General features: G+C 37.5%; 1 protein-coding gene across 3 annotated transcripts; it reads right to left on the bottom strand.

The window, feature by feature from the left end:
- Nucleotides 1-16,768: 16,768 nt before the first annotated feature.
- Nucleotides 16,769-55,608, bottom strand: SLC6A15 (solute carrier family 6 member 15). 3 transcript variants are annotated; one of them, XM_037389914.1, is made up of 12 exons: nucleotides 55,380-55,608; nucleotides 44,238-44,715; nucleotides 35,368-35,525; nucleotides 34,754-34,880; nucleotides 32,740-32,921; nucleotides 31,476-31,586; nucleotides 27,682-27,923; nucleotides 27,388-27,580; nucleotides 25,988-26,180; nucleotides 22,565-22,724; nucleotides 19,800-19,962; nucleotides 16,769-18,150 (listed from the first exon to the last, which is right to left on the bottom strand). In XM_037389914.1, the coding sequence occupies exons 2-12, from the start codon at nucleotides 44,524-44,526 to the stop codon at nucleotides 17,779-17,781; spliced, it is 2,190 nt and encodes a 729-aa protein (XP_037245811.1). In that variant the 5' UTR covers nucleotides 44,527-44,715; nucleotides 55,380-55,608; the 3' UTR covers nucleotides 16,769-17,778. The 3 variants fall into 3 exon arrangements, with proteins under 3 accessions (XP_037245811.1, XP_037245812.1, XP_037245813.1); XM_037389915.1 differs by having other exon boundaries at nucleotides 17,774-18,150; nucleotides 55,370-55,608; XM_037389916.1 differs by lacking the exon at nucleotides 55,380-55,608 and adding an exon at nucleotides 55,098-55,219 and having other exon boundaries at nucleotides 17,774-18,150.
- Nucleotides 55,609-72,089: the final 16,481 nt, after the last annotated feature.

Raw genomic sequence — 72,089 nt, 5'->3', positions numbered from 1 at the left:
GGAAGGTGCAAGTGTAGATACTGTGATTTCCTACTACATTTCCCTTCATGGCATTTGTGAAATCATTACTTGATGATGGTGTCTGTATATGGTGTTAATTCAAGAGAAAATAAAGATGGTTTTATTTCATTCTGTAGGTAAGTGTGGAATAAATTTCTTTAAGTATGAGCATCTTTAACATGCAGAAACTTCACAATATTCAATGGCCAGAGGCTAATATACAACAAATTCAGACAAATATTGAGGAATACATTTTGTAACACAGAGTAGCTAACAACTGAAATAGCTTTCCTGGTGAGGCAATGAATTCTGTATCATCTGCAGTCTTTAAATAAAGGTGAGAACGTTTTCTAAAAAATTCTCTGGCTCGCCAGTTTCAAGTCTACAGCTTCTGCAAGTAGGTCAAGCTATGATGATTCCTTGTAGGCTTGAAATCTATGCTAATTCTTAAGAGGGATATTAAATGTGAGTGATAGGTTGTAAAAGCGGTTGCCAGGAAGACCAAGGAAAGTTAGGTACAATTTTACAGTAACGTGCTTGCAGAGGTGAAAAAGGCAAACAGATTTGTTTCATAAACAGAGCTCTGCACCCAAACAAAATGTGTGGATTCTGTGCATGACTAGTGATTTCCTTTTAATGCATCTTATTCTGGGTGTTATCTCGTAAGACAAACTGGAAAGATTTTGGAGAAAACCAACAATTCCATAGGATAGTTTCTTTATTATTGAGGTATTTGAATTTAATAATGTGCATTGCATGTCTGAATGGTAACATTTTAGTAAATGGTTACAAATGGCAAGCAAAGATAAGACAGTTCAGGATACTTCTTAGCCCATTCTTTCTGTATAATTACCCACACCGAAACCTGCTTTATAGGTAGGATCACTAGCATTTCACCATATCCAGATTTTTGGTATCTTCAGTTTTCATAATTCAAGTGAGATTTACTGGGGAAACCGCTCTAAAAAAGGGTGAAGCCACATGCTTATGACGAACCATATTGTACATATAGTCCCAGATTGTTATGACCATAGGTAGCCACTTACCTCCTTTCAGGCTGAAACTTTCACTGATTTTTGGATACATTTACAGAACGTTTTCAGTAGCTACATAAGAAATTGCTCATAAATGTGTCCAGCTCTGAATAATTAGCACAGTATTTCTCCCTGACCTTTTAGACAACAAGAAGCTGACTTTTATGCAGTTGCTGACAGCAGCAGCAAAAACCAGCAAAAACAAGGTGTCTACCATTCAACCTGAAGCAAATTTACAATTAAGTAATAACCCTAATAGGCTGTTGTGGCTGGCACGTTCAAATAGTTTTTTGCTTTCCAGTCTGTCTTCCATCAGAGTAACCATACATTCTTATTACATTAACAATAATGCTCTGCTCCAGAAAATAAGAGTGATTAATGATTGATTAGCCATTGTTCCATATGCTATCATGTGGTTCTTACTATGTTTCATTTTAAATGCAGGCTGTATTGCCAACAGTTTTGACCTGCTTTCCTCAAAGCTTGCCTTTGCACAGCAGGAATAGCAAGAAAAGCTGCCAGAGGAAGGCTAAATTTTTCACAAAGCACCTGTGCACACAAGAGCTGCACACCACTAGTCTGTCACAGGGCCAACCAAGTTGATCAGTACAGTTCCCCTTTTTTTTTAAGGACACTGTATTTTGTGGAAAAGCAGTGTCTGAGGTTTTACTGAATCTTTCTTTCAACCTTCTGCTATGCAGTCCCTAGTCTGGCAAATAGAAATGAGAGTTTTTCTCAGCTCATATGAGGGCTGTTCAGATTTGGGAGTCATGTATATTGTGAGTTAAGTTGACATCAAGTCCATTTTCAAGCTCTTCTGGTTCGATTCTTGCCTTCTCAGTCATACCACAGGTGTTAGCAGCCTACCTGGTCTAGCCAACTGTCATCTCTCCTTTTCTGGATGGCATTTACAGGTGGCTCATTTTTCACCTCCATGCTGGAATAGAGGTTTCCTGGAACTGTTCTCTTTTCTCAGAGTAGAGGATGACAGCTCAAATGTTCCTAGAGCCTTTGTTAAATGGTTTTTGGATGGTCTCTTAAGAATAGGCAGAGCTGGATACTGATCAGGATGTCTTGCTCTACTAAGCTAAGATGCATGGGTGCAGCAGCCTTAACCCTTTTTTCATTTTCTTCTTAGCTGCAGGGAAAAGGCATTGTGTTAAACCACAGCAATGTAGACTCAAATACAGGAGGAGTCTGGTGTAATTTTATGCTAACTACCTTGATTCCCCCTCTTCTTGCCCCGGCCACACGTTCGCTCTTAACTAACCTGGCACCAAACCCCCATCCCCACATCCCTTAGAATACAGGGATTACTTTGAACAAGCAGAGCTGATGTTTTTCTTATGCAATAAGTGGAGCAGCAGCTGGAGCAGCAGCAGGAGCCCACTCCTAGACAATGTTAACCCTGTAAAGCACATTCACCAAAAAGAGTCCTACATCATCATCAAATTATTTATCATTTATATTATATATCAGCTGATTTCCAATATCTTTTCCCCACCCAAAAAAAATCAGAAATCTCTTACGTATGCGTTTACCCTGATTGTTGGGTCTTGGCTATGTGGGAGTCACTGGCAGAACGTACCACTACTTACGAAATTTTAAAAGGTACACTAGGGCTCTCATTGGATGGTTTTATGAAAATATGAAGCAGTGAATTGGTTTGCTTCCGATTATTCATTAGTTGGCTCCTGTTGTGCATGACGATAAAAGATACTTTCCAAGTATGAAAACAGAACAGACCATTTTTGTATCAAATCGTTCATCTCCCTCCACAAAACCAAAAGGCTGTTTCCCTAGAAAAGTTGCAAAACAGACCGTCCAGTCGATTTAGGAAAATTGAGTTTTGCTTATAGCAAAATGTGACTAAATAATAAGTACGCATTTCTTTGCAGCAGCAGATAGAATGAAATCTCTTTCTGCTTTATGTTTGTGAATTGAAATAAATAGCTGTAAAGTTCTTAAGGCGAGGGGGGTGTTCACCTTTAGAAATATGTCTCCCTTCAAATCTTCATTAGATTCATTTTCTGTATATGGAGAAAAGAAATTGAAGTTTTGCTGATAACTAGCTTTTTCTGCATTTTGAGGGGTTTCTCTAGTCCCTTGTTACTAAACAGAATGACACATCACAGCACTACATGTAATTTTTTTTCTGCTTAGCCAGTTTGGCTAGCAGTACTGTACATTTTCAGCAGCTACATGACTATACTGTACTGTGTCTTCTTGTGTCCATGAGTTGTATCTTTCTAAAGCTCAGGAGTCTGATTCAAAACAAATGTTAAAATGCCCAGGCAACAACAATGGCAACCTGCAATATCTTCTGTGGTTCTCAATGAATTTGAGCCATGACTTCTGACTCCTACTACTTTGTGTGGGTGGTCATTTGACAAGTTATCTGCAGGGATATTACTAATACACTGATACTTTTATTTGAAGTCCAAGCCTATCAGTTAGAATGAAATCATTCTGAAGAACAAACACATTTTACAAGGACAGGGAAAACTTACTTTCAAATGAAATTGAGCCTCATGAAATCCACAGCTCTGGCAAATGTCTCCGATTGGCTGACCTACCCATCACCGGCAGTTTCTGTAGTGGGTTGAGGAAAACTATCAACAAAACACCTCATCCCCCTGAGCATCAAAATATCCCAGCTGCCAAAAATAGCCTCATTTTAATGACTGTATAACCTGCCAGAGTTTAAATGCGACTGTTAGCTACAACACCGTGGAGAAAACAATTGCTTTGATTTTTTGAGGAGCTGAGTACTCACAGTCCCCATGATATAATAGTCCTAATAACAAAATCAGGCTGCTATGGCCTTCAGTTGTCTACAAAGATCTACTCCAACTGAGGTCTCAACATCTGCATGTACGTTAACTGTAGCAGTACTATTTCACCGAAGATAAAAGCCAACAGTCTACACATGGTAAAGTTTTTCTAAAAAGAGGAATATCTCCTCCCATTACAAGTAAAATCAGGTCTTAGTACAAGGTTGCAAAATGTTGTGTTCTCACTCTGCTTCTTTGAATGTTTTTTTATCAGATAGCTGGAAAAATTTGGATATTTTCAAGAAAGTTTTGGTACAAAATGAGCATCTTTCTTCCACAAAGAATTTCCAAGCAACCAACTTCAATTTGTCATCTTTGCAAAATGATTACAAAATCCCAAACCCTCCTTGAAACTTGCACACAAACCTTTCTTTTTGTTCTGTAGTCCTTTGTATGAAAGCAGCCTTGCCTGCATTCCCCTCACTCTACATGATGCTGACTGAATCAAACCTGGAGTAAGAGCACCAAATTATGGTGCTAAACTGCTTGAGAAGAGCTCCAGCTAATGTCCCTGATGGTTGTTTTTTCAAGTTCCCATTCTGTATGGGGCAGCATTATGCATCGTTCTGCCTAACCCACTTTATACTTGATTACCTTAAGCCTGTTTCCATAAAACTGAAATATTATGCACCACACTGTATTGAATGGGCTGGATGCACACTTATGGCTACACTTGAGAGAATGAAATAGGTAGACACTCTGCCCAGAATATAGTGCTCTATACTACCATAATGGAGAAAACAGATCAGTGTCATAGAAACTCTGAGGCATTTCTGTCATGGAGAGGAATGGTTTTCATGGGGGTTGACTGATCTATCTGTCTCTGTACCTATCCGTATTTCTGTCTCCATTAATCTATTTCCCAAGAGCTATGCGTGTTCCGCCAGATGTGTTGCACAGATTGGAATCAGTGCTCTTATTGGCAAAATCTTTGGACCAGAAGCAGTTTAACAGTATACAATGAAGGACTCTCTCATAAGAAATGGAAATGTACTTTTTTTTATCTGTTTATCTCAGCTGGTATTTTACTATTTTGTTTTGAATTTATGAGCAAAATTTTGATTGAAATCTTAAAATTTACCTGAATTTCCTTCTGCCTGTGAAGGGACATAATTTCATTATTCTGCACATTAAGTCATCATTATTCTTATTACAGCAATCAAATTCATGGTTGTACTATTCCAGTCCCAGTGTACTAATATTGGTAGAAAATTGGAACAGTACATCAATGACTCCTGCCCTTACAAAGAGGATTTCTGTCCTGACCAGCCACAGCCTAATAAAAAGGAAAGTTAAATGAATTATACACCTAATTACGAAAGTACAAAGCCAATTTCCTTCAGGGTAAGAAAGAGCATATATTTATGTCTCCAAGTGGACCCCAGTATATCTGGTTTAAGATACAAGCAATCTGAGCATTACCTGAGATCCCAGGCTACTCAAACTCTATGCTTTGGCTAAATTAGTAAGTGATTAATGTTTTCTGTGAAGAGGAAAATTCAGGGGAATCTCTGCTGCCTGCAGAGCTGCTCAAGTCTAATACTGACTGTAAGAGACCTAGCACTTTATCACTGCTGATCAAATATAATTTTCCTTCACTTGAGTGCAGCTAGACTCCCTTATGACTTCTGGAGAAGAAACAATACTTAAAATAGAAAACTTTTGTGAACAAGAAGAAGAACAGTCACTATCCTGTTTTGACTGTCTTTAATATATCAGTGAAAAATTTATTGTTATGGGAATGTTAAGATACAGGTTATGACATATTCATACTTTATGGAGAAAATAACAGATATGAAGAGAGATGAGTTAAATGAGGTCACATAAGTCTGTGTCAAATTTAGGTTTAGAGTTGGTATTCCCTGATGCATAATTCTGTACTTGAACTTTAAGAAATTCTCTCCTGTTCATGTTTGTAGATACTTGTTGCATATGCAAAACAGGTTTCAAACTTGTATTGTACACTTGTGCTCAGCTGTTTGGACATTCATTCACCTTACGTCACAGCTCCACATGTACATTGTCCATACAGCATCTGCTGCCACACGATCTCATTCTCCCAAAGGACAGTCAAGTACTACATGTAACTACACACCATTGGAAAGTATCAACATGACATTTGAATTTTCTACTTTTCAAGCAAAAATCCCCAATAAATATTTTTCCAATTTGATGTCCTGGTTTTAGCTGCGATAGAGTTAATTTTCTTCTTAGTAGCTGGTGCAGTGCTATGTTTGGGATTTGGTGTGAGAACAGTGCTGATGGCACACGGATGGGTTTGGTTGCTGCTGGGTGACGCTTATACCAATTCAAGGACTTTTCAGTTTCTCGGACCCTGCCAGAGAGAGGGCTGGAAGGGCACAGGGAATTGCGAGGGGGCACAGCCAGGACAGCTGACCCAAACTAGCCAAAGGGATATTCCATACCACATGACGCCATGCTCAGTATATAAACTAGGGAAGAAGGAAGGAGGGGACATTTGGCATTATGGTGTTTGTTTTCCCGAGTAACCATTATGTATGCTGGAGCCCTGCTTTCCTGGAGATGGCTGAACACCTGCCTGCCGATGGACAGTAGTGAATGAATTCCTCGTTTTGCTTTGCTTGTGTGTGTGGCTTTTGCTTTACCTATTAAACTCTCTTTTTCTCAACGCACGAGTTTTGTCACATTTACTCTCCCGCTCCTCTCCCCATCCCACTGTGAGGGGAGTGAGTGAACGGCTGCGTGGGGCTCGGTTGCCAGCCAGGATTACACCACGACACTTAAAAGCAAAAGCAATGGGAAAAAAGGATATTTAAAAAAACCAAAAGCAATGGGAAAAAAGGATATTTAAAATCCTCAGTTAAAGTAGGTAACCTGAATGGGAGCTAGATGCCTGCTCTTGCTATTAGTTAAAAAAAAGCTATAAAACTAGCACAGAAGAAAAACCAAAGGTAGACACATTGGCCAAAGGCTATGGTGCTAGCCAGCTCTGCACTAGCCATGTGTAATTGCACCAGTATCCGGCATCTCCTAATCCCAGAAAAATACATTTTAAAGTAAGGACACATTTCTTTCTTTGACTTCATAAGGCAGGTGTTGGTTTCTTCCTCTCCTTTACAATGAGTGTGATCTGATCTTTGTATCTAGATCTGTCACAAGCTTCATTTGTGATCTTTCCTGTCTTTGTCTTCCCTGTAAAATGGAGATCACACATCTTATTTCATGGGAACTTTGTGCAAGTACAGATTTAATGTAAAAAATAAGAAAAAAGAAACCAACAAAATGGTTCTGGAAGGGAAATAATTTAATCTATTCTTACATTCTTCTAGGCTTAAACTTCTGGAGAGTCAATGTTGTCACAACTCCGGCAAAGAGGGAAGTCCTGTGTAGGTTGTGCAACCCCCTTTGCACTGCAGTGTTGTTTCCAGTAACTCTCACAACCCTTCATCCTTCATTCCCAATTGCTGACAGTGTCCTGGCTCCTATAGCCTGGTACCTGACCCTTTCCAGGGCTAGCATACTTGCTGGGAAGGAGGTGTAGCTTGTGGATACATGCAGCTCTATCCATACCAGCAGAATCCTCACCCATGCTGGTTTGGAGGTTTTTACAACATTACCAAGCATTCCTCATAACAAATATGGCAATGATCTCACAGCTTTGGTAACAAATCTGGCCACATTGGAATAAATTCCCAAACCTGTGTTTATTCCTTTCTTTTTTTTTTCCTTTTTTTTTTTAAAAAAAAAAAAAAAGATAGAGATAAAAAGTTAAAGGTGGGGAAATACCACATATACAGCCACCTAGAAGTTATTCTCTTCTTTCCTCCTGTATAACACATAATCTTGGCAAAAGTATTCTTTTTTTTTTTTTTTTTTTTTTTTTTTTACAAATAGAATAATTTAGTCTTAATAGCGCCTATAAATGAGTAGAACTGACTCCTCCATGTGGAAAGGAAGCACTTGCCAGCACGGATGAATTCTTTCTAATGCTCTCAGTGATGCAGCTATATTAGTTCAAGACCAGACTGTCAACCTAAATTAGGGGCCAGAGCACTGAAAATGAAAAAGATACTGGCACATACCGCACAGTTTGGCTCAAATATGTGACATGTGAGCCAGGATGCATAGTACATGAAAGATTCAGAAATGAAAATCTTCATCCTTAATGATTGCATAGGGACACACTTTCACAGGGTTAAGCTGCACGACACCCATTAAAGTAAACAGAAGTTTAAAGCTTAAATCTTCTGTCCCAGTTTCAAGACTTTCCTCATTGTAGCATATACAGAGCATGAAATACCACATTTTCCCCTTATGACCTGCAGTTAACAGAATGAGGGGTTAATTCATATGGTTTGTTTTGCACCACCTGACTCACCTTCTTAACGTCATACAAGCAATAAAAAACTGAATAGAGGACTTAATTTCTCAATTTTGAAGTTTACTCCTGTACTTTTCTGTTAAAAAAGGAAAATAGAGAGGAATATGACTGAGCATCCCATTTAGTATCTCATATTGTTGCTGTTGTATTTCTCTCCCTTTTTCAACAATTGTCATAAACCTTCTGGGTTTAGGGAGATTCAGGCTGGGGAGCAGAATGATGCTACCCCACAAGTTGCTTCTGCCATAAAAGGCAATAGTAAGAATGTTCAAAAGCTTTGAGACTGGATGAGGTTTCCTTGGCTTTTGTTCTATTTGCATTAAAGAATTACAACCAAGTCTCACTAAAGCTAAGCACTCGTTTCTCCTTGCTTGGTAAAACATTATCTTGAGGAAACAGCAGGTATCTCCCACTGTATCGGTTTACCTATACCAGTGTCTGCTAGGCCACATTGTGAACTGTAAGCTACAATCCTTCATTAGTAGAGTAGACTGTTTGGGAGAAGAGACTGACCTTTTTGTGCATGTGTGTGGTGGTGGGGTATTCCACAGTGGAATTTATACCCCAGTCAGGCTTCTGGGATGTGCTACTAGAATGAATAAACAGCTGTCTCAAAGTGTTTGTCCCCTGTGAGGCTGCATTTTGATGAAGGAGGGTCCAGAAGCATGCACTATGCATCATGCATATAGTACATGTAAGGGTGTACAAAGGCCGAGCACAAAGACAATTTTTGCCCTCTCTGTTGCTGTTTCCTTGTTCCAAGCAACCAATACTTATAAAATACCCTTCATTCAGGATGCTCACAAAAGTTAGAAACATTGGAATTTTCTTTATTAATCAAATTAAAGTAAATTATCTTCAGGTCTATATCACTGAGATATTAACATTTGAATGTCATGTTTTCCTCTGCATTTTCTTTTCCACAGATTTATTCCATAGATCCCGTTTTAGTTGACATTGTCCAGTCACCTGAGTGTTTACCTAAGTACTTTGTTAATTTCACTAGTATGGGATGTCTTCTTGTCTGAAGTGATCACCATATCGTGATCTCAGTGAATTTCTAACTATTTGCATACTTTCCACAGATAACATAGTCCTGAGGAGCTGATCCACTCTACAACGATAAAAGGGTTATGCCCAAACCTGTTCCTGAAGCTGCTGAGATAGAGTATGCTTATGCCTCTAAGAGCAATGTGATACTTATTGTCATTTTTCTTCAAATCTTCCATCTGAAGAAACTCAACTGTCTAACATAGCTGTAAACGCTTCTGTTTTTATTCCTGATGTTGCATCTTCAAGTGAGATCTTCTATATGTTGTATGGTATATAAATAATTATGCATAAAGCCAACAAGGACACTGAAGTGTTACATTTTCATTATGCATTTTTCTTCATTTCTAGACACAGCCTTAAAATCTGTTACACCACATGCTGAGTTTCTGAAGTATTTTGCCTGGGCAGCACTCAAAACTTCATAAATGTCTGTAAATGTGCTAGAAATTGAATCTCAGATCTGATTGATCTAGACACATTTGCATTGTCTTTGAAGAAATGGGTTCCCGTAGATAAGTAATGATATTCTGAAAAATAAAATTAGCCATTCAGTTTTACAGCTGTGATGATGAGAGTTCAACAGTACACTCAAGCACACAAGATTACAGGGAAACCTACCGAGTCTATTCAGCAGCAGCAAGCAAGCAGAGTTAAAAAGTAAAGGAGTGGCAAATTATTATATTCATATTAAAACCACGATAAGGCACTAACGTTTCCCTCACAATTTGTTCTAGAAGATTATTAACCTGCTTTAATAAGAATGCACTTTACGAATTCAATTAGTAATACTGTGGGAGTTCATGTACACATAATAGAGGCTTTTTAATGATATAGTGGATGTGAGAATTGTTCCCGCTAGGCCAAAATTCAGATTATCCAGTCGTAGGTCTCCATCTTGGGCTAGCGTTACATGATTGAGTGGATATAATTTCATTACTACCAAAAGAGAGAGGTTCATTCCCCTTTCCACTCCAACTGTCTATTCCTTTCCTAACTGTACAGTGACCTCCTGCCTCCCATGTATGTGCTTGCGTATGCATTTCGTCCTGTGATGCACCAGTTTAATTCACAATCTAACAAAAAATGAACTAGAATAAAGATCAAAGTGTTTTGCTGGGCGAATGAGTTTGATCTGTCTGTGAAGGTCTGATGAATACCAAAGTGGTCAGGAGCGAGAGGAGGAAGATAACAACACCCTCTTCTTCCTCCTCCTCACCAAATAGATTTGTTCAGTTGCTTTTTGATAGCACAACATCCCACAACAGGTGCTTCGTCTAAGAATGGTCTGAAGTGTTTCAGAGAATGCTAATTAGATGTCTGGGTTCTTTACACAGCCAATACAGAGAGATGCAGCATGTGTACACAGTCGGGGGGTGGTCTGGACCAGACTTCTGACCTGTGCAGTATTGGCACAAGTGTTTTCTGCCCAGCATAGCAATACAGATTCAGCTTCTCTATGTTCTAACTGCAAAGGCAATTAAAAAAAAAATCCAATGCAGATAGAATGTAATTCGTCTGTGTGTGATAAATGCTGTTAGGCTGCTTCTGCAAATTCCAAGTACTTCGCCAGACTGTTGAGTCCTGAAGGTTGGTGATTGTGTAACAAGGAAAAGACAGATATGCACGACTAGAAAAAGTTATCCCTGAAAACAGAAGGAAAAGGCTGTAGAAAGAAGTTTAAGAATTGCAATTCAGTCCTTTCTGTTGTTTTTTAATGATCATGGTAAACTCATGATTTAGTGTTACCAGCACTTTTTATATGACTATATGGCCATATATCTGTGTGCCATGTGTTGCCTAATTTTCAGCTACCTGCCAACAGTAAATTTTGTAAAACCCTTAAGAGACTGTGGATATTTTTGCAATTATTTAGTTGTTCATAACAGTTTTCATAGAGAGAACTGAACATTTCTAAGGCTGAAAGCAAAATTCCATGTTTGTTTTTTCAGTGGCAGTGCAGGTTTAAGCAATTTCTGCTCTCAGCCCTTCCTGCCTGTCTCCACACCACCACATCCATGGTGCCAACACAGCTGTTTGTGCAGTCTGTGGTGAAAATGGGAACCATCTGACAAATTCTGGGGTGGCAGAGAGGAATCAAAATCAAAAGGAAACTTATAACAATGTGTGAATTAAGATGTATAAGAGACTGATCTTGCACTGGGATATCTACAAGGTCTACGGCAGCTTTCTTAAGCTGACCTCAGCGGGCCTGAGGTCCAGGGAAGATTTTACAGTTTCTTATGAAATTTCAAAATGTGTCTCAAGAACTCTCTTATTTCTCTAAATCAAAAGCTCTTTCTTTATCTAGTGAACTTACTTTTAGCCATTTGCTGCTTGTAAGACTTTTTATGGAATAATCTTAAACTCATCTGAAAATCAATGTTCTTGAGGAGTATAGACAGATCCTTAAGTGCCAACTCTCCATCCCTCTTTTGCTTTTCCCTCAGGAAGCCAGTTGAATTGTAGCTAGATCATGTTTATATATATGTATATATATATGTACAGATTTAGGCAAGGTGTACATATGTTGCTTACAACATTTTTGGAAGACATTATTTGTTATTCAGGTAAGGTTATGTCTTTTATGTTTTATGCTTCCCAGGGAGAGCAGAACATTAATAACAACATCCATGTTATTAAACACTTTTTTTATTCGAAGTATTTTATACTTGGACTGAGCTGAACACCCAATTTCCATAAAGACCCAAAGACACTGATGTCTCATCTGTCTGATTTGGCAGTTTGTCCAGTGCCTCAGTTTCTCCTTTTTTGAGAACAAGGGGTTCTGTCACAGTTAAGTCCCACACCAAATGCTGCCCATTTATAGATCTATAATTTTGGAACCCGTCACTGTCCAGATGCACTGCCTATGGGAGGCTGGGTATCTCGTTTCCATTCATGGGACCAGGCAGTAAAATGCATACCATTTAGGTGCTTTGAGTTTATGGCTAATTTCAAGTCTGCAAGTAATCACTGGGACTATTCATATCCTTGACGCTAGGCAAATGCTCAGGAGATATACTACAATGTTATATCACAGGAACACAGCAGCCTCCAACTCGGAGCTTTTAGTCCAAAACTCCTTCTTCTTCACCTCGTATCCTCATACACTGAGTTTTCTGTGCTTTTAAGTAATTATTTTTCTCCTTAAAGCTTAAATTCATGGCACAATTTACCTGCTATTTTGCCCTGATAGTTTTGTCTTCAAATCAGACAGCTAAAATAAAACAATTTTGGAAGGCTGTATTACATTAACATCTTTCCCTAGAACATCTCAAAATGCTTTATGAAAATAACCAAGCTTTTCAGTATGTCAAAGGCACTTGAGTACTTAAAGGGAAATTGATTTTGACACAGCCCGTCTTTCTTCCCAGCCCAGCATTCTCTTGTCCTGATTCATTCCTCCTCTCTCCCTCTCCTCATATGCTAACAAAACTTCAACCATCCTTGGCTTCATACCTCTTTTTAACAGCTCTATCTAATTGTAGACTATTTCTTCTACAGGTTTGATTACACCATACTTCACACAGCCATCAAAACCAGTTTTCTTTCTTAAGTCCTTTTCTTTTGCATACCTCTTTTTCTTTCCAGTCACCTACTACCTATTCAATTTACACTTTGTCATTAAGTGAGACTTATTTCCTCAGTATCTTTTTCCTTCTTTTAATGAGCTCCAATTCAGTTCCACCTCCTTTCAACACTCTTTTAAATTTTTTCTTAATTTCTTATTCTTTGAATTGCAAACCTGACTCCTCCTTTGCATGTATTTCCTTTTTTCTTGAATCAAATACCTGAAAATCAACTAGACTTGCTTTGAAGAAAATCTTTTTTAGGAGAGTATCTCTTATCCTGAACTTCTAGGGATGGAAAACATACTCTTCTTTTTCCACCAGTTGACTTTGGATTGGACATGAGACATCCAGAGGACATCTCAAAACCAGAAAAGAAACGGGACTGAACAAAAAGGGAGAATGTCTACATCTGTTTTTTTACAGCATGGGAGCTCTCATTGCCATTCTGTGTACTTTGTTGGGAAGATATCAACAACAGACACATATTGATGCTGATTTGAGACAAGAGTGACTTAGGTAATATTTTCCACTCATTTAGTACTAAGTAATGACGAATATAGTACAGATGAAAGACATGGTGGTTCTGCCAGAGCTAGTGAGAAATGCTGTACACCCTTTTAACCAAAAGGGTTAAACAGCTACCCGAGGCATGTTTTAGTAGCCGTACTACCTTTAAAACACTGCTAGATATCAAAGTACTTGCTTTCCTCAGAAGAAAAGTGGCAGGCTTGTCACTCCTTCAGCTGCTGTCCCTTCTCTGTGATCCTTGCTGCTCCTTCAGCTCTCATCTACCTCATTGGCAACTTTCAGCATTTAGTGACTATAGTAGTGAGAAGCACTGAAGTCCTTAATAGTGTTATTAATTTTAGTAGTAATACTGTAGTCTGAGATTCTCTTATTCTACTAATTAATTTGCCAACTAATTAATTCACTGATTTAAGGAATGAGACTAGCAAATAAGAGGATATTTGAAAAAAGGCATGTTAGGAAATCAATGGTTTCAAAATATTCAATCAAGAAGCTGCTGCTTGCTCTCAAGACCCAAAAGTGTACTACTTGGCACTGGGATACTGACAGTGTGTTGTTGCTTTTAGTAGCATTAAGGATTTGTTGCATCTCTCTTGGATATAAAACGCCCAAATTCTATTAAAGCAGCTGAAGATACAGAAAACTGGTAATGTTCTGAGTCTTGGTGAGACCATGATCATTCTGAAGAGCTCTTTGTCTTGGTAGAGAGTAAAAATGCTGCATTCTCCCTGTTTAAAAGCTCCTGAACATGACGTTTTACCAACACACATGAAATATGAGCACCATCCAGTGGCAAAGGAAGTAAATCACATTTTGCATTTCCAATTTTTTCCTTTTTTTTCTCAGACTACAGAATCTCACTAGGCACTTAAATGTTTATATTAAATTTCCTGCATTTCTTAAAACTGGCATAACTCATTTCTGCTAATTTCTCAAAGATGTTGTAGCAGTAGGAAGATTTTTTTGCATACACTGACTGCATCTCAGCTGAACAGCGTGTTTTACTCTTTCATGGTGGTCAACACAGTTCAGCATTTTCAGGGTATCTAAAAATCACTTGCAAATACATCCTTCTTTTCTCTGCTGCTATCACAGATACAACAGATTCCTCCCTAGTGTGATAAGATCACTGTTCACCTTACACCAGCATGAGGATTCATCAACTAACATGTATCTGCTGCGCTTTTTTTTTTTATTCTCTTTCATTCTTGTATCTTTTCTTCCTCTGTTCTCCTTTTTTCTTCTCTTTATGACAATGTACGGTATTGATCAAATTTTGAGACATCAGAAAAGACTAAAAACAGGCATCAAGACTGTATAATCTCTGCCCTGCACTTCACTGAACCTCCATTGAATACGGAGGTAATGACGTGGCCTTTGTGCCATACCGATGCTGACTGATCCTGTTATCTTTCTTTGGGAAAATCAGATCTCACAAAGCATATTGGTTTCAGAAACCTTAGGCCTTCTGCAATAAATTATATTGGAAATCTATTTTCACTTTCCACACAGATGATTTTGTTCTTAGGCTATTTCTGATTGTGTAAGACACAAATGGGATTTTCTTTAATTTTAAGCATGACTGCCTTTTGCAATGATCTTTTCCTTAAAAAAATATATGCAAATTAATTGTGGTTATGACTGACATGACGCACATTCTGGCTTTTAAGTAGATAAATAATATGAAACCTCTCTCTCCTGCCCTCTTCTCTTCTTTTACTTCTTTTTATCTGTAAGGACAGCAAGTAGCAACTTGCTCCCAATGTTCAAGTATGAAAGCAGCGTGAATTCCCATGGGTTTAACAACTGTACATAAAATGTCATACTTTGTTTCAGCAGTTCCTTCATTAATATCCAACGACTTGGATTTCACTCTTTATAGTAATTAGTGTTTTTAAAACTCACATCTAGCTATTTTTTCTGGACCAGTCTGACTCCTTTAGGCAGGACAAGCAGTGCCTTCATTTTTAGTCCATCTGACTAAACCAGGTTAAAGAAACTTCTGCACTTCAGGGTGTTCGATCATGGTTAAGATCAAATTATGAAATAAACATCTAGCAGTAGACAGGACATACATTCTGGGCTTTCTCCAGCCTGAAAAATTTCATGAAGCTGAGGTGAGACATACTAATTGGCGTTATTAGGATGCAACTGATTGAGCAGCAGTGGTTTAAATGAGTGGAAAATCTAAGTAATAGAAGTATTCAAGGAGAGGCAAAAGGGCAGAAACAAGATGTGTTCCCCAGCAGAACAATCTTCAGCAGTCTGTTTAAATAACATTAGACAGAAGTAGCTATTTCATTTCAACAGTAAGATCTTGCTCGCATTCTTTTTTGCATGTCTTGTATAGACACTTGGCCATCACTTCACATCTAAAACTAGGGTCTATATAACTAAAAGCACGTGTCACTACAGAGAAGTAGCCTGTAACAACAGGTTTCTGAACTCTGGACTGGGCACAGAAAGGATACACTTTAGAAGCCCAATGCGATACAGTGGTGGAATTCTGCTACTGTTCTGCCCCAGCAAGAATATTTTGTACATGCTTGCTGTGCCTCCAATGGCAATCCACTGTACACATACTAATATTGCCAATTGAGCAGTTATGAGTGAGCTACCTGCTTAAATTATGCCAGCTCTCTCCCATACATTGTAATACATACATTTTAGAAAGCTACTATTTTAAGTGCACACTTTAACAAATGTAAGATAAGCCTCATAATTAAATACAGCTTCTTCTCAGCTAATGCTACTAGTTCAACTTTCTCATAATGGGAAGTTACTTCAAAAGCTCCCAGGTTAGAAATGGAAGATTATCTTGGGTTCTTGTCTAAAGACAAAAGAGTTATTCCTAAGGAATGTTACCAAATTTAATTTATCAAATTAAACTTTATAAAGCAAAGTTTACCTTTGCTAAGGTATTTTGATTTAAGATTCTATTATTTTTCATTTGTTTGCCATAGTACAGTTCTCAGTATGTCAGTGTGGAAAAGCTCTTTAAGCACAGCTTCCAAGACTTTCATTTACCTCAAATGAATTAATCTGGTTCTTTGTCTGATGCTGGGACAATGTAACTAGGTTCTACCCTTCATTTATTAGAGGTAGTGAAGTCAGAATTTACACCTAACTTTAAAGCTCTTCAAGGTAAGGAATACATCATGTACTAGCTTCCAGAGCATCATGCCACGTTACTGTGCTACATCAACTAATTTATTCACAAAAAAAGTCCTTGTCCAACAGTTTATTAAGATGACTGATTTAGTATTTTTTGGGTTTAGGTACTTTTAGCATCTCCATTCAACCGGTAAATGTTAGTGTTTCAGATAGTCCAGCTGAGGGAAAAGCAGGCTGTGTTATAATAAGTGTATTCAGAAATCACATACATAACTTATCAATCTCTTTATTCATAGGTTAAAATGTAATGCCATACAGTTCTTAACAATTACTGACTGAAAAAAATCTGCATAAAACAGAAGCAAAACTGAAGGAGACTAATGAAAAAAGCCATCTTGCTTCAACTTTTGAAATGATTACATACAGAATAATATACATATTTACATTACAAGTATATTATATAAATATAATATATATGTAATCTGGTAACCACAATAAATATCAACAAGGTCTTTTTTAGGCACACAGCATAGAAAAAAATGCAGAATCTGCACAATCCTTAAGATTCTTGGAGTGACTCACTCTAACATTGTTTTCACACTGAAAAAGCAAATATTTTACATAAAATATACAGCCACAGTTTATGCAGTCCCCAGTGAACAGGGAATCTTTCCTCACCTTCCTGTAAGTCTACACCTTGATTTTCTAATACTATTGCTCTATACAGCTATTACATAAGAAAATAGTTTGCAGGTTTGTTTTTCACTTGGCTAATAGCCTAAGTAATTATCGGTGCTAACAAAATAGGTACAGCATATCTACATAAGGTATATACAAGTGTTTACACAAACACGGGTTTGGTGAACTACCTCTGAGCTCACTTTTAATACTAGGGAGTTAACCTGAAAGCAGAAAAAAAAAAAAAAAAAAAAAGATTTTCAGTGATATTACATCAGAAATATTTTATCGCTTGAACGAGATCTGGGCTTCAGAGATAGAAAGCTTTAAATTTAGAAATCAATTAAAAAAATTCAGATTCTTGGCTATACTGGCAGATGTAGGCTGCCACTGATTTTCAGTGTGTTCCCTTCAGTGCAAATGAAAATCCAGAGAATTAATCCAAAGGGAGTTTTCTCAACCTGTACGTACAATCACAACATTTTAAAGACTGCTGCTATGGAGCACCTGAGATCACACCCTCATAAGTGAAGCTGACCACTTCTCGTAGGAGAGCCATGATCAGTGAGAGAGGAGAAACAAACAGCATTTTTTTTCTGCAGTTACAAATCAGATTCTGGCATATCAGGCATATCTGCCATGAGATACCCAATACCATAACGTCCATTTGGAGCAGTGTCCAGAGTTGGTGATCCAGACTGTTTTCGATATATGTTTTTGCCAAAATTTGGAGACGGCACTTCACTTGGACTCTTCCCATGAATCAGACTTGTATTATCTCCCTCCATATTAACAGGTTCCTTTATTATCCGGCCTCTTTTGTACGATACAGATGCCAAACTACCAGAGCTGTCATCGATAAGATTACAACGGCGCACCATGAAGACTATTGGGACTGGCAGTACAGCCAACACCATCAGAGATATACAGACAATCATTCCCCACGTTGGATAGCTGTGGAACTCTTCCATAGCCTGAGCAACCCAAGAGAAAAAAGAAACAATACATGTTTACTTAGAAAAGAGCGAAGCTGCAGTCCACGCCAAGGCCAGCAGTTTTCAAACGCATACTCATCTTTTGGCACCTTGCACCTACAATGCAGGCACCGCTACAGATCTCAAATTTGAAGTGTCATGAAGATGTAGGACTGCTATCTTACCACCACTGAGTAGGACCAAAACACTGTCCCACTGTTTCCAAGATGCTCAGAGCACTCTAGCAGAACACAAATCAAGATTTTCACATTAGGCTTTCTGCTACATTTGTCTATAGTTGTTTCCTGATCCTTTAAAGCAGGGGTCCTCAAACTCCTTAAACAGGGAGCCAGCGCGCGGATGCAGTGTCAGGCAGTCATCTGCGGCTGCTTGGTTTCCCCCTAACCCCCGGCGGGGGGTGGGGGGGTTCTGTAAATACCGGGGGCCGGATTGAGGACCCTGGGGGGCCGTATCCGGCCTGCGGGCCGTAGTTTGAGGACCCCTGCTTTAAAGGATGTTCAGAACAGGCAAATATGCAGTGGTATCTGTAACTGTGCCTGGAAGTAAGTCCTTGTTCTGTTGGCTAATAGCTGGTCTAGACAGGGATTGCTTCAGATCACCCTGTGGAATTGTTCCACTTTGTATAAACTTCATGTAAGCTACACATTTACTAACACATTTACTGGGGCAGCGATTGCACCCCGCACCCCACACTTCTACTGCATCCATGAATCACTGGCCAACAGACTCAGTTTGCCCGATTTTATACATGGAAAGGAATGGTATGTTTGGCATTCCAAGGTATTTCTCTTTCTAATTTTTGAGGGCAAGAATCAAACATAATGAGCATTTTTCTGAGAATCTGGAGAAAGTAGTAGTGGTTGTCTGGTCAGAGGCAGGAATCTACCTATAGTAAAGACAGCCTCTTGTATTTACACTTCACCTGTCTTTGCTGCAATTTCTCCCCACTGCTTAATTCAGACAACTGTCCATTCAGAAGGATCGCCGAGATCCATTTCTCTGACATTTTACTCTCCCTATATTTTGTATGACAAGCCTGTAGAAACAGCTGAGGGCTGATGAGCCTACAAGCTAGCAGAACTCTTATAAGCTACCTTGACTGAATCTCTTTATGGAGCTAACACGCAGCACTCACTCTGCTGTTCACGCAGACAAGTTTTTTTACAAATCAAAACATTATTACCAGAGACAGGTTTTAATGCAGCTGTTACCTACAATGTGATATGTGTTCCTAAAGGGAAAATTTATGACATGGCTAAATATCAATATTTAATTCCACATAACATTGATGTGATATCTGAAATTATTTATTCAGTGTTATCACCCAACCATGTTCTGCAGTAAATTAAATGAAAGGTAACATCTCCCAACCTTAAGAACTTCTTCAACATACATCAACAAAGTTACAAAAAGCCTGAAGGTTTGTGTTAAGCAGTTACATTTTAAAGCTGAAATACTCTAAAATTAAAAAATGGTTGGGTTTACATTAGTGTTACTTGAGATAAAACCACCGTGTCATTCTTTATGCTGATTTTGAATTTCTAATTGCAATTTTTTTCTTTTCACGTATTTCTGAAATACTTCAGATATGATCATTATGATAGTGATGGCATCTGTTATATACATACCATATCTTCAATCCAAGCATTGTAGCCAGGAGGACTTAATCCCATTTGGACAATGCTAGCTACAAGCAAACATAACAATACTAAAGGTGAAACATACTTCCACATGTAGTAATAATACTGGCTTGGAGAAAAACCAAGCATATCCTTCAGATCCTCCATAAATCTGTGAAGGGAGTAAAAAATTATTGTTAGTGCATACATTGATATTTCAAGTACTGTAATTGATACATAGCACCTAATTTGAGGGAGCAGACACTGAAAAAATGCATGTATAGAAATGGAGTTTAGATTCTTTGATGGGATGATAAACAGATTGTATTACTAGTTAGAACAGATGAACAGAAGGAATCGCTACACAGCATGGTGACTTTGTAAACTGCTTGCTGGACTGTGCTGGAAAGATATTTAATCTCGCCTTTCTTTTGTAAGATTCTTTTTTGTATTGTCTTATATTTTCTATTGGGTTGTTTACTAAGGCATGTGTCATTGCTTTTGAGGACACATACAACCAGCACATCTTACAGATTCTGCAAAATTAACTTGAACCCACATGTGTGCTGCAGTTTAAAAAAACAACTTAATGCATACGCTGTGGTGTGCATCATGTAAGTTACTGAAATAAAACTTAGTGAAGTTTTAAATGTGCCTCCTTGTGCCTCAAAATTCAAGTTACAATATGAACAAAACTCCTATTATTGTGCTCTTGACAGATGAGTATATGGTTCCAGAGCCAGTAGAAAAAGAGAGAATATTTTTAGAATTAATTCTTTTGGAGCATGCACAAGCACTGATTCTGTTTTAACTCTCTTCTGTTCCAACTCCCGTTTGAATATGCAACTCAAAAAAGCTCTTCATAGCAATAAATATGTTTTCAAAGCAGTTACACATGTGAAGCTACTGTCATATAAACACTCAAATATTTTTTTGAACTGCATAGTTTGGGGTGTTCTATCTCTTGTTTACACTGCAGTGAAAAGACATTGTTAAAAAGAGCTGAATTTACAAATGGATTGTGCCCTCTACAGATAGCTTTTTCTTCCTGGGTTCTCCATTTATTTATCCAATTAAAATGAAGATAACAGATTTATGTTCAAAGTCTTTCATCATCTCCATCCCACTTATCCTCTTTTAAAAACTACCAAGCTCTTTAGCACCGCCCGCAGCATAGCAAATTTTACTCCTTGGCTACAGGGCTACAGATATCTTTTTTTCTATCCTTTGGCTGTAATCTCTTTGGATGCAATGTTTTTTTGTTTCTGATCAAAGACAATGTGGCTAGGAAGACATATATATGTATCTTCATCTACGAGGAGGACCCCTTGGTGCTATTGCAGCCAATGACAATCTGAAGTTGTTGATTCTGGTAGTTTCTGTGAATAAGAACGCTAGGCTCCTGAAGAAGGGTATTCTGGACAAATATACATTAGAGGAAATACTAGGAATACTCCAGAGGGAGGTTCAGGTGGCCATTATGAATGAGAAATCTGGCTGCTAACTTTTCACTATACCCTGTCAGAAGCCCTTCTGAAAACATGGATCAACTTCACTCTGATTCAGAAGTGAATTATTACTACATTTTAGCTACATCTAAACACCAACTTCTTCACACACATGCCAAAAGTCAGCAACTTACCTATCTCACTTCACACTGGGAACTCTAGCTGACAGAACATTACCAACCTGATAACCAGATCATCTCCTTTATCTTTTGTTTACATGTGTAAAAACATCTACAGCATGTTTTCATGTCTGTGATCAATTATAGGATTACACATGTGGCCGGCCCAAGTGGGAATTCCCCCTTAATGAACAAGTAGACCAGAACTACTTGCATAGACCAGAAACAATGTCTGGAAACAGTAAAATTAAGTTTTCTTATTACAGTTTTATTTCGTTATGGTGAGGGACTGGCTGATCAATCAGATCGAACAACTGAAAAGTCAAATGAAAACCCACCCACTCTATGTCACCCTTTGTACATGAAAAGGGATCACAGATGTTTAAATTACTTCAATATGATAGTATAGCATACTCTGTTTTATCTGTGGATAGCTTGAGTTATTTTTTATACAAACTCTTCTATTCCTTAAGTGTGGCACACATTGATGATCTTGCTTAGTGAACATATTCTGGTTATTTCAGTCAGAAGCAAACAAAAAAAAAAATTTAGTGGGACTTGATGGCCTTTTCTCTTCAGCCATCACAGACAGAAGGTCACTTAACATCACTGTCAGCTGTGCTGGCCCTGGTCTTTGCTATAATTTCCTCTATTTCCTCTCTCACAACTAATGCAAATGACAATTCATTGTTAAAACACCCTCAACTAAATCGAATGCATAAACTGAGATTTTCTTACTGTTACTGCCATTAGAGTTTGCTTTGTTCCTTTCTCAGGCTGCCTGGAATACTGCAGAACTGTTCAGAATACTCATTCTCATCTGCTGCTTAGACCATGGTTATTATTTCTTGAAATCTTTCTACTGCTGTCTTATTTCTAACTCTCTTAATTTTGTCTCTTTTACTGCGTTCTCTCTTTGGATCTGTTGCAATCGCTCCTTGGGTTTCACTGCACTCTCCTGCTACAGTGTATCTTGCTCCAAACCTGTTCTTATAAACAGACTGGATTCACATCCAGATTGACCCACTTCCTACTTATTTGCATTTATGTGTATTTCACAAATACTTCACACAATATAATTAAAATAGTAGTAATTATTGTAATGAATACTGTTGTTATGGACAGAGAGATCATTTCTTTCACTTACTTGTCTATTCCATAAATTCGGGTGACTGCAATATTCTCCAAAATGACCACAATAAGCAGGGGCAGAGTAGCTGAGTAATCATCAAACATTGTCACAAAATAGTTTCCAGACCGCTGCACAAAGATCAAGCCAATAAAAAATGCTACCAAACAGCAGATGACTGGAATAAAGGACAAAAGTAACAGCTATAGTTACAACCATATCCTACAGACAAATAGGAAATAGAGAGTTCAAACCAGCACAGATATACTTTTAACACATTATTTCATATAATCGAAGTTGGTAACATTTTACTTTTTAGGGGGTCCCAATTTTAAGAGTATTAGGAAACCTAACTATTCTCTGCATAACAGAAAAGTTATGTAATTAAAATTACTGGAATTGCTGTATTACAGCAGTCCTTATTAAGCAGCAGAGATTAATCAAGTGACTATTTCTTATTAAACATTTAACTTAATGTGAATATAAGGCTAAATTAAATACAGCTTCTAAACTGAACATCATACAACATATTACTTGGTCATTAGATCACTTTTTGGACTTTAAGCGTTAAAAGAACCCAAGTTTCAGACTATGATTGTAAAAAATACAAAGGCTGAACAGACTTCCCCTAAAAGAACATTCATGGCATAAAGTTCCACTAGAAGCTATCTAAATGTATTTGTCCACTAAGCAACAACATTTCTTCCCCTTCTTTTGTTTAGGGACAACTTGAAACAGGTTTCTTGAATACCTGATCCCACATAATGAATCTCAATGTAATTTTTTCCCTACTAAATTCATCAAGAATAGGACTGAAAGCCTAAGTAGACAAAAAATAAGTCAAAATTTCAATAAATTGTGAAATTTGCTGGAGGTTGGACACCAGTAAGACTGATTCTCCCAGCTAAAGTGCCCTTTCCCCCCACCCTGCCCCACTGGGAACTTAGGCCAAAATATAAAATATCCATACAGAATATACCCATTGCATAAATCCCAGAAAATCAATTAGTATTGATTATAGTAGTGGAAAGTAAACAATGACACTTTTTTAAATACTGTGGTAGAAAACCAATCACTTTCTTCAACCTTGTAGGAACTATGACTTTCAGAGAATAGAAACTCATATAATTAGAGATCTAATCACTACAAAATAATGCAAACTCCTAACACAAGACAGAAAGACATAGATAAAACCTCCTTGAACCAAGTCTCATTTTTCACACTGAATTTTATTACTGACCCTGAGAAAAGAATCAGACCACCAGAATCATGTGTAAGCAAATTTAGAAATCCTTGCTATTCTTATATTTTCCCATTGTGTCTCACATTACACCCCAAAAATATGCATCTTTAGTTGTAAATTAAGGCTCTGGTAGGTATACACATCATAACTCAGAACACACACATGTTGGAAAAGACAGATTGGAAACACTTGAATACAAAATTTAAGCATATGAGTTTGTTTCCCTGAACTTGAGATGGACTGAACTGGAACAATAGTGCAAAAAGTTGCAAATGCGCTCACATTTCTGTAAAAAAAATGAAGATTTGTGGGGTTTAAGCACAAATTCTAGTGCAGACATAACTGTTGTTAAGTCCCACTGATACTGCATGAAGTATAACCCAGGGATTTCAGTTTTATAATTTATAAAAACACCACATCAAGTTGTAACCCTTTAAATGCAACTGAGCTTAGCAAAAAGCATGCACGTATACCACTCAAAAAAATTACAAGAGAAAGGTAGTTCTTGAATATTCCTTTATCTTAAGCAGTGTTTTTTGTCAAACACAGTGTGCTGGTTTCAGCTGGGATGGAGTTAATTATCTTCTTAGGAGCTAGCACGGTGCTGTGTTGTGAGACTTTTCAGCTCCTCAGGCCCTGCCAGTGAGAGGGCTGGAGTGGCACAAGAAACTGGGAGGGGGCACAGCCAGGTCAGCTGACCCAAACTAGCCAGAGATATTCCACACCATGGGACACCATGGTTGGTATATACACCTGGGGGTTGGCCAGGGCAGGCAGGTCATTTCTCGGGGACCGGCTGGGCATCGGTCAATGGGTGGTGAGCAGCTGCATTGTGCACCACGTGTTTCCTCCTCTCCCTCTGGCTTTTATTCTTTCCCTCCCCATTTTCATTGCAACTGTTATTGTCATCATTGTTATTATTGCTCTTTCATTTTTATGCTATTTCAATTATTAAATTGTTCTTATCTCAACCCTCAAGGGTTACATTCCTTTCCAACTCTCCTCCCCATCCCTCTGGGTGAGGGGGGAGTGAGCAAGCGGCTGTGTGGTACTTCATTACCAGCCAGGGTTAAACCACAACATGCAGTAACAAGGAATTACCGTTAAATGCTCTTATTTCACAGTATCTACTATATAACATAGTATTTACATATATACTTAGAAAGAACAACTAATTTTTATGCATCACACTAAGGATTTAAAAGCTAATAGAAAAAACCAACAACACACCACCAAACAAGTTCTCAATAGGTTAGGACTTCTGAAAAATCAGTTGATTTATCTTTATGAAGAATTTTATCCTTGCATTTGCAAAGCAAAAATGTTTTCTGTTAAATACTAGTAAGAAAAGCAGTCAGGAATGCAGCAGAGAAGTGCTGTGTCAAGGGTTAACTCTTACAAAACATACTATTATTTCCTTCATAGAGTTAGGTAAGGATAAAGCAGATTATTATATTTTCTATCCCTCTTGTCACAGGTATTGATACAAAATCTGAATTTGTGCATACACTTCAAGTCCCTTGCTGCTGTCCTGAAGATTTTCAGAAACTCAACTTCCACATTTTATGCTGACATTCTATCTCAAAAAGATAAATTGCTACAATATCAGAGTTACACGAACAGGCTACACCTCATAACTTTGGACATTTAAATAATAACAAAAAAACCAACCCAACCACTAGACTTATAATAACAAAAAAAACAACCCAACAACTAGACTCATAAGATCCTTTCCACATTCAACAGGGGAAAAATATGTTCTGCTAGAGAATAACTGTACTGATTTTTAACATAATAAACACTTTCTCATAAATTAAGATTTCACTTGGCCTACTCGGGAATAATTTGTAGTAATTTGCAATGTATTTTCATTCTTTCCTTTTCCTTTGTTTCCCTGATGTTTGATACAGAAATGGCAAGTATTCTGGAAGAGCTCAGGACACACAGAAACTTGTGACAGAAATCCTCCATTAAAATACAAGTTCTAGGGCGTTCCTGCTCTTTTAACATTCAGGAAAAGGTTTTATTTGCAGGTATTAATTTGGCTGCGCATGGAAGTACAGAATAGAGTGATCTACTGCTTTGTAAAATGTCAGCACTGAGAACTTCCTTGTCAAAGAACAAGACTTCATGCTTTTGGGGAAGAAAAAAAAATTAGCTTACTGTTCTAGTGAGAAAAGAAAGTTTGTGCAACTCACCAGTAAGAATTTCTTTCCTGACTTTGAAGGTATCAACAATTGGTGTAATGATGCCTTCAATGGTTCCAAACATACTTCCAAGGCCCAAATTTACTAACATGAGGAAGAACATGACTGACCAGAAGGGAGAAGCAGGGAAGTGGGTCATTGCTTCTGTAAAGGCAATAAAAGCTAAACCAGTTCCTTGAACTGCCTGTCAGGGACAAAAAAAATCCACACTATTATTCATGGACAGTATTTTTTATTTTTTTTTTTTAGTAGTGTGACAGTCTGACTTTGTGTTCATTTAGTGACATTGATTAAATCTTGAAGGCAGAATGGGGAGCTGCTACCTTCCAAACCTGCAAACTTAATAATATTTGCTGAAACACTGGATTTGGCCAAGAACCTCTTAAGCTGATTGATATTAACAAGACACTTCTTGAATAGAATCATAGAATACCAGGTTGGAAGGGACGTCAAGGACCATCTGACCCAACCTTTCCCAGCAATAGCACAGTCTAGATAAGATGGCTCAGTATCTTGTCCAGCCAGCTCTTAAAAGTGTGCAAAGCTGGGGAATCCACCACTTCCCTGGGGAGATTATTCCAAAGGCTGATTGTTCTCATTGTAAAAAATTTTCTTCTTGTGTCGAATCAAAACTTCTTTCTCTCTTTCTCTGATAATTTTGCATGAGAGCTATTATACAGGACTGCTACAAAATACACTCTCTTTTCTCCAGTAAGGATATAAAGGACTTCATTTTCATACCTATTTGTTTCAAATTTAAATGGCAGCAATACAATAGGAATTTTTAATGTATAAGTCACTGATTTTAGCTTCAGATGCTGCTGCAACTATACAGATATCAGCATTTAAAACTGGAAGTCCCTCTGAAAAAGCTAGAAAAATATCTTTTCTTTTACAGATATGGCTTACTGTAAAAATTGCAAAACAGGATTATATTCATTAAACAATTATCTAATAAGGAAAAAATAATTTTTTTACTTTCTAGTAAAGTAGTATTTATATTTAATAATTGTATCTTAACACTGGAAGACATCATCATTTGAGACATTGAATAGGTACACCTCTGTTTAGTCTTTGGAAAAAATCCTCATGCTCAACTTTTCTAAAAAGACCAGAACTTTAAAAACTTATCACCGCCTAAGGACAGCGATATAATGATCAAATTACAGATCAGTGAAAACTATATTAAGCCATCAGACCCAAAAGTCCTCAGGTCTCACGTAAACTTGAATGCAACCCTGCTCAGAACCACGTTTTCACAAGGATCTACAGATGGGCTGCTCATAGGTACACTGTAGTGATGCTCTGCCTAAGTACACTTCACAGTTTAATTCAGGTTGAAAATTATGCATCTGTTCATAATCTCTGTATTTAGGACTTATTACACTCACCTTGTTAAGTTCATCTTCAATTTGACAAGATTTCAGACCAAGAGAATCAAACTCTTCTTCTTTAACTTTCTGAATAATGTCATAAACTAAATTGTAATCTTCTGCTGTAATGCTTGAGAAATTGATATGATGTGGGATCATATCCTGGCTCAGATTGCCTATTTTCAAAAGTTTCAAAATCTTCTCTGAATTTCTGTAAAACACAATAAAACAGAGAAATCAAACTCAATGATCTGTTAATTCATAAATGAAATATACAATAAAAATAATAAAAAAAGAAATGGATATTCATACTGGATAACACATTTTTCATTTATGATATTGGCTTTGAAGCCCAGAACTGCAAACACCACCAAAGTTGCCAGCACAGAAGTGAAAAAATTGATGAAGGACACCAGTACAGCATCAAAATGGCAGTTGTTGTCTCTCTTGTTGTAGCTTGAAAAGGCAATGACTCCACCAAATCCAAGCCCTAAGGCAAAGAACACCTGAGTAGCAGCTTCTCTCCAGACCTTGGGCTCCAGCATTATTTCAAGCTGTTTGAAATTAGACATAATATATGTCAGCTATAAAATGCATTTCTATTATATGTAAAGACAACAGAAAAAAAATAACAGGAAGACAACCTACATTATAAAACGCTACTACTCCATTACAAATTCATTTTATCTTCATGAAAATACAAGCTGAATGTGACACCTAAAGTTGAGCAAACTTATGGGCAAGGATTTCTTCTTATTTTAGATTATATAATCCTTAAAGAAAAACATGCTATACAGTCTGCTCCCAACAATGAGACACTATTGGAGCTATATGATAATTGAAATAACAGCTAGTTATACTGGGAAATAAAAAGTAACATCCATCTTTCCCTTCCGCCCCCCCCCCCCCCCCCAATATTCACTGTATTTTTTTTTTCAGTGCAGAATTAAGATGTATTTTAGGACAATCAACCCTCTTACAAATGCAATAAGTATTTTAAAGTTGGTTTGTTGTTACTTTTAAAATAGCCAACATAAATACATATGCTTATACAGAATTCCTTTACGTGCAAACATGTAAAGCAAAGTGCAACATATGAAATAAACGCTGGCCACCACAGTCTGTACAGTCCATGAGTCAAATCTCCCTTAAGCCAGATGCCTTGAAATTTACCCTAATTAAATGGGCCATGTATTTGAGGGACAACTAAGCCTTTTATCAAAAAAATCAAACTCTATTGCTCGTTCAGACGACCATACTTCAAAAAAGATCTTTTTGTAACAAAGTTATGAGTCATAATTTGTCCATCTCTGATCTAGACAATCAATCATAAAAAACAAGTACATGTGAAATTTAAACATCAGGTTTTCCCAGGTTGATTCAGGGCCTCCATTCATTTAACAGTGAAAGACCTTACATTTGTAAGTAAAACATGTAAAACATGCAGTTTTAAAACTTATTTTTTCTAAACCCTAGGCTTATCAAAAACAGTAAAACTAAAAAGCATCAGCACAGATACCAGCATCATTAGACTGATTGTCTTAGTTTGAGGAAAAAAAATCTGCTATAGTTACAATAAAGTTATGAAAAATTTTCCAGTTTCCCATAAAGGTGTAATATTTATTATAGACAGGTACCAGATACATGCTTTGTTCCTTTATATATAGCTAAAAGCCAACATTTTTTTTAAAAAGTGTTTATGAGAAAACACTTGTTCCTGACTTGTACCTATAATAAAAATTCTAATGCACGAATAAGCTACTGCACATAGCTCGAGATGTTCGCATCACAGCCATGCCACATCTTTTCCACTAGAGGGAGCTCGAGAATTAGTCTTAATTTTAGCAAAGCTGTAAGTGGTGCAAGCAGCAGAACACTTCTCACTTTCTGCAATACGTTATTTGTTATCGTCAGAGTTGGTACGTTCTCAGATACACACTGCCTAGCATTTCAAAATAAACTTATAAATTTTGGGGACTCTGTGTTTAATCTTCACACAGTCCTACAGTTTCATTGCAATAGTTGACTTCAGTGGGCTTTTCATATACCTTCAGGCTTTTCATTAAGGTTATTGATTAGAATTTCTGCTTTGTTCATCAGCCACACCAAACACAGAAATATGCCCCTTCTTCATTAGCCACGTGCTCCTGTAGCAGCACCCATGTGTGCCATTCCTCTGCTGTGCTGACACAACTCTTCGCTGGGAATGTGTGATCATCGGTGGTCAGATGTGGTCATTTTCTCAACTAATCAAGGCTGAGAAGATGTCTCCCCCTCCCCTCTCATGTCTATCTACCTGGATCATTTTCAGCCTAGATAGTTTAGCAATCCCTTTTACAGTCTGCCTGCCCAAATAAACTGTTTCCGTTCACTCCACTGTGTTAACAACAGGTGGGGGAGTCTGAATTCCTTCAGGTAGTTTCACACAAACCTACAGGCCAAACTAGTGCTCAAGTACATTAACAACCAGAGATTATAATGAAAATATTTTTGCAGGTTTATATTCACATATACTGTCTCTGACATACAGGCTTCCTAACTTCAAATTTAAAGCACAACTTAAACTTCAAAACGCAGAACTGGAAACCAGCAGAAGAAATTAAAAACCATTTTTCTTTCAAGATAGTTTATCTGAACACTTGAAACAACTGTATAATTAAGTTAATGTAACTACAAAGTAAGCATCAGCTGCAACTTATTTTAGGTCTAACTCAAGAAAAATGAAATAGTGAAGAGCGAAAAGGCATTTGTATTCAAGGGGAGTTTTGGCATTTACTTCCCCTCGGTATCTCATGGTACTTTCCTAGTTAAAGAAAGCATTAACACTGTGGTTGAGAAACCAAATTATAACTTCAAGGGGATCCCATCTCTGCCATAGGAGTTTCTCTTCATCAGTAAGCATTACATTGCTCTGTTCCTCAGATTTCCCAAATCTGCTGCATGCAAGTTCCTGCAGAACCACAGCTCTCTAAAGGGGTGGAAATGAGTGAAGTGGAGCATAACTGCGTATCACAATGCAAGAAGTAACAATGTGATAGCTAACAAAGGTCATTTTTATAGGACGACAGTTCTCCACCGAATCAAAACACCTGGAATCAAAACAATTGACAACACCCTGTCATCTGGCATTAGCCACTATGTGCACTGATTTTGATCACCTTATTTGGCTTTCATTTTTGAAACATCAGTCCTGTTCTGCTCAACTGTATTTTGAAATGGACTTGTTGGGAAGTCCATTTCATAATATAATATAAAGCCCAGCATTACACATTCCCAAGTATGGCTCGGGCTACTCAAACATGCTGCTCCTGTACAGTTACAAGCATTTCAGATGGGTGGAGGCAAAATTTAGACCTCCAGGCTAAACAATCATAGAATAGAACAATGGTTCATAATATCCCTCCTCACCTCCGTAGTTATAAAATCTAAAGTTCTGTTAAGACACTCCCTGTAACGAAGTTGACAGTAATAAAAACTGTATTTTTTTTATTAAAAAATACATTTTTATTAAAAAAAATCTAGGCACAACAACCATAAGAAACAGGGTAAGGAAAGCTGAGTGGGGAGTACTTACAGTACTTCAGTATTAAAGACAGGTCTCCTGTACTTCAGGCTGCTATGCGAACATCACCGATTTATTTCTAAGGAGGAACAAATCTGTCCTCTTCCAAAAAGGATGAGTTAATTATGTAAAGCCATGACAACGTTCCAGGTAAGGCATTTCACTGTGACATGCCAGAACGAGGCATTTCAATCCTAAAGTATGGCAAGATTTAAGATTCACTTCTCTTTTCAGTATTTGGAGCTCTCTAAACATCCCAAATCTTGTAAACAGCACCTTCAGTTACTTAGCTTTATAAAGGCATCTAAACCTGGGAACCTTTCACCTAAGGGAGGTAACTACACAGACCCCTGGAACACTTAAGAGATTTTAGACCCTGGGGCTTGATATCATGCCACCAAGGTCAATAATAATTTTACAACTTAACCAAACAGAAATATGGCCAAATGTTCTACGAAAACAATAAGCTTAAATGACAGCATTCATAAATGGTCAAATTGCCACTGAAACTTCAACACACTGCAAACAGAAATTAAGCACATACCTTAGGTGTGAACATGTGACGAATGCCATCCACTGACCCATTAAGGAGCAGTCCTCTGATCAGAAAGCATAGAAGTACCACATAAGGAAAAAGGGAACTAAAATACATGATCTGAAAAACATTAATAAGAAATTTCACATAATATTCATGGACTTATAGTTTCAATAGTTTCATTCACTACTCAGTACCTTTTGGATATATGACTGAATTGAAAATCACATGCTTTAAGGAATATGCTGAACACTTCCCATTCCCCATGTCTCTGCAGAAGAAAGCACAATCACATGACTGTAAAATAAATCGAGTACTGTATTAAAACAATACAGTTGTCCTTGTTTTGACTAACTGATAACAAACTGCTGGGCTTCCAGGGAAATTCAAATGAGTTCAATGAGATGACAACGAGGACAGCAGTAGACTGTTTCAGAAATGCTTCACTTTACAAATGCCCTTTAATTCAAGTACATAGTATAGTAAAGATACGCAGCACGAATATAAACTCATCTTACATTCTCCATCACTGAAAAACAAATCTATTCTGTACTTCAAAGTTTAGTAAAATTATTCTCACTAAACTTGCTAGTTGTTTCTTTAACTTAAATACCCTGAGGAAGTCACAGAAATTTCCACCCCAGTGCCAAACTTGTTAATAGCAAAGAATTTTGCTATTAGAACAGATTATTTTTCATCTGAAAATCCCACTGAGATCAACAGAGCTGGCAAATCATTCACTAACCAATCCAGCTGGCTGCATGGAAAGGAACAAGACAAGGTGACTGTACTCAGATGTAAAGAGTTGGTTAGTCATTAGTCAAAAGAAACAATTCCAAATCCTGAAAAGCAGCTGTGTTAATGACAGAAGCATGCATATCAATGAAAGTGGAAATTTGAGGACCTGGGTGCACCACTATCATACTGTGAGTATGCATGGAAACCTAATTCCTTAGACATTCAGAAACACACAGACGTATGCAGTACAGTAAAGATGAGGTGCAGTTACTTCAACAGTTATGTTGATGAGAACAGAAATGATTCTTCAGCTCTCAATTCCTGCTAAATTACTACAGTTCACACTAAAATTACTACAATTTTAAAGCTTAACTACTAACATTCCTCTACTTGAGATTATACAAATACTAGGGCAAGTCACAGCTGCTAACCTGCTCCTACAGATTTCATGAGAGTAAACAGAGGGTGTGATGCACAAAAATGTCATAAAATGTTTCAAAGTAAACACCGTCATTTAGGTAAACAGTATACTCACTTTGCCTGAAGACTGAATGCCTTTGATCATGGCTAGGCATACCATGACCCAGGCAGCCAGCAAGCAGATAGTCATCTTCCAATTTAAACCCCCACTCTCTGACAAAGAGCTGGAAATATTCAGCGCTTCTCTGTACCAGTAATAAGTGGTTGCAGAACTTTTTTCACACTCTGGCTCCACAACTGTCAAGAGATGTTAGCAAGTAAAGAATGGGTTCAGGACTTAAGTATTTTCCCAACATTTTGTAACAATGTTCTACCAATTCTCAGTGTTTCAATTGTGCCATCATAATTTCCTGAGAAATTAAACTGGCAGAGTCTTAAGACATTGTCTAACAGAAAAAGTAACGTATCAGTGAAAGATTCTGGGTATGTCTTTTTAAAAAAACCTTTTGCAACAACGTATCCCTCTGCATACCGCCAATCCGAGTACCAAGCAGAATCTATTTTTCACTGAAGTACTACATAGTAGGCAGGCCTAGATGAAGACATGCATTGCATTTATTACACATCAGATTAGATTACCTACATATGGTACTGTGACTTACATACTATAAAAAGTATTTCTCTGAAAATGAACACAATTTTGAAAAAATACGGAAAACAAATTCTCAGTTATGTCTGCTTTGATATTACACTCAAATCAACAGGCACATAACTACTATTATAAATATAAATGATAAAATAACAACATGATGATACCAAAGTGATGAGAAAGCTGTGTAGGAACCATTCTATGTTAAAAAAAAATTGCTGTGTATTCCAGAAGTGATTTTTTGATACCATAATTCTGCTTTACTCGTAATACCAAAGATTTTAAGAAATTGTGTCTCTAGACATATAGCACATAGAAAAAAAAATCTTCAAAGAAAATATTTACTTAACATTTGAATAAATTACTTATATCTGACAATCAATCACATCTCTAGACTAGGTCCTGAGTCAGAGTTATTAAGGAAAAATATACTGATTTTAAGAAACTTAACACAGGTGTCGGATCTTCACTGAAATAAACTGTCAAAAATGATAGGATGTTATCAGTTACAACACTTTTCCTTGTTTCAGCTTAGTTCAGATGACCTCTGCTGAAGTTAAGCTGACATATCTTAATATTTAGACAGGATAAGAGTATGTAAACAACCACTGTGGCTCAATTAATGGACAATAGCTTGTGGAATACAGTCGATTTGACTGTGCGCCAACATTCACAAATACTGGTTATTTCAAACAACTGAAGCAAGCAACTCCGGCATAGACAATATAAAAACTTCGTAAAACTTTTCAAACATCCTTGGTTATGTTGTTTATTAAAGGGGTAAAAAACCACCACAAAAGGTACTTAAAGAAAATTTAGGATCTGAAATAAAAAGAAATTAAAAGAAATATTTCATATTTCAATAGCAAGGATAACGCAAAGTGTATAACTTACGAGAGAACCAAAGCCAAGGGATAAGGAACTTTTAATGCTGTTGTATAATATGTCCAGGTAAAGACCACCTCATTATAGCAACAAACCACTGACCAATTATCTTATTTCTATCGGTTTACAAAGCAAACAATGCTTTTATCGCATGCATTTTATTGATGTTTAGTTTTGCATTTTCTGCTTTGTTAGTAATGCAACACATTTCACATTCACCAAGAAGTATCCTACTAATTGAAGTGTAGAAATATCCTTCTTCCACCTTTGTTTTTCACCAAGAAAGCATGAAGAGCAGTACCAAACGTCAGAGAAAAAAGTTAACAGATTTTTTTTTTCTGCAACACACTCTTTAAAATGCTGTTCACAGTGATGTTCGTTTCCAAGTACATTTATTTTAGATTAGGTTTCTTTGTTGCATTTATTCCAAATATTATAAATTATAATGTGATGGAAAGATAGAAATATAAAAGATGGAAAAACAGCTTTGCATACAACACTTTTTCTCACAAACATGTCTTTGAATTGTATTTTGTTACCCTTTTTTGAAAATCTTGATTTTATATGATTTTTAAGAACATTAATATAGACTTACAGGTATGAGATGTATTTTTAACTAAAGGACACTGATCCCACGGTAATGGATGCTGAAAAGACTGGGAAAAGTAGAACAGACTCCATCCAATAATGACATTGTAGTACAGGGCCACAAAGAAACATACCTATTAGGAAAAAAAAGGCAGACCAAAAAGTTACATTAACTACATTTGTAAATTAAAAAGGAAAAGAAAGCCTACTGAACTTCTGCATATTTCTGCATATCAGCCACTGAACATAATTTTAACTAAAATAAGCTGAAATTAGAACTGAATGGCTTGCCCCATTAAAGTATCTGACATTTTCTAAATTTTCACTTTTCTCTGCATTTATCATGTAACAACTACACTTTTACATGCATTTTTTCTACTGAAGACTACTCTGTTCCCTAGTTCCTAATTTCAAAAGAATCACAAAATACGAGTTGGCTAGTTTTATAGACACACCAGTATCAACATTTTTTAACGTACTAATTTAAGTTTTAAGATCTTCCAAAGCATTGTAAACTGACTTTAACGCCCACCTACGAATCAAGTGGCCTTCCCCTGCAGCAGATTCAGTCTAAATCATATAGACTGAAAGCAAACCCCACAATTAATGTTAAAAACTTACTACACAGCTTGCAAATCCAATTCCTCCAAGTTTGGGGCTGATGTAATTCCACACACCAATACTCCCCCGGCGAATCCTCTGCCCCACAGCAAGCTCCAAGAAAAAGAGTGGAATCCCTATTATCAGTAGCAAGATTAAGTATGGCACAAGATAGGCACCTATGAAAAGAACAAAACATAAATCAGAGTGAGTGGAAGAAGACTTAAGAATGCAACACAAAAAATGTGAAAACTTGTAATAGCTTCAAGTTTCAATTAGTGTCATTCACTGCAAAGCTTTTTTCATCACATGCAATGAATAATTTTACCTGAATCTTGGCCATACATAAGATGAAAAACCCAGACACACTGAATTTCTAAAGCACTGTGGCATTTTGAGGCAATCCTTACCGAAGCAAGTGATTATGTAAACTATTTGTTTGCTTGTGTGAAATTTTGGGCATTTCATTGCACTTATTGGAAATATAGTGAGGTAATCAGGAGATGAATCAACATTTCTTATAAAACTCTATACCTTGACTTATAACAGAGCAGGAAGGCTGAATTTATAAAGGAAATATAGAAAACACCGGGCATAAAACATTCTGATTTCCATCCAGTCTTAAATAGTTTAAGGAGATTGTCTGTTGATTTCTCCATGTACACCTCAGATACTCAAGAAAGGGGATTTCACAGTTTACAGAATAACGATTCTACCCATCTAAGCAAGAAAACGGTATCAGTCCATTTCTACCAGGCTACAGACACAGACTAGACACATGAGATGGAAATGAAATGGAGTATTATAGATCCAGATCTTGCAGTACTCACAAGCTTTCCTTAAAGACATATTGGAAAATGTAACTGTTGCTTCACTTTTATACATATATATATATATATGTATATATATAAAAAACAATTCCTTTTTTCAAGGTCTTATTCCCAGGAAGCGGTCATACAGAATTCTAACTTCAGGATATATCTCCATTTATTTCACTAAAACTAATCGTAAGCAAATACAACCATACACTAAGCACACTGACAAGTTCAGAGTCTTAACTTCCTCAGTATTGCGGAGTACTTAGTACTAGAACTAACAAAACATGCAGACATCAGCAATTAGCAATGTGACATGTGATTTTCAAATGTGTGGGTCTTATGCTGCAGTATAGAGTCCTGTGCTGGCCAACTAACTCAAAGGGCTTAGGACTTTTGATTTGCAACCATTTTAAGGCTAAAGAAAAGCACTTCAGAGATGCAGCCTGTGGCATGTTGAAACAAGCTACAGAACAAAGATTTAAAGACCTCAGAAGCTTACGCTCAGAGCTATTAATTTGTATAATCAAGTCTATTCAACCCCATGAAGAGGAAGAAGCCAGGCAAAGTTCAGAAACCAATCTGGGATTTATCCTCCACTCCAACTAAGTTCTACTTTAAGTTTCTTCATCCAGCATCAACTTTCTAGGGCTTTTTTAGGAGTCTATCAAAATACACTGTCATTTGCATAAGTAGACAGCTTACCTCATGGAATGCAGTTTATTTTAGTAAAGTTAAACTTTCCTAACCTGTGCAGAAGGCCTCAGATTTTCTGGTACCACCCACTCCTATTCAGGTCCACTTGCTATTTTGCTCTTCATGAAATACACACAACTTGGACACTACCTTCTATTACAAAGATCTTAGAAAGACCCTAAGCATGGAGTTAAGTACAGTCTTGAGTCTAAGAACAGTAGGAAAACGACAGAGGACGTAAAATCTGAAAAACACTACTGGTGCACCAGACAAAGAATATTGATCTTATTTACCTCACAGTCTATAGGCTATTCTTGGCAACTAAATAGCTCCTTGTGTTTTATTTTCATATGGTAATATCATACGCGATGATACTGTTTGAGTAGCATTTGGTCAAAACCAATGCCAGGCTCTGAACAATATACTGGGTTTGCGTTTACAATACTCCCTTCCCAGAGCCAAACATCATGGTCTGTCTACCCATTTCAGCACACTACAGAGTGTCAACTTAAGTATTATTTCTACTGAGGTAGCAGCTACATTCCCATTCAGTACTTTGGTGTCTCCTGTGGTTCACATTGTACATGCACATAACAGAAAAAATGCAAAGGACTTACTTTCTACCATGAAAAGAGAGACAACAGACAGAAGGGAATAAATGTGAGGAAAACTGAGGAACAGAGTAACCACCACATTTCAAAATGAGGGGTACTACCTGTCTTAAGAATATATAAGACAAAATAATACCATCAAATATCCCTGATTTATCATGAACATTCTCTCAAAATTCCTGTGAGACAGAAGTATACTGTTAATTCACATTGCAAATTAGAACCTTTGGCATCACTGTCTTTAGAAATTTGGTCATACAATTAATTGAAAGCCAACAGTACATAGTTTTTTAAATCTTATAACACTACTGTAAATGATACCTGAGGTCTTCATGAGACAGGTGTTGTGTAACTGAGCAGAGAGAAGCCTAAACAGCTCAAAAAAATTGGGGCCTAAATGACTTACCCTGTATCCCACTGGATGACTGTACTAGAGCAGGAACTGAACCCAGCTCTTCAGTGTCCCAGTCCACAACCTTAATCACAAGGCTGCAAAGTTAAGCACATGTTTAAAGACTGGGCTGACGTGCGTGTTTTATGGTGCAGTATCAATGTAAATTGCAAGATTTATCAGTTAGATTCAACTACATGAATTACATAAATGTGGTGTTAAATCCACATTACATTATACATGACACAACCCTGTAATTCAGCGTGAGTAGTCAGCAGAGTTCACCTCTATACTGCAGGGCTTGTGCAGAGCACCTGAAGTGCTGATCTTCTGATCATTCAAACCTGCTGAGCTCCCTTCTGATCTTGAGCCCCTCCCCAAAAGAAGGGCATAATGGAAAACAGTGCATGTATGAGTTTCAGTGTGATGCAGTTTGGACATAGCTGGATTATACAACTGTGTATCACAGCTGCAAAGAGCTTCGGTGCCCTGTAGTCAACACAAAACCACAGCACCTCCGGAGAAGTATTCTGTTTCAGGCTTCCCTTGAAGCTAGACATACTTCAAAGTACCATTAAGACATCTTCACTTCATCACCAAACAGAATCACTATGGAATCAGCTCAGCCTGTCTCTTACTTGCCAGTGCATGTAAACATGGTCCTTGGAGTTACAATATTGGAGAATGGTAACTTTTATTTGAATTAGAACAATAAACTACATGCTGGCCTTGAACAGCATTCTACAATTAGTTATATTGTCCGTTACATCTACAAGCTAAACAGACCTCTGAATATTACAATTCCATGCAGTTCAGGACACCCAGGTCTCCCTTCTAGATTTTCAAAACTGTTCTAGCGTCAAGTCATTTTTTTTGCATATTTCAGCCTTCAACACTGACTTGCATATTAAAAAAAAAAATCACCTCAACTTCATAAGGAAAAAATAAATCTAAAAAAATAGCTCATCCTTCTTCATTAGAACGAAAGAAAAAGATACAAAAGATTTCATAAACTGGTGAATGTTAATACTGTGCACAGCACTGTGCTGATTTCTTAATTTTATTTAACAAAGCACCATAATGGGATAACTGGTAAATTGTCTCTCTCGAGATTACAATATGCACTGCATTTGGCAATATTATTGAGGGAAGTAGAATATTAACACTGATTTTGATTTAAGTTCTTATAAATACTTGGGGCAGGGGGGGGCGCGCGGGGCACGGAATAACACAAAATTACGTGATTCACAGTGATTAAAGAGTTGGAAAATAACTTCAGAAGCAGTAATGCAAGACGATATAATCATTACCATCTTGATACTACAGAAGAACTTTTCTTCTCCTACCCATTTTCAATGTAACCTGAAAAATGTAACAGCTTTCCAAATATATCAACTGCTGTTGTGCTATTTTTTAATTGCGTTTCTGCTGTCCGATTCAATTCTTAACCAATGAAGGTGAGCTTTAACACTGTCTTGAAGAGACATCCCGATTTTTGCAGCTTACTGGAAACTTACTAACAGAAAGCTAGCAAGAAGCTGATGTTCAGATGAAGATAAGCTTATTTTCTATGTCAAATGCTAAAATTTCAACAGGTACAACAAGCAGGCAACAAAACAGTATAGGCTTACAGTCTACAAAGCTTCTGTAAGTGAAATTATTTACCATTACAGGATACAAACTGCTTTTATCAGGAAAACCCTGATAGAAGGCTTTATGTTTTATCTGTAGGTTTGTAATCTATCCTACTGACAGGATAGTTTTCCCATCACTAGCGTTTCACAGTTTAAATATGTTCAGGTGTGCCTATTTACAAAACTATGCTTAAAAGATGAAAATCCCCTTAGCCAATAAACTTTAAGGAAGAATTACACTTGCAAAATAAAAATAGGACATTTTCAGCACACTGAAGTACAACTAAATTTTGAGACTGATAATACAGTTTAAAGCGCTGATAATAAGTTACTGACAAAAAGCTAAATAATGAAGCCACTGAGTACATACTCAACGCTGGAATACGAGGGAATACTTGCTTTGTTCCCATTCCACCTGTATTAGACAATGAGACTGTAGCTTCTAATGACTACTCGGTCTTTAACGGTTCACCTATTTCCTCAGCAGTTCTTATCAATAGTTGCTGTGCTTTTTATATGACTACAGAACTTCACTGTTCAATCATCTTGTATTTAAGTAGAAAATCCAGACTACTTAACCATAAAAACTCATGATATGACTCTACCCATGCCAATCTTTTAAAAACAAAATGGCAAGATAATCTACTACAGATTTCCCTACGTTGCTCACAGCTTTTATCTGCTTGTTATTGTTTACTAGCTCTTTGGACTTTTTACGTCACAGAAATATTAAAAAGACCGACCTTAAAAAAAAAAAAAAATCAGGAAATTTGAGTTAATTCTCATGAAAATGCAACACAAAAATCTGTGTGCAGTATTTTGTAGACTCCCAGTAACACCTGCAACACTAGAAGCACCTGATGTTTATTTGTCTTCATAATAATGCTCACTCAAATATCACTTGTTTTAGCAGAACAGCCAATTTAGTTTGGTTTTGTTACTTCCAATATGTGAAAGTACCATTTTATTTCTGCTAATCCCACAGAAAAATGACAACCAAACAGAATGAACTTTAAATTTTGTTGAAAGAAGTGAAGATGTGCAAGCTATTCACCAGACGATAGCAATAGGCAGCAGGAAAATATAGGTCTATTGTCACTATTTGTTAGCCTCACAGCAAGACTGGGTAGATCTGAGCGGTTTATTTTTAAGGCTCATCAACAATCATAGGAAGCGGAGGCAGCTCTGAACAATACTACATACTAACAAGTTATGAAACTGTTATACAGGAACTATGCCTATCTGAACAGGCAAACCTATTTGCCTTCATATAGTGAAATGATAAATATAACAAAACTCTACAGCTAAGTCAGAGCTTACCCAGCACCATTGTAAATCACCTTTGTGAGGCATCAAGGAAGAAACAGCTTTTTTATCTGTTAGGCTGCAAAGAGTGGGAGAGGTGCCTTAAATGCCAGGTGGGGACTGGGCATTGCCTACCAGAGGTAAGGAGGACCTGTGGTGAGGACGGAGGTGAAGGAGGCAGATATCCAGTTAGTTCCTAAAAACTTTACTGAGCACCTTCAGCCCCTCATTCACAGAGCCTGAAACTCCTCTGGGCCCTCCCTCTCTTCCAAAGTCAAGAAAACGAGCACTCTGGAGTGCTCTGTCTCCTCCCAACATCTTTTTTTCCGCTTTTGCTACTTCCTGCATCACAGCTACCTCCCCAATGCGGATCAGAGTTTGTCCCAGCTGCACACTAGCCTCTTCTCTCACCTCTCACAACAAACTTTTTTTCTTGGAAAGAGCCAAGTGTGGAAGCCAGCAAAGAGCTATCCAGTCTAGCTGTAACTTAGTTGAACATAAAAAAAATGCCAGATATTACTCTAAATATTTATGAGTTTATATGAATTAAAGCAAGAGGAAAAACTGTTAAAGAATCACAAGAAATAAAATCTAAGGGAGTTGTTTTGGTGGTACAGACCAGACCCAGAAACAGAGACTGGAAAGATATCGACAGACATCCAAGTATCAATGCAGTGTAGCAGGAACTGAAGCCTCATATAAAAATTTGTAGATTTTTTTCCCATGCATTTGAATCTGTCCCTCCCTCCCTCTCCCTATTCTTTTACACACTTGTGAGAATTATCTGTCCCTCTGTGCATATATATACAAGCACCAATTTACTTTACACATTTCCATGTTTAGTGTCACCTTCTCTATCTTGCATTCTCATTAACTTGAAAACCAAGAAAGTTTTAGCTCTAATGATCAGTTGCTTTTCTCTGTTGTTCCAAAGGTTGCAATTCACTAAAATGGTGCCAAATTATTGTTAAAAGACAAATACATCCTTGTCTCAGCCATGCGCAGAAAATACTATGTCTCCACAGATCATGTTACACATCCAAGTTCCTGCAATCACAGCACAAGGGAAAACATTTGATTTCAACCAGAAATGACTCCATATTTATTTTTTCAAGTTTGATTAATCAAAGTGCCATAATTCCTGAAGGTTGGTTCTGTTTTTTTCTAAATTGTGAAATTACGAATTTAAAACATTTATATTTGATGTGAATTAAATTTACACTCAGTGGCAGAGTAACTTCAAAAGTCCCTGACTATGAAACCAACAGCCTAAGGAGCATACCAATGGATCTTTTTTGTTGGTTCAAAGGAGAATCCAATGGGTTTGCAAAATTAGTAACTAAATGCAAACTAATTGTTTAACTAACAGTAAACACGGACTTTCAAAAGGGACACAACTATACAAAACAAACCACTTTAATGTGGTATCCTTGACACTACACAGAATATAAACACTGTAATAGTTTAAAAAACCTTTAACAATATATCAGTTTGGTTTAAAAATTGTTAATTAAAAAATATCTTATTTTTTTCCACTAGTAATGAGAAGTGATCAATTCTATACTGTCTAGTAGACTACATAAGACTGCCATCCACTGAAAAGCTACATACAGTTCTTGAGAAATGACATGTAATGTGTTTTCTGTTAATATCAGTCGCAGATTAAGAAAATTTTAGATTCCACACAAATCACTGAATCAATCATTTAATGACTTTCTCTCCGAAATAGTGGAGACAAAAAGGAAGTTAAATGAGAGTGAAAAAAATCTTGCAACAACTAGATATGAAAGAATTTAGACTTTATCCTGAAGATGGAATATTTTGAAGTATAAACTTCATTTTTACTGCTTGAACTGACTGAGAGAAAACAAAGTCCAGAATTATACTCTGGGTATATTCTAGGCTCATTTTTATACTCCTCAATTACATCAGTCATCATTCAACTTTTACAATCCAGCATGAATAAAATGTTCTTTATTTTCTATTCTGTAGTACAGATTCACTTTTTGTATCACAAAGTGACGTTTGTTTTGATTTCAGCAATTAGCTACAATAGAATGTACATTAATGTAGTACAGTAGAGAACAGTATAACATAAAAAACATCAATCCTGCAATTAGAAGAAGGAAGGTCTCCAGCCTCATACTTCAGTTATTCTGGTTTCAGCTGGGACAGAGTTAATTTTCTTCCTAGCAGCTGGCACAGTGCCGTGTTACTTAGTATGAGAATAATGCTGATAACACAATTGATCATTTTAGTTGTTGCCAAGTAGTGCTTATTCTAAATCAAATACATTTCGAGTTTCCCATGCTCGGCCAGTGAGCAGGTACACAAGGAGTTGGGAGGGAGCAACAACTGACCTGAACTAACCAAAGGGATACTCCATACCACAGAACATCATGCTGAACATACATCAACTGGGAGGAGTTGGCCAGGGTCTGCCGATTGCTGCTCAGGGACTTGGCTGGGCATCAGTCAGCAGGTGGTGAACAACTGTATTGTGCATCACTTGTGGGTTTTTTTTATTTTTTTCCCTTGGGTTTTATTCTTCTCTCTCCCTCCCTCCTTCATTACAATTATTGTTGTTGTTGTTGTTGTTATTATTATTTTTGCTTTATTTCAATTATTAAACTCTTCTTGTGAAACCCATGGGCTGAGATTGTTCTGATTCCCCATCCCACTAGAAGCATGGTGGCAGTGAGCAAGCAAGCAGCTGCGTGGTGCTTCGCTGCTGGCTGGGGTTAAGCCACAATACTACTACATTCAAGACCATAGACAGACAGCTAACAAACTGCTTAACATTATTGTTCAAAGTGAAAGATAACTTGTTATTTAGGAAAACAGTTAACTATGCAAGAGCACAAACCAAATGCATTCCCTTAATGTAATGATTTAAAATACTCATTATCAGTAAAAAAAAATAAATTCCTTTCCACTCCTACAGTATTTTGTTGTTCTCATAAAAGCAAATTGTGATCAAATGGCCTAGGAGCTAAAAGCAATTAAAAAGTAGAGATATGAAGTTTAGTACTGCTAAATACTCAAGACTGAACACTGCTTTGATCTTTAAAATGGATGCAGATTTAATGCCTTGATTTGTTGTCCAAGTACAACAAAAAACACTTTAGCACAATAGCACTGTCCTAAATAATGCAACCCCTTCATAAATATGCGTTTTGCTTAGCCACTAGTTTGACCACTTGTTAAGGTCATATCAAGAACTTTCTCCCCTCAAATGGAATCTTAGAAGAATCTTCTACTTACTTTAACAGATGTGTCTCTCTAGAGAGAATATAGGGCTTTCCTCATAGGCTCTGGCAGAAGTTAAAAGAAAAACCTGACACGATGGAGCAAGTTTTACTGTGGATATCTCTGCTAACCTTGAGACCTGAAAGGTTAGCTTCATCATTTAGCTACAACTAGCTATCACAAGACTTACCTCCACCATTTTTCTGACACAGATATGGGAATCGCCACACATTCCCCAATCCCACAGAAAATCCAACTTGTGCCAGAATATACTGGAGTTTGCTGTTCCAAGCAGGTCTTTCATCTTCTACATCTGAGCCTTCTTCAACATCTACATCTTTTTCTTCCTGATCATCAACCATAAGTTCACTCTTCTTAAAGGCATCATCTGAAGAGTCTTCATTAGAGAGAAGGTCCTTAACTGACTCAATGACCTCATCATCTAGTTCTCTTTTCACTACCTTGCTGTTCTTAGGCATTTGTAATACGAGAAAAACAGTAAGATCAAGTTCAGCTGAGACAGATGGACAAGCGCTGAAGAAAGCTCTCCCCCTGTTCCACTAAAAATATTGAAGAAACAGACTGAAGATAGTGCCTGATGAGTCCTTGATAGTAGGCAACCAAGAGTAAAGACTTCTGCTTCTCAACACTTGTTCTACTGAAAGTATCTGTGGGGAAAAAAAAAAAAAAAAAAAAAGAAGAATATTACACTATTATGCAGAACAAACATAATTTAGAAGACATATGCTTTGGTTTACCAATTTCTGCTGATCTCAATGACTTGACAAGAGGAGAAAGAGATAAAAAAGGGATGTTAAACCATTTCCAAATTGTAGGAATTAAATCCACTGTTTGGTCTTAAATATTTATGTTGAATACATTTCATTCACTTGCTAAGGGTTTTTTGGGGGATTGATTTTTGTTTCCTAAATCGCTCATATTCTGACAGCATAACAAGATTCTTCTTATCGGGCATAATGGCATATGCACTTTACATAAAATTTAGGACCCCAATTCTATTACTTTTTGACTTAGCAGCTGTACTTGAATTTATTAAAAATATTTTAAGAGAAGCAGATCTAAGTTTTTCAGACCATTTCAGGAAGTCATACAGCAATTAAATATTTGATATACAGGATGCACCCAGTGCTTTCAAAAGCAAAGGTGACTTATTTTCCTATATTCTTCATCAAGGAATTTATAATCACAATCATATTTTCAAAGGAGAGATGCTCATCTTTAATGAGCTTTGATGCTTTAGATAGTTGCTTAGAAATAGGAAATAAATAAGCATATCTGAAACATCTGAAAAGCTGTAACCAAACCCATTTAAAAAGCCTGCTGTTTCAAACATGCACGTACAGACACAAAAATGCTTGCACTTGAATATTTGTTTTTCTTTAACACAATGAATCACTTAAAAAGACAGACTTGCTTGCAGCTGCCATGCTGAAGGTAAGTGTAAGTTTTTGGGGAGGAATGTTTTTTGAGAAATTCTTCACTAATCACATGGGATAAAACTAGTATGTGCAAAGCCATCTGCACAATTAAGAGCCTTAAAAGGGATTTAGATTATGTGTAAAGCTTCACAAAAACCCTAACGAGGGAATACACAAGTAGTCTAATCAAAAGCTGCTAACTGATGAGAATCAGAAATTACTCTGGGATACATGAGACCTTTCAGCTTTTGCTTATGGACTTGCTGAAACATTTGGTCCATAGGACGAAGGCTGTATCATGTTCTGATGAACTCCCACGTAGCTGGGAACTGCAAGGTATTATTTCTGGACTGTTAGCACAATAATTGAGAGACCAAGCATCTCACGGCTGCCTCAGTGATGGATCAGAAGGAAAGATGTTAAGCCACTAGAACCCAGCCCACAGCTTATGAAGATGAGACTTCCCAACAACAGAACTAAAACCTCTGCCACCAAAAGGACTATCAGCAGCCTCCTGACCAACAGGACAATTACCTTTTTCAATAGTTCCCAAGGATTTGGAAGTTGAACTTCACTCCAGTTGCCTACTGAACTCCATTGTTACCTCTCTTCATTCATTCCATGGACTCCTGTCACTGCCTTTTCACTTTCCCTCTCCTGTTACTGTCTCTTCTCAGCAACTCCAACTCTGGCAGACAGCCCAAATTTTTTAAGCACTGTAAAGCCTACTGGTTTGTGATCTGCTTCATGCTCATTATTGTTGCAGAAGGGTTCAGGGTCCTATAAACCTTCCTTCTAATACGTGGTGAAACTAGTATCAGGCTTTGTTGTGACTGATACCAGTTCTTAAAAAAAAATTAAGTGCATGAGCTATACACAGAACAGTATAATAGGGAAAGAGAGCTGTTCAGACAATAGAGAAATCCTAGTACTGTATCCTGTACATCTGGGCTAAAGTAACGTATCTTCAGGCCTCTTTTTATCCGTTTGATATTTTGGGCTGTAAACTCAAAGGACTACACCCTCTTCTATTCCATGTATGGTTCAGTAGCTCTTAGCTCTGACTCGAGACATCTAGGTAGAACCAGAACGCAGTAATACCTTGAGCTGAAGCACTTAAGCAGTCCTAAAGGAGTTTTGGGACTATACGCCACAGCAACTGGTACTTCAACCACTACTTTTAGTCACATTGCAAACTTCTCTTTTCCTTCTGTTCCACTGATGTAAATTAGAGCACAGCTTCTCAGTTCCAGTAATTAATAATAAGTTTAGGGTATACATTAAAACAAAACAATCTTCTCTCTGTATTTAATATAACAGCTGCACAAGTGAAACTACATCAGTATTTGCCTGTAGATCTGAAATCCTTCTCGAACTGTAATAAGCAAAATATATTTTCAGTTGAAAAGGCATAAAACATCTATCAGTATTTATTAAAATGTTTTAAAAGGTCATATCTGTATTAATTATTTTAGATAGTAGTAACTTTCATGGCAGCAGTACGATTTATCTGGAGCTCTCAGATGAGTCAATTCAAACTGAAATTGCATCATTCTGTCCTGTCATGCGTTAAACATTGCATTACTACACTTCAGAATAAACTGGGCTTGATACTTTTATTCCTAGCACAGTATCATATTAATTTCCCTTTCGTTAACCTTCCATTAAGCAGGATGTTATCCATAGCACTCATCACTGTACAAGACCTGCAATAGTTGCAGAGCTTGAGAAAAATGTGGGAGAAATGCTCAGCAGACTGGTGCTTGGTTCTAACAGTACTGGTCTTCTAACTGAATACGTATTCTTGGTCAAACTGAATCAATAATGCAGGAGAGTCCTTCAGGATACATCATAAATCCGTAAGTGGTCTCTCACTGTCAGATTTAACAACTTGTTCTCTGTACTAAAGGAGTCAGTACCAAACTAAACAAGGAGTCCTACCTCACCAGACACTACCATCAGCTACAAATGTTCAAAGCATGGTCCCAGCTGGTTTGTGCAGGGTCTGCCATTGTGTGCTCAGCACTCCCAGAACACACTCCAAAACATGCACAGAAGCCTCCCTCTTCAACCCAAAACAAATGTGCACAGAAGGCAGATACCAAACTACTCAGCCCGAGTTAGGCCTAGATATGAGTGCTCCCTAGTGAAAAGTGCATAGATACCTAGTAAAGTTCACCAGCACAGTCTCGCTAAACACAAACCACTGAACAAGCTCTTTTTTTTTTTTTTTCTTTTTTTTACATCACCATATTGAACTTCAGCACTTTGACTTGTAAAATGCTATTTTAGACTCCCACACCACATGGATCTAGTCCAGTATTGAAGTTCTTTGTTAGCATCAAATAGTAATTAGGAAATATCATGCCAAATTCTGTTAAACTGCTCTTTCGTTAGTTCCCCTACTAGCTAACCTTCTACACAGTCCTGTGCAGTAATACATTATTATGTGATAGGACTGTTTGTGCTAAGTATCATTAAAAATCTATATAAGCCACCGTATTTACTAGTGAAGTACAGAATTTGGTATAATAGACTCAGTCATTACTGAGACCATTTTAAACTCCAAGTTCTAAACAGTGTCATATTTTAAAATATTACTATACTATACTGTTACCAGCACCTTGGAATAAAAGCAAAATGTCTGAAGTATAACTTAGCCTTATCAAACCTGTTTGTTTGGGGGTTGCTTTGGTTTTGGGTGGGGTTTTTTTCCCATATATAAGATGTAGATCATGGAATTTGATCGACTGATTTAATTCTGGTTTCCAGGCAGTTTCACTCATCCTTTTCATAACTCAAATGATGTCATATGTCAGGTGAAAACACTGAAGGGAAATTTCTATTATCACATTTACTGGAAAATATTAATATTTCTCTGAATATTTCCACTACTAAAATGAAAAAATAAAGATGCTATCTCTTTTCTTATGTAAAATAACTTTAAAAAAAAATCAAAAATTTATCTTAAAACTGACCTGACAGGTGTGTGTATTGTTTGAGGGAATTTAACAGAATGGTAATTGCTGAACAGTACATGGTTCAGTCTGAAGAACATTCAGAAAATTGTGTCACTGAATTACCAGTAATAACTAATCTGAGTTACAAACTTTTGGAAACAACTTACTAAATCAAACAAATCAGCTGGATTTTTATGATGTCTTACTAGCACTGTCCTCAATATGTTACAGTCTCTATTTCTTTTTCATACTGAAAGATAAAACAGGGAGTCTTTTCTGACACATCATGCAGACTGCAGACCCAAACTTCCTTTCTCAGAACACAGTAGGAATTTTGTTATTTTCTTCTACAGAAGAAGCAGCAAGCCTTAATACATCAGCATGCAGAAGTAAAGTAACCTGATTAGACTCCCACATTATTAGCAGATTAAGCAATAATAATCCCTTGCGACAGAGAATTCAGACCCAAATTAGCTCCCTGGGAGATCTGAGCTTGCTATAGAACTTTTACTTCAGCTTCAGGCCCACATTCAGACACACTGGCACAGGGAGATAAGACCTGTAAAGCCTCCGCTGACTAAACTGCAAGCGTTTGCAGGAAGACTCAAAGGAACTTCATTAGTCAAAGGACCGAGACACACTGAAAAATGTTGCTGCATGCCCTTTTCTCCCCATCTTTCTTATACATAATACCAAGTAAGGGAGTTGTACTAGCTCTGTCCAATGCTGCCTGCTCCTCTTTACCATTAAGCTAGTAATGGATCTTATGTCAGGCTCCCTCTTGACACAGGTCTAGAGAGCTCTTCTTGCCAATATACGGGCAGTAGTAGATGAACATCATTACTTCTAGTTCTCTCAACTGTGTAGTACCAGTAAACAATTAAAAGTTATGAGGCTGGAGATTTTCACAATGCGTGCAGAAAACACAAACACCAAAAAAAAAAAATATCTCACTTGCTTACAAATTTGGAAGTATAATGAGTACAACTGCCCCATGTTCTTGCAATTACAGCACAAGTCTCTACAAAAAAAGCTATTTGTAAAGCAACTTCATGTTTAAAATATTCCACAACACTATTGCAACAACTGATAGAACTAAATAATAAAGAACTTTTAACAATGTTTTTCTGACATAAATTAGAACATGATTTTTTTTATGTTGTGTTCCTTTTTAAAACCTGCACTCCTTGCCAAAAAGGAAAGTCCAATAAACCCTCCATTCTTTTCTAACACAGTGAACTTTATTTTTTCTTCATTATTTTATTTTTATATCTGAGGAAAACACAACAATTTAGCAAAATTATTTACATTCAAATTTTAACACATTACAAATAATCCTCAAATCTTCTTTGATCAAAAATAGCTTCAATCTTCAATGTGAGTTGGGGGGGGTGGGGTATTAAAATAGCATGTTCATACCTCATAAAAGACTATCAAGAAAGTCCAGACAGAAAGCAACTTTCTACAAGGCTACTGTAGATCATCAAAAACCAGATAAAAGAAAGGATACCTTTTTAAGTTAAATGTTTGCCATTAAAGGGAGAAAAAGATTAATGTTCTGTTCTTCAGACCTCTGTGTTCTTCTCCAGTGAAGCAGCTAACATATCAACATGCTGCTGGGGGGGGGGGGGGGAGCAAAATGCAATATAAAGCTGCAGCCAGTTCACATTACTATAATATCTGCTTTCAAGGTAGATTATGATAGTACAGTATACCAGTCCAGTCCTACAAGCTTATGATCTTACACTCCCATTCTACAAAATCTCCACCTTGACTCCCAGTGAAGACACCAGTATGATTCAGCAGAGGATACAGAACTAAAAGTCAGGATTCTCACCACAGCAGATGTTCATTACAGATCCTGATGGATATATTCATGCCAAACATCTCAGTCTGTATGAAATCACTGGATGAGAACTGTATGCAAAAGTGAAGAAGATGAGCTTTTTCAACTTGAAGGAAACCTGTAAAATGCATCTCTAATACCAGTCTACGAGCCAGGCAGAAGAAAGCATGATGGGAACAACCAATACAGGAAAAGGCAAACCAAAAGTTTTAGGAACAAAGGACTACTGTGAGTCTGCAAAAAAGGAACTGGGCCACTGGTGCAGACAGGATGGTGCCAGGGCAGGGGGGGAATAGCTAATGACCATCATATCTGAATGAGAAAGAGAGAAGGAAGACTGCAGGAGCAAACCAGGTGTCCTGGGAGTATTGTGATTGTGAAGAATGGCTATCGCTGGGGGTATCTGTGTATAGATAATTATTTCGGCAACAGTTACACCGAGTTACAGCACTCACTGCACAGACTGAATTACTACTGCAATGCAGCATCATATTCTTTGGCAGAAATAAGAATACGCACCATAGCCTTTTTGCCTAGTCAAGCCCATTTTTATCTACCTACTGAAGCAGCCATTATGCTGCTCTTCAGCCTGAACTACATGATCGAGCATTTTTCCCTAGCTAGTTTTAATAAGCTTGTCAGTAACACATACAGATTCAGTAAGTACTGAACTCAATCATAGTGAAACATAGTTATATTGTATACAATGAAACTTCAATTTCTCTGCATTCTTCCCTGATGCTATCTGAGACATGCTAATGCATGTTACACATACTACATTACATTGTAATAAAGTAAGAGCTCTTTGGGCTACAGGAGACTTGAAAGCATTAGAAAGACTAAATGTTTTTGATTCTGGTGTCTCTATACAATTAAACCATTTAGACTGTAGCAGAACTATTTAAAAGATGCAAGACTAAATTCACACCTGCTGCAAATACGGTAGTTATAGCGACTTCAGTGACACTGCATCTGTTTCATATTGCTGGAAAATTTGTTCTCAGTTCCCACAAAATGTTCTTCCTGGCTTTATCTTACATCAAGACCCTGCATCTGTCTCAAATGCAGGCAGCTTCTCTCCCAGGCCAGTCTCCTTAAATTTTAGTTACAGGAGAATACTTTCTACTATTATTATAACAACAAACACAATGAGTTGACAAATACAGTAAGATTTCTTTCTCGAAATTGTTCAGTCAATAGATGTGATCTTCTTGTATGTACAACTTCTTCCAAATCACTGCCCAATAGAAATACCTATGAACAGAAATATCTGTCTAAGAGAGAATGTTACAACCTAAAGCTCTTGAATGTCTTTTTTTTTTCTCCCCTTTTTATTGCATATAATCTCTGAAGACTTTATTGGCCTTACTGTATTTTCTCACCTGCTTTCACAGATTTCTCCATATTTCTTCTCACAAATCAACTTCACTGAAATACTTCACAGACTTACATTATGTGCTTACTGTAATTTCCTATTCAGATGAAGAAAACACGTCACTTATTCTGCAGTCTTTTCTTATGTGTACTTTATCGAAGGAACAAATTCAATAGTTACCACTTCTCCAGCTGAAGCTGAGGGAAGTAATCTCAGCAATTCTGACAATACTCCACCCTTGACCAGTGAAGCTCAAAAGGCTTAACTGCTGGCAGCTTGAAACAAAGTCTCTGTTTTCTAAGTTCACCTTATAAGCTGCAAGAGGAACACAACTTTATAAAATCTTGTAACACTTCTGAGAAGTAAGAGGATATAAAAGTATATGAAATATTTCACTAAAGTACTGAAGTTCTTTAAGTTGCAAAATCAAGTACTGAAAGTTAGACACTACCAGATATATAGCTGCCCCGAGACCTTAATTCTCTGCCTTCTGTGCTTCGGGATGGATCAATAAATAAATCACATTGTCCTTGGGAAGAATTTATGTGATTACTACTTTGTCTGGTTTTTATACACAAGCAAAGAAGCTGAATTGTTCTTAGGTTAGCAGAAATCTTGCTTCTCCTCAAATCTGATTGTTTAATTCCATTATATAAATCATGTTTTAAATGTATGTTACAGTAAAACCCCACATCTTTAAAAAGAAAATCATTAATACCAATTCCACTATAGAAAAATCAAACACTGTAGGCTTTCCCATCCTTTCTCCATTTTGGCTTAAGAGCATGCTGAATCATTAGCACTGCAGTACACATTTCCAACACTTGAAATGCAAAAATAATACCATTTGCCAGCAGCAAAAAAATTTTTTCCCCAAAGTGGGAAATTAACTCACATGCCAGTAGTGTGATTCAAGGCATCGTACACAGTGTTACATCTTTTTCTTTTCCTTCTCCCATACAGAAAATAAGGAACCCCCAGTCTTAAGAGTGAAGGGTAAGAATGAAGCACTCTGTTTCAGTGTAGGCTTCTGGGAAGCTCAGCCCAGTTACTGCCATTGCCTAAAGCAACCGTTCTGGTAGTTGCCATTGCTCTTTCACACACGTTGTACAGATGGGCTTGTGCATCTGCTCTTCAGCAGAGTAGTGCTCAGTTATCATTTGTCGATGATACTTTCATTCCTCAATTATTCAAGAACATTTCCTGAGTAATGGCAAGATTTACTTTGAATCAAATTTCAAGGAAGAAGGGAGTTTCTTAAGTTTCGAGATGCTACCTGCTGATATATCAATGTCATTCTGCAACCGAGAATTCAGAGATATTTACAGTGACATGGAAAAGCTGCTACTGGTATTATCATTTTCTACAACCTATTGCCATGTTGATCTATAAACTTTATGAGCAAAGGGCTCAGAACTGTTCTACTGATATTTTGCCTTTTGAGCAAGAACATTATTCCTTGGTATGAGTGAAACAGAACAATGGAAAGTAGCTAAGAGAGGTGACATGGACTGGTGAATGTGTCCTCAATGTTGTACACACTTCTGGTTGTACACTAGAGAATTTCGGGAAAAAAAATAAAAATCTGCCTTCCCAAAAAGATTCCTACCACAAATACTTCCCAAGTGATGTAATTCCATACCACTGAGCAGCAACTACTCCAGTATATCTAACACTGCTATTTATGCCAAAATGAATTGCTGTAATTAGTAGATTGTGATTCTAAATAACCTGTGATTTTTTTTTTCTTTTCTGATAAATTCAGCATTTTAGAAGTTCTGTACATACAGTATTTTGCAATATACAGCAGGGAAGAGAGTTGACAGAGTTGTTCCATCTATATGGTTCTCATCTGCACTACTTTTTTTTTAAAAAAAAAAACATCATAAGAATAACAAGACACTAAAGGTCAACAGAAATCATTTTATGCTGCAAAACTAGTTTCAAGATGCCTTAGCAGTTTCACTTACTCAGTTTCACTATTGGTGACACATCTGAACAGCTATGAAATGGTTTGGGTTTTGACACAGAGATCAAAACCAATGGGATTTTTGTTCTTGAATCTGAAGTGCAGAGTTGAGCCCAAACAGAGTGTCTGATATGCACTGAATGCAGGCTGTAATTCTATATTTATCTTAATATGGTCTACGTGTAAACCAAGATCTTGTACATTAACCACGACAAAAACCAAGCAATCTTTCCTTATTTTTTTAAATTTCCTATTTGATGAGCTGTTGATGGGAAACACGCTACTAAATAGAAAAATAAGGCTTCAGTATGTTGTCATAGTTTTTTAATCAAATGGAGTACGCTGTCTACATAACACACCCAGTGCACACGTAGATGACATCAAATAACAAAATCTTTACTTCATTTATACTTTTATTTGGAGAGGGAAACAGAGATTTGGAACCCTGTCTTATAAGCAGTATGTCACAGTGACATATTGATGGTGACGTACTACTGAGAAATAGTTAAGCTTCTCTTAGGAAACAATACTACAGCAGAGAGCTTGTTATGAAGCAATACCACACAGAAAATAAAATGGCTGATGAGGATGAGGTGTTGACTACACCTTTTACAAATAAAGTGCAATTTACTTAAGTGGAACGAATCCCATTGCACCTCTCATGTGGCAGGTCAGTGTGTCTGCGCGGACATATTTCAGTCATCTCCTTTACTTCCACAACAAAAGCAAAGCCTTGCGAAGAAATTCCACTTTGCTCTAATACTAGCAAAATCGGCACAAGACCTGCCAAAACGGGCATGGGAAATGAGAAGAATCAATAAGAGAACTGAAGAGAAAGAAAAAAAAAAAATTAGATCAGTGGGAGAAAACCCTAGGTATGAACCAGCCCCAGCACGCAGAGCACCGCAACCATTCAAATCCTGTATGGAAAACAAATGCAGGACGCACAAAGGTTGAGCAGCGGTCCTCGCCGCCATTCCCACCCAAACATGGCTGACGCCAGGGCGCACCGGCCCAGCCCCGGGGCCGCTCCCGCCGGCGCGGGACGCGGGGGGCGCGGGGCTGCTGGTGCCCGCCGGGCGACGCCCACGCGCCGCGGCAACAATGCAGCGCGCGGGCGCCCCCCACCCACCGCCCGCGCCGCCACCCCGCGCCCCGCACGCTGCCGCCGGCACAAGGCGGGGACCGGCGCCCGCGGGCCGCCCCCGGCGATGTTCCCGCTCCCTCATCAGCCGGAGCGACGAGGCCGGTCCCGCTGCCGGCCGTCCCGTGGCGCGGCCCGCACGGACCTGCCCGACGGAGGCAGCCCTCGTCCCGCTCTCCCTGAAACGCGCGACACACGCACCGAAGGTGTCCCGCGCACCAGGCGGGCGGTGAACGAGACGCCTGCCACTCGTGGTAGGGAACGGGCGCAGGCTCCCCGCCCCCAAAGCGGCAACAGCCCCGTGCATCCTAACCTACCGCCGAGTTAAACCACATGGGCGGCTTCTAGCGGGCGCTCGCTATTGTCTCCCGGCGGGCCGGCGCCCTCCCGGCCCGCGGGAGGCTGCCGCCGGGGCGAAGGCAAGCCTCCCCGGGGGGGCTGGGGGAACCCGCAGCAAAGCGGACCCCGGGCGGAAAGGGCCCCCCCCGCCCCCACCCCCCGCCAGCACACACGCGGCGCCCCCCCCCCCCCCCCGCGGCCCCAGCCGCACGGCAGAGCGGGGAGAGCGCGGGGGCGGCTACCGCCTCACCTCGCCTTACCTCCACCCGCGGGGTTCACTGGGCGCCGGCTGCGGGAAGGAGGCGGTGGGGGGCTGGGTGCCCCCACGGGCTCGGAGCGGCGAGCGGAGCCGTGCGGGCGAGGGGCTCAGCGGCGGGCAGGCTGCGGTAGGCACATGTGCCCAGTCCTCGCTGCGACGGCGTTTAAAGACAGACATAAAAGCGGCGGGGGGAGAGGAAGGGGGAGGGCAACGCCGGGCAGGGGGAGCCGCACCTCCTGACGCAGGGAGGAGCTCCCCCCGCCTGCAGCAGCTTCTGCTTCGCTGGAGGCGGGCGGGGCGGAGGCGGTGGCGGCGGGAGAGGAAGAGGGAGAGGTCCGCCGGCATCGCTGCCGCGCAAAGCGCCCTGCGGCCGCGCCCCGGCACTGCGGCGGCCCGTCCCCTGCCGCCTTCTGCCTGGTCGCGGGACGGTCACGCTGTCCCCGGCCTGCGAGGGGCCGGTGGCGCTGCCCTGGGCCCACGTTGGCGGGGCGGTGGCCTCTGGGGTGGCCTGGAGGCGGGCGGCAGGCACACGGGTGTGGGCTTCCCTGCAGAGCGCGGAGGCTCCCCGGAAAAGGGGTTGCGTGGAGCGGGGGGTGCGGCCTGAGGAGGGCGGCGGGGCGGCCGCAGCGGGCACACCTGTGTGCGGGAGGCCGGGGGGCGCCGCGGGGCGAGGGATGGCGGCTGAGGGGATGGAGGGTGGAAGGCACCAGGCAGGACCCGTGAGTGGTGGTGGTGCGCAGCTCTTGTAGCCCAAGCGGCTGCTGGGGCTGCCACAACTGCCTGAAGATGATTTTTCACTTTTAACTAACACACACACACACCTGTCATTAATTTTGTCCATTGCCCTGCAACCAGGTTTTCTCTTTGCTTGATTTTTCCTTAAAAAAAAAAAAAAGAATCGTTCCTGGCTGGAGAGGAAGGCTTGTAGTGCAGGTGAGAAGGCACACTGTTCCAAGGCCTGCCGGTCAGCAGAGGCACGCTGGCTTTGGTGAGGACAGGCACGATGGAATGGAGAGTGGACTGTTTCACTCTTCGCTCAGTGAATAATTATTGCAAGAGCTTCAATCTCAACACACACTGAATAAAAATACGTGACTAATTTACACCACATGAACCAAGATCTTTTTCTTCAAAGAGTTATAAAGTCGCTATGACTAGCTGCTTTGTGTTTCCTTCATATTTTACTTAGAAAGCTGTAAGGCAATCTTATTTTTGTATTTCTGCTTCATTATCGAAAGCAATTTGTCATAGTACTATGCATTTCTCATTATTTTTGCTAGTACACGTAAATAACAATTTCCACAATGTATTTCAGTTATATGTAAAAACGGTCCTGTAAACAGTAGATTTTGCACCTATGATTGAATATTTTTTGGTACTCAATAAAATTGAACATACCTTGAGTAAGTTTCTGGTTGTGAACTAAACTTCTTTTATACTAAGTACTAATGAGAGGAAGAATTTACACTTTCTATTGCCAGGTCATGAGTGATAATTTTATTTAGTAAATTAACATGATAATAATGTTATCATATGACTGCATAGTTTATTATCACAGGAAATGGTCATTCGTGGATCCCTTTGAATTCTATGTACAGTTAATGATGAACTTAGGTCTGTAATCATAGTCTCAATTATTTGATGTCTTTAATTTTACCATAGGAAAAGTATTATTCAGCTTTTAATGTTCACCAAACATATCATCAGATATTTACAGCTTATTGCAGTTCCTTGAGAAATATGCAATTCTTCAAATACCATGTAAAATACACATTTGTAGCCATTCAGTAGCAATCTTTTCCTCAGACTTTCCGCAGACTAGCAATCTACATTCAGAATAGATGGACTAGGGTATTTTTGCTGCAGCTCTTGTAAATGGGATATTTTTTACTCCAGTGCTTGTAAACATCTTTGTAATCTTTTTTATTAGGTTTATTGGAACTTAACTATTTTTAAATTTCACGTTGGTTTGGTCTTCAAAGTGCAGATATTTCCAGCCTCAAAACTTCAGTAGCAATTTCACTTCCAGTGTAGAAGGTTTTCCACTTTTGCATCTGGGTGCAAATGACAAAAATATCATACAAAAACAATTTACTAATTTTTGGCCTTTTTTTTTTTTAAAACAGAGGAAGCCGCTGGTGGACACAGGGTTTGCAATTTAGCCATTACGAGATGGAGCTAGATCGGAGGGGAGTTTATCATTCTCTAAGCTGAGTTATGGGCTTACACACACAGAGAAAGTCTCATTCCCTGGTCAGATTCTCAGTGTATTGGTGCTTGTGACTCAGGAGGTTTGAGGGCAGAGAAAAACTTGGATTAAGTGGAAACATTGTCCTAAAGCAAGGCTGAGTTGCTGATGTACAAGACCTCTACCTTATCAAAGCTTTAGACAAAAAAAATGCATAAGCAGAGAAAATAAGTGTACGCTGTTTGAAAGAAAATGTTTTAGGTAGCAGTTATGCCAATTTATTTTTTTTTGCTAGTTTTTACTATCTTATCATTTGCATACAATTTTGTTGGAAGTAAACATGTATGAAAAAATCCACCTAAAATATTTTTACACCTCTTCTAACTATTGAATAACTACAATCTTAATTAATATTTATTGAGTTGTTTAAAAATCTCTTCTGCCCTGAACTATTTGTGTTCCTTAGTTTGATGGTGTGCCATCAGTAACAGGTGAAAGTTAGGAATAACATCGTTGTAACTAGAATGAAATAGACAAGCAAATACCAAAGTAGGAATAAATATGAGTCAGTGACTTTGTTATAAATCATACCTTGGGTTCATAGTCTAGGGCTTGAACTTGCAGGACAGAATTGTTTCGTGTTTTGGGCTTCTCTATAAAATCTCTTGCAGAGTGCTTCAGTAAAAATCAACAGTTTCTTGTTAAATGGGCCTTTTGTGTACAAGTATCATTAATATTCTCAGTGCATATAAATGACACTTTTTCACATGCTGGCTAAATGTGAAATCAGATAATATTGCACCTTACACCTTTTGAATCTTTCACTATTGTTTAATACTCTTTCTTTGTCTCAGTATAAGCTCAGCACTGAATTTTACCTTAAGCCATTGCAATTGAGTGTTGTGGACTGTAAACTGGGTTGCATCAGTAATTATCAACTTACTATTTGACCAGTCTGCTACAGCTGCACCACAATGACCTAAGTCTCTGGAAGACTGCTTTACACCAATACTTTATTTTTACAGATTTTAAACTATGATTTGAAGCACAGTAAGCATGCAGATGCTACACGCAAACCCCCTCAAAATGTCACGTATGTTGTCAACAGCAAGTCCAGAGTTTTGTGCTTACACATCAAGATGGTTGTTCTAAGGATCATGTTTATCCTGAATTTTGATCCTGTGTTAGTTTCAAACTCCATTAGAAGTTGAACAAGAAAATATGCTTGACTTTGTTAATATAACTTGTTAATGCCTATTGTCAATGCCAAGCTCAGATTTAGACAGCATCACTTGATAGGGTGCTGTCAAAATAGAAAATTTTTGGATTTTCTACCTTAGGTTGCCATTTATATTTTTCATTTCAGCATTTAGCTTAGTGCAAATTAACCCCCACCCTAAGTTTTTAGCACTCCTCCACTCACTCTTCAAACCAGCTTATTATTTTGTCTGTCTCCATGTGCACTTAAGGTTTGCAATAATCATCAGACAGAAACTCCGAACTAGTTTTGAAACTCCAGTTCTGGACAAGGGAATAGTTTTTCAGCTTATTAAAATATGTCCAAACAATTGCAATCATATTTCTGATTGCATTAATGGGAACTGCTGCATAGAAGAGAGAGAATAGTCTTGGATTTTTATCTAACTTGCCCTTCAAAAACGAGAAAATTCAAGGCAGGATGACATTACAGTCTCACCCTACAATGCTTCTTACTGTAGAACAACCTGATGACACAAGCAGACTTCCTTGGACAACCAAACGAGCAAAGTAGTTTTATTCCTAAGTGTTCTTACCAAATCTACAAATAAATATTGTAGACTTTGATGCTTTTTCTTTCATGCATGATGATCTACACACAACATGTCAGCATATCTTGGATCAGGTGAGAAGCCACTGTAATTTAAGAAATACCAGGCAATGGTTGTACAGCAAGTGATCTGTTGAGATATTGCCAACTACTGTGAGCAGCTGTAAGCCAAACTAGTTGCTCCTATGTGTTGCCGTTATGATGGAATCCTTAAAGTCTGACTTTGCTTCTTCAGTTTTTTACATTTTTATCTCTAAGCATTTTCTAAACTATTAACAGGTGTAAGAGATTTGCTACTTTTTGCTGGCTTTTTGAAATTACACATCTGTTTCCATGTTGTGAAAAATGTGGATTGTCTGTTACTCTAACATCACATTTTTATTTTTTAAGTTTTTGCAATTGCACACAGAAATTCCTAACAACTGGGTGACATAAGATGAAAGATGAAAAATCAGTTGAAAAATCCTGAGTAAAGCAGTGGCACATTCAACTATAGTGGCAGAACAAGGAGGTATCTAGCATTAGCTACTAAACTTGTATTCTTCTTTGGATGGAAGGTGCACAGGATTTCTGTAACTCTGCAAGGGCAATGCAGGAAGAAGTGGTCACAGCAGCTGTCTGTTGCTTAGAATTACAGTATGTTAATAATCTGTCAGCTGTGGTCTTGTGCGGCCTTGCCACATGAGTATAAGAGAGCAAGACAGTGATTCCTGCCATCATTGCTGTGTGTATCGTGCTGAGAGAAGAATGTCCTAAAAGCTAAATCTTGCCTTCAGGCTTTGTCTCATAAATATATTTATTTAGGCAACCCTGGCAGCTAATTTATCACAGATAAATCACAGATGCTCAGAGCACCACATGGTTCATTACAGGTAAAACATATATTAAGTTAGCATCCAAACCAAGCAGAACAGAAGACTCATATATCGTCATATTTCAGCAGTTAATATCTAGCATAGATGATTACACTACTTGTGAAATGTGGAAATGAAGATATAATTTCGATAATGGAGCCATTCTCTGTATCTGTGACAATTTGGAAATCACCAGAATTAGGTTGATGACAGCAATGTAGAAAGCTAGCAGCCACCCAGCTACATCTTCTTTTCTTGAATATAAAAAAACCCAGATTTAATAACTGCAGGAATTTATGCCTATAGAAATCAAATTTAAAGACACAAAACTTTTAAAAATAATATGGCTGAGTGGGTTGAGAATGAAGCTAAGGCTAAGGAGCTATGAAATCCCCCAGCCAATGTGCAGCAACTAGAAAAATAAAGTAGGCTATGCAAACATTAGCCCCAACTGCAAAACACCGAAAGAGACCCTGGACAAAGCCAAAATGTGAACTCTGACATACTGTATATTGAAGTCTTAACTACACTTTTCAAGAAGGTTCCTTTTTTTGTCATATTTTTCAAACAGCGCCTCATGATCCAGTAATTCTAAATCACATATGACCATTTTCAACTTAATTTTTTTATTTTAAATGTAGCCTGTTTGGTTAAACACTTTAGTGATCTATTCATGGAATTAAAAATATGGTTTGTCTCCAACAGTAGCAGGATTACAGAAAAAAAAAAGTTAACATGTTTTGTGTATGTTGCCTAATTTCACTGATTTTGAATAATGAACATGTTGAGGAACTTTAGCTGAATGGCACAGAGCCATGGACAAGTCACCAGACTTATTGCAGCATCAGGCTGGCTGCTCTTAGTTCTATAGGAGATGGCACCTGGTTAGGATTCTGAAGGAGATTTTTCCTTATCTCTTGGGACATGAATTATCCGTTTGGACATAGTGAGCATGTATTTGCTGACTGCACACCTGGTTTTGTGTTTTGGAGATATTAAGGCAGGCACCATATTCTCCCCAGTCTGCAGCAAATCAGAGTGCATTGCAAGACTTGAGCACATATAGAGATTGAAATATTCCATTCCAGGGACACTATGAGTTGAGGGTTTGGCTAGTTGCATTTTGAAATGTGTATTTAAAAATTAATTTTCACTAAATTGAAGTTTTAGGTATAATTAATGGAATGGTACATTGGTCGTCATTTTTTCAATGAAGTAAATAAGTACCTTATTTTATTCAGAGAAGAAAGAAACATAATTGAAATTATTGTTCAAATATATACCAAGTATTACATAAAGTGTATGTGTAGCCATAAACATATTAATTTTGTTTTAAAGAATAATACAAAATTTACTGCTTGCTAAAGGAATGATTCCATGTGTTACGTTCATCTATATAAGGCATGAGAATCTCAGAAATTATATTCTCCATTTAAATCCAGAAGACCAATATGCTTACCACAAAATCGTATCAATAAAATCATAGCCAGGGGAAATACTTTCTGAGTCCCAAAATTCACTGTGACTAGAAGTAAAAAAACTAGCAGCACAAACTGTGCATGGGTTAAAAATTGATTCCTCTCATGATGTGTTGATGACACATTTTCCAGAAAGTTGTTGGGGATGTACTTTTTAAATAAATTAATAATTTTATGATAGAATGCAACATGTAGGGACTATCATTTCAGTAACTGCAATACAGAATACTGTGTAGATAACTGGATGTAATATCCAAATCTCAGACCACCACAGGCTTCTGGGCTGAAAAAATCCAAACACATTTCTTAATCTTAGGACTGCCAAGGGCAAATGTAAGGCTTCACACATGTCTGTAATCCTGCTGCTCGTCGCTGCCCTCAGAAGCTATCATTCTCTACTTCCAGTTTAATAACTGAGTTATTTCATAATAATATGAAATCCATGTTAGATTTTGCCCTTGTTCTACACATGCCGTTTCATAATTAGTTATTGATGAGCAAGGGTGGAAATAACTCCTGCATGGAATTTTCTTCAAAATCAGTGTTATAAAGGACTGGTGTGTTCCATATGCCTCAAGCTGAGTACCTTATGAATCAACCACCACTTGATATTCCAGTCAAAAGACACAAGCAATTAATCTGAAATAATTTCATTTTAATACATTACAATCATAAAGCAAATCTGAGGAAATGTAAGTTTATAGGATATCCATAGAATTAGAATTTAGTTGTTGGCTGTCAGTTAAGGTCAAGGAGTGAGGACCAAGATGTGTGTTTCATTCACAGGAGTAAGAGACTGGAGGAGACAACTTGCATTAGCAAATCCAGTTCTGTGATACAGATTTCACTACTGCATCTTGTTGAAAAGTTTCTCCAGAAGTTTTATCCTGTGATGGTTAGAGACCTTCTTCAAAATCCAGTCACGGCCTATTCATCATCACTTGTTCTTGTGCCAAAAAGTTCTTAAAACTTTTCTGTCTTTGTATTTTATGTATCATCATGTATTTATGGAGAGAAACACTATCCTTTTCTCACTCTGTTTTGACAGTGTATAAAACTGAGGTATTTTAGAGCAATGAAAGATAATATAAAACTATCCTCATGCATATTAATCATGCACATCATGAAGAGATATTAGCTTGAGCCTTAAAAGGAACAGGCATGTGATAGTTTACTACAATATTGTAATAGCGAGGTGTTATCTCTGAGGTAATTTATTGCATGTCTGTGAAAGACTAAGTAGCTCATGCACAATGCAACACTGATGTAGCATATATTGTGTGCAGTTATATACAGAAAAAGGTCCACCTGAACAGTGCCTGTCTCCAACAGTGGTGAGTGGTAACATTTACAGAGGAGCATTAAGAACAATGCATGTATGATTTCCCATATTATATCAAATGCTTAATAAATTTCAGACAAAATTTCCTATAGTTCAGAGAAAATACTAGGCTATCAAAGAAAAATGTGAAGCTGATATACATGAATCCTTAGTAAATCCATACAGAACTTACCGATTTTTATTTCTTTCTTTGACTACCTTTTCTTTGAAATTTGATTGAAAAAACTGTAATATGATTGAAATCAAATGAGTAATCTCACTGTTTATCCTTAAATATATTAATTTCCAGGCATATTTGCAGTCCTTGACTTTAATTTATTAGTTTTTTGTAAAATTGCAAAGAAATTTGTAAGATTGTAAAATTGCTAAGAAAATTTGTAAAAACATCTATTAAAACATATCATGCATAATACTTTTGGTATTCTGGGAAGTAAATAATGTGGCTTTTTCCTCCCTCAACTGTCTCCAGCTGCACAGAAATGGCAGTTCTATTGTTGAAGTTTGCTCCATTTCAATCATTCTCATCATCAAAGCTCCCTTTGCCACCAAGAGTTACACCACCACTTTTGCTGAAGACAAGCAAGTTCACATAATTTTTGTATATTTTACTTAAGGAGATTCTGTACTTCCTCATTGTGTAAGTCTGCAAACTTCCCTAGTAAGTTTCCTAACTTCTTACTATCAGCTCCTCTATCAGTCAACTCTGTTTTTTTCCCTGATGACTTCACTGTTCACAAAAAGAAGTAACCTATTTGTGCTTTGTTAAGTATTTGTAAAAAAAAATCTATCATATGTCCTGCTCAGGAATAGTTGCTCTTGATAGCAGTATTTCCTCTCCAAGCTGTCTATAGTTTCTGTCTCTATGACACAGGCCTCAGTAGTATTTATCTTGTCAGTAACATTATTTTCTCCATGTTAGTGTCCTATTCTGAAGGTTTATAGTTGACTTATGTCATTATTGCAAAACAAACAAAAAAACCCCAACAACGTCCACTACCACCACAAAAAATTATTTTAACTGAGATGGTTTTTATTCATGCTCAATTCTGATTTGATTAAAGCTTTCAGCAGCAGTTTCCAGAACAGTAGACATCATCTTTAACTTTGTCTCTCTTCCGTATCTTACACCAACAGTTCTAAGTCTTCCATTTTACTTTCAGAGGTCTTTGCATTAATGTAAAGATATACGAGTTATTTTCTCTTGAGTTCATCCAATTTCCTAGCCAAATCAGGCAATCTTCTGGTCTTGTATCCCTGACTTCTGCTCTTGTCACTTTCATCACTGTTTGTATTTTCTTTCTCCTAGAATACTATTCTTCATTTTCTGTCTCCTTTACACTCCATTTCTCAATTTTTCTCTTCTTTATTAAATGTAAGTAGACTGATAATCTGAGACTCTCAGATTTAAAAAAGAAAAAAAGGAAGCTGAGGACCATGCTTAGAATTGACTCCTTCTGTTGAGAAGAGTCTTTTCCCTGCAAAAACCTCCCAGAAGTTGGACATATCCCTTAAATCTTCTGTTCAGTCTCATTATCTAGATCTGGATTTCTAAAAAAATGCTGCCAGCAGGCTCCACTTCTGAAGGGTTTATAACCCCAAATACCAATTCAAATAATCAAAGTGAGCCTCTGCTGTCTCAATGAAAAATCCTTAAACTCCATTTGTAGTCAGGTTCCTGCTATGAGAACTGCTGGACTACAGCACTCTTGTGTTCCCTGACTTCCCACTTTTATGATTTTTTCCCATGTCTGCTAATTATTCATGCTTTTCACTGCAAATCAGGAAGTTGTTTGGCCAGACATGAGAGCAGTCAGTGATTTTTCTGTATTTCAATCCTTCTCAGCCCACAGTCGGTATCTTACATCTTTATTGTGCCTGAATGCTTAGTGGGTAGGCCACTTCATTCTTAATTTCTAACCACAAAGACCTGACTCTTGGATGTCATAGTGAATATTAAACTCTCTCCTATCTGTTCTATTCCTGTCTAAGGATCATTATGTCTTGTAGACATTCTTGTTTCCTATGTATCATCCTGTCTTTGCTTTTCATCTGGTTCCTGATCGTCTCTCCACTACCTTCCTCCTATATGTTCCACCCTCTCTTATTTTGGTAGAAATGAGGACACATTGCTGCTACTGATCTGTGAAGCTACTTTGCAATTTCCAGCAAATTCCTGGTCCTTTTAACTTCCTGAACGGTGCTACTTAAAAAAAAAAACATTTTTTTCTTTTTTTACCCGTTCTGTATTACTATTGACATAATCACTTTTCTGTACATCTTTTGAATAAGCATTTTAACTTTTTTGTCTTTCAGTTTCCCTGTGTTTCACATCATGTTAATCAGACCGGCTGTTGTAAAACCACCACTAATAAAATAGTGACTCACATTATATTAATTAATCAAAGGTTTGGGGGTAAATAATACCAAAACCAGTTTATTTATCCAAAAGTTGGGTTTATTCTTTTTACTTCTATTTCATTATTTTGTTGGCCCACAAGAACAACACTGAAAATAAAATTTTGATTCAGACAACACTTTTTTTTTTCTTCTAAACTACTGGAAAACTTCAAGTAGAGTTAAATACATACATAAAGGACCAGAATTTTGCATTTTATCTGTTTAACTATTTTGTTAGCAAGAAGTTACTCTCTAAAGACTACTAAGTAGTAACACTGATTAATTTAGAAGTGGGTTTCAGTGGAGAAAGCCATAAAGCTACTCAATCACTCATTTTTCCATGAAGAAAAGTACACACACAAGCTAAGGTTGCCTACATGTAGTTTTAAAGGCCTGTTTTATGCTTTACTACTTTATTCCTTTATGGGATAGTTTTTTATTTCTTTAACAAAAAAGTTAACATTATGGCATCACAAGGGAAAACAGAATTGGTAACATATTGGAAAATTATTTTTCATAGTAAATAGATGCACTTGGTTTAACTACTAATATGCGAGTACAAGTTATAACATTGGAAAATTGGTTGCACTTTAAAAGAGTAGAAGTTATAACATTGGAAAATAGGTTGTACTTTAAAAAACCTACTGATTTTGTAGTTATTTTTTCAGTTTTGTGAATTACAGTGAATCATATCCAGTATTTTTTTAAAATTATGTATCTTGCATTATGTTCATTATAGTTTGTGATTTTTAAACCAGATTCTAGTTTGCAATGGTGCCTTAAGATCTAGTTTAGACTAGAAAAAATCAGTAATTGTTTCAAACACCAAAGACTAGCTCACTCTTGAAAGTCAGATGCTTTCTTCAGGTCTTTTGGTTTTGTTTTCTTTAGTGTTTGTTTGGGTTTGTTTGGTTTTTTTTGTTATAAGAAATGAATCATATGTAGGTGTATCACCATTACTTCAAAGGTAGGATTTCTCTAACACAGTGTCAGCCATCTCAACATTACTGTTACTTAAATTCCTCTGGTGGGATGGGATGAGTTGCTCTGTGGATACATGTTCTGTCCAGCAGCTGAAAAGAAGACAAGCTTAGCTTAATTAAATCCAGATACCTAACTTTGAGGTAGCTGAAGAAATTCCATCCCTCACCCACACACCTCACATAGGTATAGCCTTGAGATCCCAAAGCCTTAGATTAGTCTCATTATGACAGAAATATTTTGACATAAATCTGAGATTCAAACTAACTAGTTGGACACTAACTAAATCCATATTGTGAGAAGTTATGAAGAGCAAGGATTAAAAAAATGTAAGGTTAGAATGACACCATTTACTGCTAGTTTATGTAAAAAAACTGGTTTAAAAATAACAGGCTGTAGAAAAATTGGCTGTGAAGACTATTTTGGATTCTACCTATTATTTTGCATTCTATGACTATATTAATATGAATATTATATAAAGACTGCTATGATTCAATTTGGTCCTAAAACATCCTCAAATTACATTTTTCTGAATACATGTTTACAAATGTTAGAAATCATTAACTAGTATTTGCGTGAAAATACAATAAATACTACTTATACAGAAATCAAACTATGCAGTATTTACACTAGTATTCTTGTAGGAAGATTTCTTTATAGACACTCTAATCTGGTTCCCTTTTACTGCTAGGGAAATGATACATCAAGGAATTTTTATTACTTTGGTGAGACTTTTCTGTGAAATTAGACCTAGACTCTGAAGAGTCATTCTAACAATGCAGTTTAAATGAGAGACTTTCAGCTATACAGGGCTTGTGACTCAAAAGCAAATCTTAAATGCAATTTGCAGAAGTCCTAGTGCAATTTGTAGGTGCTGCTATGCAAGATTAGGTTTTGGAGTTTGGGGAGGTGTTGTTCCATTGGTTCTTTTTCCTAGAGCTGTTAGTTTAGCCTGGACGCTACTGCATACCTGAGAGCAGGATGGGGTGTTACACTATGGAACTGAAATCACTTACTACTGAGTAGACTGTGAGTTTAATTCTCTGCAAATGTGCTTTCCTTTTCATATGGCCTGTCTTACACAGTTCAGGGCTATGACAACAGGGATTGATCCTGTGTTTAGCAAAGTCAATGACAAAATTCCCATTGTATGTAACAATTAGAGTCTCCCTATCCTTGACAGTGTGTAAGTACCTGTGAATAAAAGCTTTGCTCTGCTGCAGGTATGAACTAGCAAGAAATAACTACCCAGAGTAAGAGAAGTAGGCAGGAATGTGCACCGCAGAGATGTGTGCCTCCAGGCACACAGTCATGGTACCTGTGAGCGCTGCTGATTTGTGCATCAGGCTTGCTTTAAGCTAAAATCTCTAAGGATGTCAGTACACAGAGCCAACATTTCAAGCTGCAATTACAGGTTGGGAAATTTTGGCAAGCTCGATATCTTTGTTCAGGTGAAGTATGTGACTAAACACACAGAAAGCTTCTTTACAGATACATGTTTTGTTCACAAAAATAGTATGTCCGAAGTAATTAATCTATTGTGAATATGTACAAAGAGACAATTAATGCTGGATTCACATAAAAGCTCCAGTTAGAAAGCTGATTTTCCTGGTCTCTTATCTTTAAAATGCAATGGTCTTACATGGACATGACAAATGGGGACCACAAGACCCTGCAAAATAAGCGTTGTCTACTTTGCAGTGCTGATATCATTGTTTAATCAATGAAAAGGATGGATTTTGTGATAAAAAATTAAAATATATTATTGATTTCCTATCCCAGTAAAAAGCATGCAAATAATATTATTCTCTTTTACCTGTAAAAGTAAACAGATTATACACAATCAAACTTTAGTCTTTAATTATGGGAAATGCTTTTTCAGATCATGGACAGAGACTTACAGCCATGTTTATCCAATGGAAATGATAAATGCTACTAAATTAAACTGAGTATTCTTCCAGCTGTTTTATAGTGAATCATGTATTTCAAAAGCTTTTCATAAATTTGTCAAATGGTGGAAAAAAGTGAATAAAGAACAGAGCTTCTTGCTAAACAAATAAGCTCATTAATATGCCAGAGGGTGAGAGGGTGAGGCTTGCTACATAGTTCTTGATGGCAACTTCAGTGTGGTGTCATTTTGGCAGCTAGATTCATATATGCATAATATATGAGTATAGCACTCACTGGAGGATCAGGACAAATGATAGGTATGGAGAAGCAGTAGCACCCTGGGCTCAGTTCAGCATTTAGTGGAAGAGCCAAGAGCAGGCTATGCTGAAGAAGATGATTTAGTTTAGCAAGTCTAGTTCTTTAAATATACATGCATGCGTATTCAAACTCTCATGTAAGTGTAATGTGTCATGATCAGTTTTTATTCATCAATAGAAATTATGTGCTTATTTGGGACTTTCACTAACTGAGAGAATCTTCCAGTCATTGGAATTTCTCTGATTATTTTCCTTATCTCAAGCTATGTTGACAAGTACTTTAAGCAACAAGATTACAGACATTTTATACATAAAAAAGACAATTGTTGAAGACAAAATGTTAAAGACAAAGCTTTAAAAACCTTATATGATTTCAGCCTCTCTCATTGTTTTAGCTTAATTACTTTATGTACCAGTAGAATATTTATGTCTTTGAGAATTTAACCTTGTATTTAAAAGAGCAAATTATCTGTTGTATAAATTCACTAGGCCAGCTCCTGAGTTCAAGCAGTTTGAATTTGGCTAAAGTTACATACAGTACATACCTGAGGGCTTGGACTTTTCAGTTAAAAACTAAAAGGGTTAGAGGACGGAAAGGTGGTTTCAGCCATTTTAGCCTTGCTTATTTAGAAATTTTATGAAAAAAACTCAAACCCAGATGTTCTTATTTTCTCTTTACAGTAGTTTAGCAGATTTTATGTTTGGTTTCTGCTTTAGAATTTTCTTTCTCATATCTAAGCTAAAGCTTTAATCTTTTCTATGTCATATCCTTTGATATGAGCAAAAGAAGGATTATAAATCACAGAATTCCTGCAAACAGAATCTGTTAAGTTCCTTGGAAAAACTGTGCAAGTAAATTTGGATGCACCACTGTGAAAGCCAAACTTAAACAGCTTGTATTCTAGGCAGAAAGAAAAAAAAAAAAAGAGATCTTACTACCTCACACCAGTCAAAAGATGATAGCTATTATGTGCAGAATGCCTGATGTGAAAGACTTAGCTATAGTTTTTACACAGATTAGCAGGTAAAGGGAAAAATAAAAGGAAACTTAATATATCTGAATTTGTAATGTGAGACACTGGTAAAAAAAATCTTGAGAGTACATATAAAATAAAGGTTATCATTCCAAAAGTACATTTAAAAATTTAATATCTTTGAAAAATATTAACTGTATGTGTTGAAATTTAATCTTTGAATAAATAAATATTTTTATGAAATCCTTCTGTATAAAATACACCACCTGTGGCTCTAAATGCAAGTTCATTGAAAACAAATGAGTTAGTAATCTAGCATATAGTGTTTTTATTTAGCAAACAGGCTTTTTTTGTTTTATGATGGGTAAAATAAATAGTATGACTGTAAATCTGGGATACTTAAATGGATAGTGATTATATTACTCATCATCTTACCACTTGCTTCTAATTGTTAATTGCAAGTCTGGCAGTGTTAAGATCAATCATCCTAGAAACGATGGGCTAACATGAAAACAGCTTCAAAAGTTAACTCTTGTTGGTTGGCAGGTGTTCTTATCAGATAATACTTATAAAATCATATCTATTTTTTCTGGAGCTGAAATTTTATCTTTATATAAAAATAAATACATAAAATGTTCTTACATATGTACACCTGTATATATATATATTTGCATATATATACATGGATAGCTCTCTGTGTGTGTGCACACCTACAGATAAATCATATATCGCAGACAGGGAGGGAGGGAGAGACAGATGCATATCCATCTGTCAGGTCGACCAACACTGACAACACTGAATCGCTTGTCTGTGAAGACTAGGACTGACAAGGTGCTGTCACTAAGCTCAGTACAGAACGGTGACATCTGATGGTCAGGAGATCAGTCAGGGCTAATACCGTGGTCAATGGGGAGAGTTAGTAGTCCAAGGATGGCACTGAATTTGGAACTCTGTGTCTTCCTCTGACTGAACAGCTTTCTATTCATAACTACAGGGATCCTGGAGAGACTGCGTATCCTAAAAAAGGGCATCAGAATAAAGTAGTGCCTCGCTCATGCTGCATGGCAGAAATGCTATATGCTTTCAGTGTCTGTGTGAGTGCATTCTTGTACAACTTGAGAACAGGTAGAGTGATGGTAAAGCAGAATGAGGAAAATCTTCTTAACTGATATGTTTGTTTCTTTTATTTGCCTGGCTTAATTGAGCAGCTAATGCCAGTTTCTAGGGCATATATTGACAACATTATGTCTGTTGTATATAATCAGGGGAATTATTTCCTGCCAGCTTTCCAGTTATAAGCCATAAATGTTGCCCTCAGGCTCCACAAAACTCAAATTTAAAATGTTGTCATAACTTGCAAATATGCAGAAATTTCTTACTTTCTGCAACTTGTTAGACTAAGTATAAACTGTACCATTTATTGTTTCATTATTAATTAATTTCTTTTCCTGTGAGGTAGAAGAAAGTCCTCCTGAAAGCTCTTGAGGATGAGGATCAGTGCCAAATTAAATCTGAAATAAAACTGTCTGAAACAGACAGCAAAGTTGTACATTCTTCTGGCATGTTTTGGTATATAGATATAATCATTCCCCTTAGGATATAATCCTATTCTCCTGACAATAGGTATTTGCTTTTGGCTACGATTTCTAAAAGCATGCAAGTTACTTCAAAGCATGATTTTTATCAGTTTGAAATGGAGCTGTGCCTCTGAATTATGGAGATACTTTAAAATTGCTTTCCTTTCACCTTAGTAAACTCAGATTCTCTAAGATATGAACACAGATTACTTTTTATCTTTGAACCATTTCTATATATGAGAAATTGTATCTTGTTTTTTGATACTATACATTCCTTGCTTTATTATCTGAAAAAAAATAATTGGCTGATATTTCATTTTAGGATGATGGCATAGCGAGTACTCCCACTCTTATCCCATAGGGGAAAATATACTTTTTGTGACATCTCAGAACAGTGATGACAGTAAAATGAAAATATTACTCAACCACTTGTTTAAAATACTGAATTGTCCAATTAGCTAAAAGTAGATGCATATATTATTTAAAACAAGGACATGTTTCTGACCACGGAAACATATGAAATTGCTTTTATTATGAAGATCAATGTCAATGAAAAATTCAGCATTCAGGGTGTGGGGAGTAGGACACATTTTATATGTCAACTTAAATATACAATATTTTCCTAATACATAATTCAGTCATTTTTTCTTCTCTTATTTGTAAGTCGACCATTGAGTTATGAAATGGAAAAGCTTACTGCCACTACTGTCTATGCTGAAGAAATGGACCATGAGACACTGTCTCAGGGATACAACTTTGTGGGATGGAGCAAGGCAGTCCACAACAGGATGGGCAGACCTTGGAAGCATGGACACTGGACAAAGGATATTGTCTCCTGATGATTCCGCATTTACTCTCCAATGAACCATGCACTATTCAGAGCCTACTCTTAGTCTCTTTTATGAG

The sequence above is a fragment of the Falco rusticolus genome, chromosome 5 (genome assembly GCF_015220075.1).
Source record: "Falco rusticolus isolate bFalRus1 chromosome 5, bFalRus1.pri, whole genome shotgun sequence".
Lineage (NCBI taxonomy): Eukaryota > Metazoa > Chordata > Aves > Falconiformes > Falconidae > Falco > Falco rusticolus.
This window is presented reverse-complemented; position numbering and strand designations above follow the sequence as displayed.

Coding starts and splice junctions, on each gene's coding strand:
- SLC6A15 (XM_037389914.1), bottom strand. CDS start 44,526: ATGCCTAAGAACAGCAAGGTAGTGAAAAGAGAACTAGATGATGAGGTC. Junction 32,922..34,753: donor TAAAAATACATCTCATACCT/GTAAGTCTATAT, acceptor ATCTCTTGACAG/TTGTGGAGCCAGAGTGTGAA. Junction 27,924..31,475: donor GTCACATGTTCACACCTAAG/GTATGTGCTTAA, acceptor AATTTCAAACAG/CTTGAAATAATGCTGGAGCC.